Genomic DNA, 72,089 nt, shown 5'->3' with positions numbered 1-72,089 from the left:
CTCAGTGGAACCTGCGTGGAACATGCGTTTGGCACTGAACGAAGTGTCAAAATTACCAGGGTTGCTGTTGTGGAAAGCGACGCAAAGAAACAAAAAAAGGAGCGGAATATCAGGTATGGGTTGCTGTGATAGTAAATTTTTTTGAACGAATTTAGTATGAAAATAAGGTGCACCTATATGGGTTTTACAGAAAATTATACAAAAGTCTTGAATTGGGGTAGCTGAGGACGCGCAGTTATTCTAGTATTAAGAATACACACACGGGTGCTAAGAGTTTGTAACCGTTCAAAAGTTCTCCGCGAAAAACAGTTTGAAACTGAGGTCGACGGCAATAACCCGTCCAAAAATGTGGAAAGAGAATTGAAAAGACGCGTTTTGTCCTGTTATCAATAGTCCAAAGGCGAAAAAGTATTTGAATTATTGGAAGCGAGGCAAAAACGCGTCTATTAATACTTCCACCAACGGTTTGGTCATGTTTTAGCAATCGTTCCCGGTAATAAAGTATCACAATTTGTTAATTAACATTGTCCAAAACATATGGATTTTAAAGAGAGATGTAATTAAGTGCTCGTTTGAAAGTAAATAAGGATATTTCTTTTCGTTAGCAGCTACTAAACTTTTCTTGGACCTAAGAAGTACAACGGTGCCAAATAGCATCCACAAAACAAACGAACAAGAACAAGGACTTTATCAGGTGAGCGTGGCTGTGTTTATGCGTGCTGCTACATATCCTACTTGTAGACCTGTACTATGATTCCAACGAATGATGGAATGAAGTAAATGAACAAAATGAAATGTCAGTTCATTGTAAACATCCGCCTACATATATTCCTGTACAACCGCTTAAAAACTAATTTACATTAAATTAAATCTTGTTCAATCCGCTGATTTATTAATCGCTTTTTTACAACCCGTTTTAAATTGCGTACATTTCATCCATAGTAAACTCTCGATATTCCGCTTTTTGTTCTATGCCTGATGCTAGTCACGTTGACTACGGTCGTTTTGCGCTAACTCCATTTCAATTCGAAAGCAACAAATTTTACAATTCCAGAACGGTTTTTGGCTTTCGTGAATTGTAACCAAAGAACTGGTCAGAAAATCGCTGATCTAATTTGCCGTACTTGATTGAAGATTGTCGTGCACAAGGGTACGTTAACGGCGCCAAAGGAGCTTACAACGGACCAGTACGTCACATTCTCAACAAAAACTCGAATGCTGATTACTCGCCTTGTGCAACCCACAGTCTCAATTTATGTGGTGTTGATGCTGCCGAATGTTGTACGGCAGCAATTACTTTCTTCGGGGTTGTACAAAAGTGTTTTACTATTTTCTGCAGCAGTCCACAACGATGGGAGATCCTCAAAAAAATGTACCGAGCTCTCTTCATAGTCTTTCGGACAAGCATACGGAGATATTACCGGCATTCTCAAGTATATCAACAAGTTCGAATGTATCTTGCTGTCCTCAATTTGGTTCAAAATATTGACTACCATTAATGAAAGAAACGTGGTTCTCCAAACTAGAGACGCCACTATAGATGTTGAGGTCCAACATCTTGATGCCTTATTAGCTGATTTGAAGTTGATGAAAAGACACCAGGTGGTGTCTAGAGTAATACAGGATAAGTTAGGAAACGAAGAAAGGTTGAGTACTGATTGTGGGTGTAGGTATCAGGTGTTAAAACAAATACTAGCTGAGGGTATACAGCAGGGAAGAAGACCAAATATATGGGTTAAAAGTAAACCGTGTCCATGGTATTCAGCAGACATAAAACAACATATGGTGGAAACGGATATTGCTTATAACAGATTTCTTCTGTTGAAAGAAACGGGATATGGGCAATTTGAGCAATATAAGGAAAAAAAGAAATAAATTTATTAGCGTGTGGAGAAATGCGAAAATGAAGTATCATGAAGATAGTTTTGAAAAACTAAAGAAAGGTCCGAAGAAACTTTTGAAATATCTTAAAACGTTATATAAAGTTGAGTCTAAGCCAATGAATAGCTTGATAATTGAAAACGAACTTGATGCTTCTGAAATAGCTAATACTCTGCAAAAATCGCGAGTACTCCATGCATGCATGTATGGAGTACTCGCTATGCACCAAGCGAGTGCTCCAAAATTAACCACAATTCATACAAAAAATATGGTCCAATTAACATTGCGATGTCCTAGGACCGGACCATATACTCCAGCTCCGCATTACATCAGAGTAATCCATGGAGAACCCACAGTCCAATAAACATCGTGTAGTGATTACAATCGTTAAAAACGAGCAATGATCGGCTTACAACATGTTCGTGTAGAAACATGAGTTGGTCCATCGCTGCATTACAGTGGAGTAGAATGGTAAGTACTCCAGTGGACCACATGGTCCAACGATTTTTGCAGGGTAGATTAAATCAGTTTTTTGTCGGTAGTGTGGATGAGATAGTTCAAAATATACCTAATGTATGTAAATACCTATGAAATGGAAGAGAGAGCTGGATATGCTGCATTATGTGAATTCCTAGAAGTAGATAAGGAATATATTACAAGAATAGTAAAAAACTTAAAAAATACGAATGGCCTGATGGAATAAGTTGTGATACAATTAAAAAACTGTGGGAAGTGGTGGGTGATGAAGTAACTAGTATTGTACAGCAGTCACTTACACAGAGAAGTATGCCGCATGCACTAAAAACGTCAGTGATTGTGCCCATCGCCAAAATCAAAGGAAGTGTGCATTGCAATGACCTGAGGCCAATTAATACCCTTCCAGTGATAGAAAAAGTCATTGAAACTATTGTACAAGAAACATTACTTAAGCATATATCTGAAAATAGATTATTTACAAAGCACAAGTCAGGCTTTAGAGAGAAACACAGTACAGAATCGACTTTGCAACTAGTTATAGAAGACTGATTAAGGGCCATTGATGGAGGTGAAGGCGTACTAGCAGTTTTTCTAGACTACAAAAGAGCATTTTAAACTATTAATAGGAATCTGTTGTTGAAAAAGTTAAGGAAATTATATGGCATCACTGGAAGAGTTTATGAATGAATAGAAGATTATCTAAGTAACTGATATCAAACTCTAAGATTTAATAATAAAGTTTTACAGGAGATAGAAGTAAAACATGGTGTTCCACAAGGAAGTAAATTAGGTCCGTTGTTGTGCATAATGTATATTAACGATTTGCCAGGAGTATTACATCATTGCAAAATACATATGTTTGCGGATGATACACTGATTTATTTAAGGGAAAAGGATGTGCAAGTTGGGCTTGGAAAGATTAATGAAAATTTACTTACTGTATACGAATGGTTGTGTATGAACCAATTGTGTGTTAATGTGCAAAATACAAAATGTATGGTAGTAGGAAAGCCTAGATTTAGGGAGGAAGCTGAAATTAGATCAGTTTTACTTTCAGGGTCACAGCTGGAATGGATCCAAAGATACAAGTATCTAGGGGTAATTATAGATAATAGTTTGAGTTTCAAAGAACACGTTGAGTATATAAATGACAAAATAGCAAAGAAAGTCAACTTGCTGCGTAGATTGAAAAAAATAATTCGAAAGCAGGAAAAACTACATTATTTAAAATGATTTTGGTGCCTCATATAAAGTATTGTTCTACAATACTATTGATGGCAAGTAAACAAGCAATATCCAAGTTGCAAAAAAATTTTAATAAAGGGATGAGGGCAATATTGAACAAAAGTCATACTGAACGTGTTCAAAGTATGTTAAGAGATTTAGGATATTTATCTATAGAAAATGAAGTGAAAAGAGATGTACTAACTTTGATCTATAGAGTTGAAAATGACCCATTACCTGAATATTTAGAATATTTAATTAGAAGAAACTCTGATGTACATCAGTACCTAACTAGACAGGCAAATCAGTTTCACTTGGAGCCTGTACGTACAACTAAGGGCTTAAAATCAGTATGTAATAATGGACCAGCAATGTATCATGCTGTCCCAGATGAAATCAAAAATGTAAGAACAGTTGGATTGTTTAGGGAAAGGATAGGTCTCTGGTTAGATGCTAATGCAATGGCTGATGATTAATGCGATATAAAATAATCTAATCTAATCTAATATCTAATATCTAATATATATTATAAATGGCAAAGTTTGGATGTTTGGATGTTTAGATGTTTGGATGTTTGGATGTTTGGATGTTTGGATGTTTGTCCAGACGTTTGTCTTTGTGACTCAATCACGCAAGAACGGCTGGACGGATTTATATGAAATTTGGCATGCATATAGCCAATAGTCTAGAAGGATCTACTAGCTATATATTTTTCAAAAGGGGCGTAGGGGCGTGGTCTCCGCCCCCTAGGAACAGTTATAATTTAATTATTATATTTTTTTGTCTTTGCGACTGAATCACGCCAGAACGGCTTCACGGATTTTGATGAAATTTGGGACAGAGATAATAGGCTACTGGCGAAATTTTTTTCGAACATGGAAAGGGGGAAGGGGGTCCCACGACCCCTTCGAATAATTACTTTTTAACAATTTTTACACATTATAACTTTACGTATACTGACCTTCACCAATATTACAAACTCAATGGGAGAAATAAGTCGAGGGCTTACAAAGTGAGCAGTGATACACCCCCCCCCCCTCCTTTCCCCTCTCGTGCAAAATCTATAAATTGTTATAACTCAATGTAAATTTTATCCTAAAATCAATAATTTTTGGTATCTGGCTCATACAGATCGAGATCTAAACAATTTTGGAAAAACGATCAGTGGTACTCTCCTCCTCCCGCCATCCGCCCTCCTTCAATTGTTTTTATTAGCACGCTTTTATTAGCTTTACCTGTATGTTTCTTTGTAACTCCTCATTCGCTCCAACGCGCCTGTTGCCTTATTAACATGGTTTTATAATTATCTTCACCCTATTTGTAATCCCGTTTGGGTCATATCGAGACCCTTCAGGGATCATTTCTGGATGGTTTTCGGGATCCGTCCGCGATCCCGCCGGGGTCATTTCTGGACTTTTTCGGGATTATTCCGGGATTATTTTGGGACCCTTCCGGGATCATTTGTGTATAGTTTTCGGGATCCGTCCGGGATTCCGTCGGGATTATTTTGGGACATTTTCGGGACTATTCCGGGATCATTTCGGGACTATTTCGCGATCATTTGGGGACCCTTCCGGCATCATTTCTGGACGGTTTTCGGGATCCGTCCGGGATCCCGTCGGGGTCATTTCGGAACTTTTTCTCGACTAAGACGGGATCATTTGGGGAGCCTTTCGGCATCATTTCTGGATGGTTTTCGGGATCCGTCCGGGCCCCGTCGGGGACATTTCTGGACTTTTTCTCGACTGATACGGGATCATTTGAGGACCCCTTCGGCATCATTTCTGGATGGTTTTCGGGTTCCGTCCGGATCCCGTCAGAGTCATTTCGGGGCCCTTTCTCGACTAATACGGGATCATTTGGGGACCCTTTCGGCATCATTTCTCGATGGTTTTCGGGATCCGTCCGGGATCCCGTCGGGGTCATTTCGGGACTTTTTCTCGACTAATACGGGATCATTTGGGGACCTTTTCGGCATCATTTCTGTGTGGTTTTCGGGATCCGTTCGGGATCCCTTCAGGGTCATTTTGGGACTTTTTCTCGACTAATACGGGTTCCTTTGAGGTACCTTCCGGCATCATTTCTAGATGGTTTTCGGGATCCATCAGGGATCCCGTCGGGGTCATTTCTGGACTTTTTCTCGACTAATACGGGATCATTTGGGGTAGCTTCCGGCATCATTGCTAGATGGTTTTAGGGATCCGTCCGGGATTCCGTCTCGGTCATTTCGGGACTTTTTCTCGACTTATACGGGATCATTTGGGGACCCTTTCGGCATCATTTCTCGATGGTTTTCGGGATCCGTCCGGAACCCGTCGGGGTCATTTCGGGACTTTTTCTCGACTAATACGGGATCATTTGGGGACGCTTTCGGCATCATTTCTGGATGGTTTTCGAGATCCGTCCGGGATCCCGTCGGGGTCATTTCGGGACTATTTCGGGATCATTTGGGGTACCTACCGGCATCGTTTCTAGATGGTTTCGGGATCCGTCCGGGATCCCGTCGGGGTCATTTCGGGACTTTTTCTCGACTAATACGGGATCATTTGGGGACGCTTTCGGCATCATTTCTGGATGGTTTTCGGGATCCGTCCGGGATCCCGTCTTGGTCATTTCGGGACTTTTTCTCGACTTATACGGGATCATTTGGGGACCTTTTCGGCATCATTTCTGTACGGTTTTCGGGATCCGTTCGGGATCCCTTCAGGGTAATTTTGGGACTTTTTCTCCACTAATACGGGTTCATTTGAGGTACCTTCCGGCATCATTGCTAGATGGTTTTCGGGATCCGTCCAGGATCCAATCAGAGTCATTTCGGGACTATATTGGGATCATTTGGGGTACCTTCCGGCATCATTTCTATATGATTTTGAGGATCCGTTCGGGATCCCGTCGGGGTTATTTCGGGACTTTTTCTCGACTAATACGGGATCATTTGGCGACCCTTTCGGCATCATATCTTGATGCTTTTCGGGATCCGTCCGGGAACCATCGGGGTCATTTCGGGACTTTTTCTCGACTAATACGGGATCATTTGGGGACGCTTTCGGCATCATTTCTGGATGGTTTTCGGGATCCGTCCGGGATCCCGTCTTGGTCATTTCGGGACTTTTTCTCGACTTATACGGGATCATTTGGGGACCCTTTCGGCATCATATCTTGATGCTTTTCGGGATGCGTCCGGGAACCAGTCGGGGTCATTTCGGGACTTTTTCTCGATTAATACGGGATCATTTGGGGACGCTTTCGGCATCATTTCTGGATGGTTTTCGGGATCCGTCCGGGATCCCGTCGGGGTCATCTCGAGACTATTTCGGGATCATTTGGGGCACCTTCCGGCATCATTTCTAGATGGTTTTCGGGATCCGTCCGGGATCCCGTCAAGTTTATTACGGAACTATATCAAGATCCTTTGGGGTACCTTCCGGCATCATTTCTATATGATTTTGAGGATCCGTTCGGGATCCCGTCGGGGTTATTTCGGGACTTTTTCTCGACTAATACGGGATCATTTGGCGACCCTTTCGACATCATATCTTGATGCTTTTCGGGATCCGTCCGGGAACCAGTCGGGGTCATTTCGGGACTTTTTCTCGACTAATACGGGATCATTCGGGGACGCTTTCGGCATCATTTCTGAATGGTTTTCGGTATCCGTCCGGGATCCCGTCTTGGTCATTTCGGGACTTTTTCTCGACTTATACGGGATCATTTGGGGACCCTTTCGGCATCATATCTTGATGCTTTTCGGGATGCGTCCGGGAACCAGTCGGGGTCATTTCGGGAATTTTTCTCGACGAATACGGGATCATTTGGGGACGCTTTCGGCATCATTTCTGGATGGTTTTCAGGATCCGTACGGTATCCCGTCGGGGTCATTTCGGGACTATTTCGGGATCATTTGGGGTACCTTCCGGCATTATTTCTAGATGGTTTTCGGGATCCGTCCGGGATCCCGTCGAGGTCATTTCGGTACTATTTCGGGATCATTTGAGGTACCTTCCGGCACCATTTCTAGATGGTTTTAGGGATCCTCCCGGGATCCCGTCAGGGTCATTTCGGGACTATTTCGGGATACCTTCCGGCATCATTTCTGGATAGTTTTCGGGATCCATCCGGGATCCCGACGGGGTCAATTCAGGACTTTTTCCTGACTAATACGGGATGATTTGCGGACCCTTTCGGCATTATTTCTGGATGCTTTTCGGGATCCGTCAGGAATCCCGTCGGGGTCATTTCGGGACTTTTTCGGGACTAATACGGGCTAATTAGGGGAGCCTTTCGGCATCATTTCTGGATGGTTTTCGGGATCCGTACGGGATCCTGCCAGGGTCATTTCGGGACTATTTCGGGATCATTTGGGGTACCTTCCGGCATCATTTCTATATGATTTTGAGGATCCGTCCGGGATCCCGTCGGGGTTATTTCGGGACTTTTTATCGACTGGTATCGGATCATTAGGGGACCCTTTCGGCATAATTTCTGGATGGTTTTCGGGATCCGTCCGGGATCCCTTCCGAGTCATTTCGGAACTTTTTTGGGACTATTTGGGGATCATTTGGGGTATTTTCCGGCTTCATTTCTGTATGGTATTCGGGATCATTTGGGGTCCCTTCCGCCATAATTTCTGGATGGTTTTCGGTCATTTCGGAACTATTAGGGGATCATTTGAGGACATTCCGGCATCATTTCTGGATAGTTTTTGGGATCCATGAGGGATCCCGTCGGGGTAATTTCTGGACTTTTCAGATTTTGTTTCGGGATTATTTTGGGTTTCCAAGATCATTTCTGGATGGATTTCGAGATCTGTCCGGGATCCCGTCAGTGTCATTTAGGAGTCCGTTCGAGATTCCGTCAGGGTCATTTCGGGACTATTAGGGGATCATGTGAGGACCTTTCCGGCATCATTTCTGGATAGTTTTCGGAATCCGTCTGGGATCCCGTCGGGGTCATTTCAGAACTTTTTCGGGACTAATACGGGATCATTTTGGGACCCTTTGCGGAATCATTTCTGTATGGTTTGCGCGATCCGTCGTGGATCCCCTAAGGACCCTTCCTGGATATTTTCTGGATAGTTTTTGAGAACCGTCCGGGAGCCCGTCAGGGTCATTTCGGAACTTTTTCGAGACTATTTCGGGATCATTTTGGTACCCTTCAGGCATCATTTCTTTGTGGTTCTCTGGATAAGTCTAGAATCGTGTCGTTGTCATTTCGGGTTTTTTGGGACTATTCCGGGAACTTTTGGAGACCCTTCCGTGGCATTTCTAAATGGTTTTCGGGATCTGTCCGCGATAGCGTCGGGGTCATTTCGTGAATTTTTCTGGATAATTTCGGGATCATTTGGGGATCCTGTCAGGTTATCAGCTCATTTAGTTCTTTTTTTACTCAATTACGAAAATAAAATGTATTGGACAGAAACATCTTTTTAAACAGATAACTTGATAAGCAGGCTAACGTGAATATCCCATATATTTAATTTTCTTCTTGCGGACGGGGCCGCGGGTAAAGGCTAGTCTAATATATATTATAAATGGGAAAGTTTGGATGTTAAGATGTTTGGATGTTTGGATGTTTGGATGTTTAGATGTTTGGATGTTTGGATGTTTGGATGTTTGGATGTTTGGATGTTTGTCCCAGATGTTTGTCTTTGTGACTCAATAACGCAAGAACGGCTGGACCGATTTGAATGAAATTTTGTACACATATAGCCAATGGTCTAGAAGGATCTACTAGCTATATATTTTTCAAAAGGGGCGTGGTCCCCGCCCCCTAGGAACAGTTATAATTTAATTATTATATTTTTTCGTCTTTGCGACTGAATCACGCCAGAATGGCTACACGGATTTTGATGAAATTTGGGACACAGACAGTAGTCTACTAGCGAAATTTTTTTCGAACATGGAAAGAGGGGTGGGGGTCCTACGACCCTTCGAGAAATTATTTTTCATAATTTTTTACACATTATAACTTTACGTATACTGGCCTTCACCAATATCACAGACTCAAGGGGTCAAATAAGTCGAGGGCTTACAAAGTAAGCAGTGACACCCTCCGCCCGCCCCCCTTTATCTCCCCCTCTGGTGTAAAATCCATAAATTGTTATAACTCAATCTAAATTTTCTCCTAAATCAATAGTTTTTGATATCTGGTACATACAGAACGAGATCTAGACAATTTTGGAGGAACGATCAGTGGTCCTCTCCTCTACTCCCGCCATCCGCCCTCCATCAATTGTTTTTATTAGCACGCTTTTATTAGCTTTGCCTGTATGTTTCTATCTAACTTTTTATTCGCTCCAATGCGCCTGCTGCCTTATTAACATGGTTTTATAATTAGCTTCACCTTATTTGTAATCCCCGTAAGGGTCATATCGAGACCCTTCCGGGATCATTTCTGGACGGTTTTCGGGATCGGTCCGGGATTACGCCGGGGTAATTTCGGGACTTTTTTCGGGACTATTTCGGGATCATTTTGGACCCTTCCGGGATCATTTCTGTATAGTTTACGGGATCCGTCCGGGATCCCGTCGGGGTTATTTTGGAACATTTTCGGGACTATTCCGGAATCATTTCGGGACTATTTCGCGATCATTTGGGGACCCTTCCGTCATCATTTCTGGATGGTTTTCGGGATCCGTGCGGGATCTCGTCGAGGGTCATATGGGGACCTTTTCGGGATCATTTGAGGGCTCTTCCGGCATCATTTCTGGATGGTTTTCGGGATCTGTCCGGGATATCGTCGGGGTCATTTGGGGACTTTTTCGGGATCATTTGGGGGCTCTTCCGGCATCATTTCTGGATGGTTTTCGGGATCCGTCCGGGATCTCGTCGGGGTTATTTGGGGACTTTTTCGGGATCATTTTGGGGCTCATCCGGCATCATTTCTGGATGGTTTTCGGGATCCGTCCGGGATCCCGTCGGGGTCATTTCGGGACTTTTTCGCGACTAATACGGGATCATTTGGGAACCCTTTCGGCATCATTTCTGGATGGTTTTCGGGATCCGTCCGGGATCCCGTCGGGGTCATTTCGGAACTTTTTCGCGAATAATACGGGATCATTTGGGAACCCTTTCGGCATCATTTCTGGATGGTTTTCGGGGATCCGTCCGGGATCCCATTAGGGTAATTTCGGGACTATTAGGGGATCATTTGGGAACCTTTCCGGCATCATTTCTGGATAATTTTCGGGATCCGTCCGGGATGCCGACGAGGTCATTTCGGGACTATTTCGGGATCATTTGGGATACCTACCGGCATAATTTCTGGATGGTTTTTGGGATTCGTCCGGGATCCCGTCGTGGTCCTTTCGGGGACTTTTTTTCGACTAATACGGGATCATTTGCGGACCCTTTCGGCATCATTTCTGGATAGTTGTCGGGATCCCGTCACGGTCATTTCGGGACTATTAGGGGATCATTTGAGGACCTTTCCGGCATCATTTCTGTATTGTTTTCGGAATCCTTTCGGGATCCCGTCAGGGTCATTTTGGGACTTTTTTGGGGCTAATACGGGATCATTTGGGGATCCTCTAGGGGTCGTTTCGTGACTTTTTCTGTTTTATTTCGGGATCAAATGGGGACCCTTCCGGCATAATTTCTTGATGGTTTGCCGGATCCATCAGGGTCATTTCGAGACCATTTTGGGATGATTTGGGGACCCTTCCGAGATCATTTCTGGATCCGTCCGGGATGCCGTAGGAGCCATTTCGGGATTTTTTGTTACTTTTCCGGGATAGTTTTTGGACCCTTCCGGGATCATTTCTGGATCTGTGCGGGATCCAATCTGGGTCATTTCCGGACTATTTCGGGATCATTTTGGGATCCTTCCGGAATCATTTCTGTATGGTTTTCGCGATCCGTCGTTGATTCCCTCGGAGCCATTTCGGAACCTTTTCTGGAATATGTCGGGGTCATTTGGGGACTTTTTCGGGATCATTTGGGGCTCTTCCGGCATCATTTCTGGATGGTTTTCGGGATCCGTGCGGGATCTCGTCGGGGGTCATTTGGGGACTTTTTCGGGATCATTTGGGGGCTCTTCCGGCATCATTTCTGGATGGTTTTCGGGATCCGTCCGGGATCCCATCAGGGTAATTTCGGGACTATTAGGGGATCATTTGTGGACCTTTCCGGCATCATTTCTGGATAATTTTCGGTATCCGTCCGGGATGCCGACGAGGTCATTTCGGGATTATTTCGGGATCATTTAGGATACCTACCGGCATCATTTCTGGATGGTTTTTGGGATTCGTCCGGGAGCCGTCGGGGTCATTTCGGGACTTTTTTTCGACTAATACGGGATCATTTGCGGACCCTTTCGGCATCATTTCTGGATAGTTGTCGGGATCCCGTCACGGTCATTTCGGAACTATTAGGGAATCATTTGAGGACCTTTCCGGCATCATTTCTGGATAGTTTTTGGAATCCTTTCGGGATCCCGTCAGGGTCATTTCGGGGCTTTTTCGGGATCATTTAAGGATGGCTTTCAGGATTCGTCCGGGAACCCGTCAGGGTAATTTCTGGACTTTTCCGAGACTATTTCGGGATAATTTTGGGACCTTCCCAAGATCATTTCTGGATGGATTTCGGGATTTGTCCGGGATGCCCTCAGGGTCATTTTGGGACTATTAGGTGAGCATTTGAGGACCGTTCCGGCATCACTTCTGGATGGTTTTCGGTATCCGTTCAGATTCCCGTCGGAATAATTGCGGGACTTTTTCGGGATCATTGGGGTCCCTTCCAAAATCATTTCTGGATGGTTTTTGGGATTCGTCCGGCATCCCGTCGGGGTCATTTCGGGACTTTTTCTCGACTAATACGGGATCATTTGCGGGCCCTTTCGGTATCATTTCTGGATAGTTGTCGGGATCCGTTCGGGATCCCGTCAGGGTCTTTTCGGAACTATTGGGAGATCATTTGAGGACCGTCAGGGTCTTTTCGGAACTATTGGGAGATCATTTGAGGACCTTTCCGGCATCATTTCTGGTTAGTTTTCGGGATCCTTTCCGAGTCCCATCAGGGTCATTTCGGGACTTTTTCGGCATCATTTAAGATTGGTTTTCAGGATTCGTCCGGTATCCGTCAGGGTAATTTCTGGACTTTTCCCAGACTATTTCGGGATAATTTTGGGACCCTCCCAAGATCATTTCTGGATGGATTTCGGGATTTGTCCGGGATGCCGTAAGGTCATTTTGGGACTATTAGGTGATCATTTGAGGAACTTTTCGGCATCACTTCTGGATGGTTTTCGGTATCCGCTCAGGATCCCGTCGGAATTATTGCGGATCTTTTTCGGGATCATTTGGTGTCCCTTCCGGCATCATTTCTGGCTGGTTTTGGGATTCGTCCGGCATCCCGTCGGGTTCATTTCGGTACTTTTTCTCGACTAATACGGGATCATTTGCGGGCCCTTTCGGCATCATTTCTAGATAGTTGTCGGGATCCGTTCGGGATCCCGTCAGGGTCTTTTCGGAACTATTAGGTGATCATTTGAGGACATTTCCGGCATCATTTCTGGATAGTTTTCGGGATCCTTTCGGGGTCCAGTCAGGGTCATTTCGGGACTTTTTCGGGATCATTTAGAGATGGCTTTCAGGATTCGTCCGGGAACCCGTCAGGGTAATTTCTGAACTTTTCCGAGACTATTTCGGGATAATTTTGGGACCTTCCCAAGATCATTTCTGGATGGATTTTGGGATCAGTCCGGGATGCCGTCAGGGTCATTTTGGTATTAGGTGATCATTTGAGGACCTTTCCGGCATCACTTCTGGATGGTTATCGGTATCCGATCAGGATCCCCTCGGAATCATTGCGGGACTTTTTCGGGATCATTTGGGGTCCCTCCCAAGATCATTTCTGGATGGATTTCGGGTTCTGTCCGGGATCCCGTCAGGGTCATTTAGGGGTGCGTTCGAGATCCCGTCAGGGTCATTTCGGGACTTCTTCGGGAACATATCGGGATCATTTCTGGATGGTTTATGGGATCCGTCCATTACCCCTTAAGGGTCATTTCGGGACTATTAGGTGATCATTTGAGGACCTTTCCGGTGTCACTTCTGGATGATTTTCGGTATCCGTTCGGGATCCCGTCGGAATCAATGCGGGAATTTTACGGAATCATTTGGGATTCCTTCCGGCATCATTTCTGGATGGTTTTCGTGATTTGTCCGGGATCCCGTCGGGGTTATTTCGGGACCTTTTCGGGGCTAATACGGGATCATTTGGGGATCCTCTAGGGGTCGTTTCGTGACTTTTTCTGTATTATTTCGGGATCATTTTGGGACCCTTTCGGCATAATTTCTTGATGGTTTGCCGGATCCATCAGGGTCATTTCGGGACCATTTTGGGATCATTTGGGGACCCTTCCGAGATCATTTCTGGATCCGTCCGCGATGCCGTAGGAACCATTTCGGGATTTTTTGTTACTTTTCTGGGATAGTTTTTGCACCCTTCCGGGATCATTTCTGGATCTGTGCGGGATCCCATCTGGGTCAATTCCGGACTATTTCGGGATCATTTTGGAATCCTTCCGGAATCATTTCTGTATGGTTTTCGCGATCCATCGTGGATCCCCTCGGAGCCATTTCGGAACTTTTTCTGGAGTTAGTCGGGATAATTTAGGGACCCTTCCTGGATATTTTCTGGATGGTTTCTGAGATCCGTCCGGGAGCCCGTCAGGGTAATTTCGGAACTTTTTCGGGACCATTTCGGGATCAATTTGGTACCCTTCAGGCATCATTTCTGTGTGGTTATCTGGATAAGTCTAGAATCGTGTCGTTGTCATTTCGGGTTTTTTTGGGACTAATTCGGGAACTTTTGGAAACACTTCCGGGGCGTTTCTGGATGGTTTTCGGGATCCGTCCGCGATAGCGTCGGGGTCCTTTCGTGGCTTTTTCTGGATAATTTCGTTATCATTTTGGGATCCTATCAGGTTATCAGCTCATAAAGTTCTTTTTTTTACTCAATTACAAAAATAAAATTCATTAGACAGAAAAAAAATTTTAAACAGATAACTTTATAAGCAGGCTAACGTGAATAGCCCACATATTTCATTTTCTCCTTGCGGACGGGGCCGCGGGTAAAGGCTAGTATATTATAAATGGGAAAGTTTGGATGTTAAGATGTTTGAATGTTTGGATGTTTGTCCAGACGTTTGTCTTTGTGACTCAATAACGCAAGAACGGCTGGACCGATTTGGATGAAATTTTGCACACATATAGCCAATAGTCTAGAAGGATCTACTAGCTATATATTTTTCAAAAGGGGCGTGGTCTCCGCCCCCTAGGAACAGTTATAATTTAATTATTATATATTTTCGTCTTTGCGACTGAATCACGCCAGAACGGCTTCACGGATTTTGATGAAATTTGGGACAGAGATAATAAGCTACTGCCGAAATTTTTTTCGAACATGGAAAGGGGGTCCCACGACCCCTTCGAATAATTACTTTTTAACAATTTTTACACATTATAACTTTACGTATACTGACTTTCACCAATATTACAAACTCAATGGGTGAAATAAGTCGAGGGCTTACAAAGTGAGCAGTGATACACCCCCCCCCCCCTCCTTTGCTATAACTCAATGTAAATTTTGTCCTAAAATCAATAATTTTTGGTATCTGGCTCATACAGATCGAGATCTAAACAATTTTGGAAAAACGATCAATGGTACTCTCCTCCTCCCGCCATCCGCCCTCCTTCAATTGTTTTTATTAGCACGCTTTTATTAGCTTTACCTGTATGTTTCTTTGTAACTCTTCATTCGCTCCAACGCGCCTGTTGCCTTATTAACATGGTTTTATAATTATCTTCACCCTATTTGGAATCCCGTTTGGGTCATATCGAGACCCTTCCGGGAATATTTCTGGATGGTTTTCGGGATCCGTCCGCGATCCCGCCGGGGTCATTTCTGGACTTTTTCGGGACTATTCCGGGATTATTTTGGGACCCTTCCGGGATCATTTGTGTATAGTTTTCGGGATCCGTCCGGGATTCCGTCGGGATTATTTTGGGACATTTTCGGGACTATTCCGGGATTTTTCGGGCCTATTTCGCGATCATTTGGGGACCCTTCCGGCATCATTTCTGAACGGTTTTCGGGATCCGTCCGGGATGCCGTCGGGGTCATTTCGGAACTTTTTCTCGACTAAGACGGAATCATTTGGGGACCCTTTCGGCATCATTTCTGGATGGTTTTCGGGATCCGTCTGGGTCCCGTCGGGGTCATTTCTGGACTTTTTCTCGACTGATACGGGATCATTTGAGGACCCTTTCGGCATCATTTCTGGATGGTTTTCGGGTTCCGTCCGTATCCCGTCAGGGTCATTCCGGGGCCCTTTCTCGACTAATACGGGATCATTTGAGGACCCTTTCGGCATCATTTCTCGATGGTTTTCGGGATCCGTCCGGGATCCCGTCGGGGTCATTTCGGGACTTTTTCTCGACTAATACGGGATCATTTGGGAACCTTTTCGGCATCATTTCTGTACGGTTTTCGGGATCCGTTCGGGATCCCTTCAGGGTCATTTTGGGACTTTTTCTCGACTAATACGAGTTCCTTTAAGGTACCTTCCGGCATCATTTCTAGATGGTTTTCGGGATCCCGTCGGGGTCATTTCGGGACTTTTTCTCGACTAATACGGGATCATTTGGGGACGCTTTCGGCATCATTTCTGGATGGTTTTCGGGATCCGTCCGGGATCCCGTCTTGGTCATTTCGGGACTTTTTCGGGATCATTTGGGGGCTTTTCCGGCATCATTTCTGGATGGTTTTCGGGATCCGTCCCGGATCTCGTCGGGGTAATTTCGGGACTATTTCGGGATCATTTGGGGTACCTTCCGGCATCATTTCTAGATGGTTTTCGGGATCCGTCCGGGATCCCGTCGGGGTCATTTCGGGACTTTTTCTCGACTAATACGGGATCATTTGGGGACGCTTTCGGCATCATTTCTGGATGGTTTTCGGGATCCGTCAGGGATCCCGTCTTGGTCATTTCGGGACTTTTTCTCGACTTATACGGGATCATTTCGGGACATTTTCGGCATCATTTCTGTATGGTTTTCGGGATCCCTTCAGGGTAATTTTGGGCCTTTTTCTCGACTAATACGGGTTCATTTGAGGTACCTTCCGGCATCATTGCTAGATGGTTTTCGGGATCCGTCCAGGATCCAATCAGGGTCATTTCGGGACTATTTCGGGATCATTGGGGTACCTTCCGGCTTCATTTCTAGACGGTTTTCTGGATCCGTCCGGGATCCCGTCGGGGTAATTGCGGGACTTTTTTTCGACTAATACGGGATCATTTGGGGTAGCTTCCGGCACCATTTCTAGGTGGTTTTAGGGATCCGTCCGGGGTCATTTCAGGACTTTTTCGGGACTAATACGGGCTAATTAGGGGAGCCTTTCGGCATCATTTCTGGATGGTTTTCGGGATCCGTACGGGATCCTGCCAGGGCCATTTCGGGACTATTTCGGGATCATTTGGGGTACCTTCCGGCATCATTTCTATATGAATTTGAGGATCCGTCCGGGATCCCGTCGGGGTTATTTCGGGACTTTTTATCGACTGGTATCGGATCATTTGGGGACCCTTTCGGCATAATTTCTGGATGGTTTTCGGGATCCGTCCGGGATCCCTTCCGGGTCATTTCGGAACTTTTTCGGGACTATTTCGGGATCATTTGGGGTCCCTTCCGGCATAATTTCTGGATGGTTTTCGGTCATTTCGGGATCATTTCTGAATAGTTTTTGGGATCCGTGCGGGATCCCGTCGGGGTAATTTCTGGACTTTTCAGAGATTGTTTCGGGGTTATTTTGGGCCCTTCCAAGATCATTTCTGGATGGATTTCGGGATCTGTCGGGATCCCGTCAGGGTCATTTAGGAGTCCGTTCGAGATCCCGTCAGGGTCATTTCGGGACTATTAGGGGATCATTTGAGGATCTTTCCGGCATCATTTCTGGATAGTTTTCGGAATCCATCTGGGATCCCGTCGGGGTCATTTCAGGAATTTTTCGGGATTAATACGGGATCATTTTGGGACCCTTCCGGAATAATTTCTGTATGGTTTTCGCGATCCGTCATGGATCCCCTAAGGACCCTTCCTGGATATTTTCTGGATGGTTTTTGAGAACCGTCCGGGAGCCCGTCAGGGTCATTTCGGAACTTTTTCGGGACTATTTCGGGATCATTTTGGTACCCTTCAGGCATCATTTCTTTGTGGTTCTCTGGATAAGTATAGAATCGTGTCGTTGTCATTTCGGGTTTTTTGGGACTATTCCGGGAACTTTTGGAGACCCTTCCGTGGCATTTCTAGATGGTTTTTGGGATCTGTCCGCGATAGCGTCGGGGTCATTTCGTGGATTTTTCTGGATAATTTCGGGATCATTTGGGGATCCTATCAGGTTATCAGCTCATTTAGTTCTTTTTTTACTCAATTACAAAAATAAAATGTATTAGACAGAAACATCTTTTTAAACAGATAACTTGATAAGCAGGCTAACGTGAATATCCCATATATTTAATTTTCTCCTTGCGGACGGGGCCGCGGGTAAAGGCTAGTATATATTATAAATGGCAAAGTTTGGATGTTTGGATGTTTGTCCAGACGTTTGTCTTTGTGACTCAATCACGCAAGAACGGCTGGACAGATTTGGATGAAATTTTGCAAACATATAGCCAATAGTCTAGAAGGATCTACTAGCTATATATTTTTCAAAAGGGGCGTGGTCCCCGCCCCCTAGGAACAGTTATAATTTAATTATTATATTTTTTCGCCTTTGCGACTGAATCACGCCAGAATGGCTACACGGATTTTGATGAAATTTGGGACACAGACAATAGTCTACCAGCGAAATTTTTTTCGAACATGGAAAGAGGGGTGGAGCTCCCACGATCCCTTCGAGCAATTACTTTTTAATAATTTTTACACATTATAACTTTAAGTATACTGGCCTTCACCAATATCACAGACTCAGGGGGTCAAATAAGTCGAGGGCTTACAAAGTAAGCAGTGACACCCTCCGCTCCCCTTCCCCCCTTTATCTCCCCCTCTGGTGTAAAATCTATAAATTGTTATAACCCAATATAAATTTTCTCCTAAATCAATAGTTTTTGGTATCTGGCACATACAGATCGAGATCTAGACAATTTTGGAGGAACGATCAGTGGTCCTCTCCTTCTACTCCCGCCATCCACCCTCCTTCAATTGTTTTTATTAGCACGCTTTTATTAGCTTTACCTGTATGTTTCTATGTAACTTTTCATTCGCTCCAATGCGCCTGCTGCCTCATTAACATGGTTTTATAATTAGCTTCACCTTATTTGTAATCCCGTAAGGGTCATATCGAGACCCTTCCGGGATCATTTCTGGATGGTTTTCGGGATCGGTCCGGGATCCCGCCGGGGTAATTTCGGGACTATTTGGGGATCATTTTGGGACCCTTCCGGGATCATTTCTGTATAGTTTTCGGGATCCGTTCGGGATCCCGTCGGGGTTATTTTGGGACATTTTCGGGACTATTCTGGAATCATTTTTGGACTATTTCGCGATTATTTGGGGACACTTCCGGCATCATTTCTGGATGGTTTTCGGGATCCGTCCGGGATCCCGTCGGGGTACCTTCGGGGTCATTTGCGTACCTTCGAGAGATAAATTCTTGATGGTTTCCGGGATCATTACGGCACTTTTTCGGGGTTATTTTGGGTCCCTTTAGGCATCATTTCTGGATGGTCTTCGGGATTCGTCCGGCATCCCGTCGGGGTCATTTCAGGACTTTTTCGCGACTAATACGGGATCATTTGCGGGCCCTTTCGGTATCATTTCTGGATAGTTGTCGGGATCCGTTCGGGATCCCGTCAGGGTCTTTTCGGAACTATTAGGAGAACATTTGAGGACCTTTCCGGCATCATTTCTGTATAGTTTTCGGGATCCTTTCGGGGTCCCATCAGGATCATTTCGGGACTTTTTCGGAATCATTTAAGATTGGTTTTCAGGATTCGTCCGGGATCCCGTCAGTGTAATTTCTGGACTTTTCCGAGACTATTTCGGGATCATTTTGGGACCCTCCCAAGATTATTTCTGGATGGATTTCGGTATCTGTCCGGGATGCCGTCAGGGTCATTTTGGGACTATTAGGTGATCATTTGGTGACCTTTCCGGCATCTCTTCTGGATGGTTTTCGGTATCCGTTCAGGATCCCGTCGGAATAATTGCGGGACTTTTTCGGGATCATTTGGGGTCCCTTCCGGCATCATTTCTGGATGGTTTTTGGGATTCGTCCGGCATCCCGTCGGGGTCATTTCGGGACTTTTTCTCGACTAATACGGGATCATTTGCGGGCCCTTTCGACATCATTTCTAGATAGTTGTCGGGATCCGTTCGGGATCCCGTCAGGGTCTTTTCGGAACTATAAGGAGAACATTTGAGGACCTTTTCGGCATCACTTCTGGATGATTTTCGGGGCTAATACGGAATCATTTGGGGATCCTCTAGGGGTCGTTTCGTGACTTTTTCTGTATTATTTCGGGATCATTTGGGGACCCTTCCGGCATAATTTCTTGATGGTTTGCCGGATCCATCGGGGTCATTTTGGGATCATTTGGGAGCCCTTCCGAGATCATTTCTGGCTCCGTCCGGGATGCCATAGGAGCCATTTCGGGATTTTTAGTTACTTCTCCGGGATAGTTTTTGGACCCTTTCGGAATCATTTCTGGATCTGTGCGGGATCCCATCTGGGTCATTTCCGGTCATTCCGTTCGGGATCCCGTCGGAATCATTGCGGGACTTTTTCGGAATCATTTGGGGTCCCCTCCGGCATCATTTCTGGATGGTTTTCGTGATTTGTCCGGGATCACGTCGGGGTTATTTCGCGACCTTTTCGGGGCTAATACGGGATCATTTGAGGATCACGACCCCTAGAGGACTTTTTGACTGTATTATTTCGGGATCATTTGGGGACCCTTCCGGCATAATTTCTTGATGGTTTGCCGGATCCCATCTGGGTCATTTCCGAACTTTTTCGGGATGATTTTGGAATCCTTCCGGAATCTTTTCTGTATGGTTTTCGCGATCCGTCGTGGATCCCCTCGGAGCCATTTCGGAACTTTTTCTGGAGTATGTCGGGGTCATTTGGGGACTTTTTCGGGATCATTTGGGGGCTCTTCCGGCATCATTTCTGGAGGGTTTTCGGGATCCGTTCGGGATCCCGTCGGAGTCATTTCGGGACTTTTTCTCGACTAATACGGGATCATTTGGGGACCCTTTCGGCATCATTTCTGTATAGTTTTCGGGATCCGTCCGGGATCATTTGCGGGCCCTTTCGGTATCATTTCTGGATAGTTGTCGGGATCCGTTCTGGATCCCATCAGGGTCTTTTCGGAACTATTAGGAGATCATTTGAGGACCTATCCGGCATCATTTCTGAATAGTTTTCGAGATACTTTCGGGGTCCTATCAAGGTCATTTCGGGACTTTTTCGGCATCATTTAAGGATGCCTTTCAGGATTCGTAAGGGAATCCGTCAGGGTAATTTCTGGACTTTCCGAGACTATTTCGGGATCATTTTGTGACCTTCCCAATATCATTTCTGGATGGATTTAGGGATCAGTCCGGGATGCTGTTAGGGTTATTTTGGTATTAGGTGATCATTTGAGGACCTTTCCGGCATCACTTCTTCATGGTTTTCGGTATCCGTTCAGGATCCCATCGGAATCATTGTGGGACTTTTTCGGGATCATTTGGGGTCCTTCCCAAGATCGTTTCTGGATGGATTTCGGGATCTGTCCGGGATCCCGTCAGGGTCATTTAGGGATGCGTTCGAGATCCCATCAGCGTCATTTCGGGACTTCTTCGGGACTATATCGGGATCATTTCTGGATGGTTTACGGGATCCGTCCAGGACCCCTTAAGTGTCATTTCGGAACTATTAGGTGATCATTTGAGGACCTTTGCGGCATAACTTCTGGATGATTTTCGGTATCCGTTCGGGATCCCGTCGGAATCATTGCGAGACTCTTTCGGAATCATTTGGGATCCCTTCCGTCATCATTTCTGGATGTTTTTCGGGATTTGTCCGGGATCCCGTCGGGGTTATTTCGGAACCTTTTCGGGGCTAATACGGGATCATTTGGGGATCCTCTAGGGGTCGTTTCGTGACTTTTTCTGTATTATTTTGGGATCATTTGGGGACCCTTCCGGCATAATTTCTTGATGGTTTGCGTGATCCATCAGGGTCATTTCGGGACCATTTTGGGATCTTTTGGGGACCCTTCGAGATCATTTCTGGATCCGTCCGGGATGCCGTAGGAGCCATTTCGGGATTTTTTGTTACTTTTCCGGGATAGTTTTTAGACCCTTCCGGGATCATTTCTGGATCTGTGCGGGATCCCATCTGGGTCATTTCCGGACTATTTCGGGATCATTTTGGGATCCTTCCGGAATCATTTCTGTATGGTTTTTGCGATCCGTCGTGGATCCCCTCGGAGCCATTTCGGAACTTTTTCTGGAGTATGTCGGGATAATTTAGGGACCCTTCCTGGATATTTTCTGGATGGTTTTTGAGATCGGCCCGGGAGCCCGTCAGGGTCATTTCGGAACCTTTTCGGGATCATTTTGGTACACCTTGAGGGATCATTTCTGTGTGGTTCTCTGGATACGTCTAGAATCGTGTCGTTGTCATTTCGGGTTTTTTTGGGACTATTCCGGGAACTTTTGGAGACCCTTCCGGGGCATTTCTGGATAGTTTTCGGGATCCGTCCGCGATAGCGTGGGGGTCATTTCGTAGCTTTTTCTGGATAATTTCGGGATCATTTGGGATCCTATCAGGTTATCAGCTCATTTAGTTCTTTGTTTTACTCAATTACAAAAATTAAATGCATTAGACAGAAAACAAAATTTTAAACAGATAACTTGATAAGCAGGCTAACGCGAATAGCCCATATATTTAAATTTCTCCTTACGGACGGGGCCGCGGGTAAAGGCTAGTATTTAATAAATCTATTTATTTTAGTTATAATTAACTTTAAATTTTATATGCAGCTGGCTGTTAAACTTAAAAAATAATAATAATTGTATAGAAATTAATTGAATTAGCTACTTTTAATAAATAAATAAAATAAATAAATTGAACATCTCGCCAAAGTTTCCGGACATTCGAAAGAGGAAAGTCAAAAGACGTTCTGAAGATAATTTAAAGGAGATGATTACGGATGATTCAGAGTCTGATTTTAAAAACAATACATTCCTGGTGATCGCTGATTCGGTAATCACTGGCATTACTGAACAATTTGCAGCTATGGGAAATTTGAGCGAGACTTTTCCTTTTTGTGGCAATTTAAAGACATGGATGAAACTACGGTTCGAGCGAGCGCAGCAAAATTTGTCAAAAATACAAGTCGGACATTTCTCAAAGCTTAGAATGCGAAATAATTCACTTGAAACACATTTACGAAGCAAATTTTGGTAAAGTTCTGTCACCATTGGAATTGCTAAATGTCATCTACATATGTTCAAAATCTGTATACGATTTTCCCCACCATTTGCGCTGCTTTACGCAAATTTTGCATTATAACTGTCACTGTAGCTAGTGCAGAACGCTCCTTCAGCGTCCTTTCAAACATCAAAAACTTTCATAGATGGTGTTCATCTTAAGAGCTAGTTTCAGGACTTGCCACGCTTTGTTTGGAATCCACTTTGCAAGACAGTTAAATTTTGATATTATTATAAAAAATGTTGCAGCGAAAAAAGCAAGAAAAGCCACACTTTGATATCCGAACTTTCTATATTGATAATATAATAATTTAAATTTATAATCATTATTAAATTTATCATAAATGTATTCAAATGTTACCAAATAATTATAAAAGATTATTTGAAACAATATGTGGCAGCTGAAGGAGAATTTTATTGGCACGTTACAATAAAATAGTGTAACAAATTTGCTTGCAAATCCTCTTATTTGCAATGCTCTGCTAAGTTCGAATCACTAAACTGTTGAATAAATAACTCCAATTTGTAATAATGCAAAATGGCCTTTATTAAAGTACTTCACAATACACTCAAACTGTGCAACGAATAGCTTGCTTAATAACCACACTGATTGATAGCTCAATGAAACTCTACTATTCAAAATAATACTGCTATTGCTCGCTAGATATCGTCTTAATCGCAACTGCTTGACAACTCAAATCAAACTGAAACTTCTTACTCGCCTGCCCCGCTTTTATAGTTTACGCTGCATACTTCTAGGCTCTTCCATTTCCAGAACTTACCAACTATATTCGTGTGTGTATAGTTCTCATATAGTTTATACTTGTTTACAATTATCTACTTTTTAGCGCTTCTCAGATGTACATATGTGAGTTTGTAGTTTACAGTCTCCCGCACACACATAAGCGTATAAGTAAATTCATCTGTGTGTGACATCTCATCTCTCGCTGCCTTGTATGTAAATGTTGCTCGTCGGAATGTGTACATATGTGTAGACGCAATTATTGATTCGTTTATGTAGATACATAATGATTGAATTATTGATGTGAATTCACGTCACTGCTTATCATCGGCCTGGAGATGGCAGCACTCCTTAGTTTTGCTAATATTCGTAACACTGCCCTCCACCTAAATCTGATCGTCCCGATCAGACAAATCTCCCAATCTAAACGCCGCTAGCATCGCCATATGTACCACTCTTCTACTCCGTGGTTTCTCAATGCTTTGTATGCGGTAGATGATATCACTGATCTTCTTCACAACCTTGTACGGGCCTTCCCAACTGCACCGAAATTTGGATGGAACATCTTTCCGCCGGTGAGGGTTATATAACAGTACCAAATTTCCCTCCCGGAAACCTTCCGAATTATTTTCCTTGTCGTACCTGTGTTTCATCTTACTACTCATTATCCTCGATCGTTCCCTTGCACTCTGTTGCTCGGCCAATGAAGAACTACTTCGCAGAGCTTGCGCTGGACGGATTTGCTTTGCATAATCAGTATCGTTCCGACGCTTCACAACAGTAGTGTGCCTTGGCTTGAAACCACCCTTGCATTCTTTCTTCGTTTTAGTACGTCCGTTAGGGCTTTTCAATGCCAGTGTTTCTCTCACAGATACCTCCGGGTTTGATTTGTTTGGCCCATTTGTTCCATCAACCTTTACCTTTGAATTTCGTGGCCTTCGTCGAGTCTTCTCCACCAGTACCCGATTACTGCTGAACCCTTTTTCAAACTAAAGTTAAGTGGCACATCTTGGTTCTCATAACGCATCACCCTTCTCTGCATATCGATCTTGATGTCATGGTCAACCAAGAAATCCATTCCCAATATAACTTCATCAACAATCTCCGCCACAACAAATTTGTGTAGAACCATGACCTTCCCAATCAATACTTCACATATCACTTCTCCCTGAACTTGGTTATACTCGCCAGTGACCGTACGCAACTTTGCTCCAGGTAACGGTTTTACTCTCCTGTTGACCAAGTCAGATCTGATCAAGGAATGAGATGCGCCCGTATCTACAGTCAGTACACGTTCTTTACCATCCACATTCCCTCTGACGGTAAGACTGCTTGATTTCCTTCCAATTTGCGACACAGATATCACAGGACATTCAATAGCCGGGGCAAGTTTTCGTTCTTTACATTCGACACGCTCTTGCTCATTTCCGCCAGCTTTGCGTTTACGGCCACCCACATTGTTAGAACTATTAGGACCAAGATCGCAATGACGTGCAATGTGACCTGGGTTGCCGCACTTGAAACATTTAATAACTCCGGCATTCTTCTGTTGAGATCCCTTCAGTGCTTCCAAAACTGTGTCTACCCACTCTGGCCTTTCTACTTCCACACGGCGTGCTTTGAAAACTGGCCTACACAGAAGCGACGCTGTTTCCTGAATCAGAGCTTGTGACACCGTTTCTGCGAATGTTGGCTTTGGGTTTGCGTATGTAGCTCGCTTCGTTTCCACGTCCCGTATACCATTTATGAAACTCTGGATTTTTACCCTTTCAGTGTATTCCACGGGTGCGTCCGCATTTGCAAGTTGAGCCAATCTTTCAATATCTGAAGCAAACTCCTGCAATGTCTCATTTGCTTTTTGGTAGCGGTTTTGCAACTCAATTTGGAATATCTGTTTCCTATGCTCGCTTCCGTAACGTCTCTCTAAAGCGTTCATCATGTTTCGTAGTTGTTCCGCTCGTACTCTGGGATGGTCTGTAAGATTTCCGCAGCTGGTCCTTTTAAAACAATGCAGCAACTTTATCTTCCGCATTCCAGTTGTTCACTGCTGCGGTCTTCTCAAACTGTAGCTTGAAGACCTGGAAAGGAACAGAACCGTCAAAAGATGGGGTTTTTACCTTCGTATTACTCGCTGAAGCAGCCGGCCGATTAAGTTGCAATTCCTGTATACGACCTCTCAACGCATCCACCTCTGCCTAGAATTTTTCTTCAAACTGCATTATTTTTTCGTCCATGCGCGCTTCGAGTTTGATGATATACGCGCCTCTTGTGCTTCAAGTTGTACTGTTATGCGTGTCTCTTGTTCTTTCAGTTGCGTTGCCATATATGTCTTTTGTTCTCCAGCTGTGATGACATATTTGTGGATATTTGTGATGACATTTCTGTTATACGTGCCTCTTGTGCTTCAATCTTCGCTGTTATGCGTGTCTCCTGCGATTCCAATTGAGATGCCACTGTCGATGTTTGAGCAGTTATTGCAGCCAATATCATGTTCAAGTCTGTGCTCGTAACTGTCTGCGATGTTTCGTTTTTCTCTTCAATTTTTGTTGTTGTTTCGTCCCCATCAGGATAAAAGACAAACTCGTCCACATCAATTCCTTGCGACTCCATTACTTCTCGTAGCCGTGCTTGAAGTTCGATCTTATGCCGGTTGTATTTAATCCACGGTTCTCCAACTCCTTTTTCAGTTGCTGGATCTTCAATTCACTGAACTTTGCCATGTCCAAGTTGTATTCCCAATCTTCGGAATTTATTCAACAATTCCTCTTCTGACACCAATTGTAACGAATTTGCTTGCAAATCCTCTGATAAGTTCGAATCACTAAACTGTTGAATAAATAACTGAAATTTGTAATAATGCAAAATGGCCTTTATTAAAGTACTTCACAATACACTCAAACTGTGCAACGAATAGCTTGCTTAATAACTACACTGATTGATAGCTCAATGAAACTCTACTATTCAAAATAATACTGCTATTTCTCGCTAGATATCGTCTTAATCGCAACTGCTTGACAACTCAAATCAAACTGAAACTTCTTACTCGCCTGCCCCGCTTTTATAGTTTACGCTGCATACTTCTAGGCTCTTCCATTTCCAGAACTTACCAACTATATTAGGGGGACTCATGATAGCATATAAACTTATAAGGTGTAAAATTATATCCATTTACACACGCGGTTATATGAACGCACCTAGTAATACTCTTGATAAACTTGATTGTTTTTCAGCTGTATTATTTCAAAAAAAAATTTTTTGATTGTTATACAATGTCAAAAAAAAAGATGAAGTGAAAAATCAAAACTAAAACGCCTTTAATTGCTGATGTTGGAGATTTCTGATGAAAATGCCGGCTGTAATGTCTGCAAGGTTGCATTCCTTTGAGTTTACCGCGTTTACACAATGAAATGTGCGCGTAAATTTATACAAATTGTGTAAATGATTTTTCATACAAAATTTGACAGCTCGTGCGTAAACTAGATAAATTTATACGTTTACACACTTTATAAGGCATTTATACGGTTACATGAGTACCCCTATTCGTGTGTGTATAGTTCTCATATAGTTTCTACTTGTTTACAATTATCTACTTTTTAGCGCTTCTCAGATGTACATATGTGAGTTTGTAGTTTACAGTCTCCCGCACACACATAAGCGTATAAGTAAATTCATCTGTGTGTGACATCTCATCTCTCGCTGCCTTGTATGTAAATGTTGCTCGTCGGAATGTGTACATATGTGTAGACGCAATTATTGATTCGTTTATGTAGATACATAATGATTGAATTATTGATGTGAATTCACGTCACTGCTTATCATCGGCCTGGAGATGGCAGCACTCCTTAGTTTTGCTAATATTCGTAACAATAGTATAAATGGTAACTATTCTGTGTTAATTTTATTGTCAGCTCTTAGTCCAAAAATTATTTATTTGATGTGGCAAAAAATTTTTTTGATGTAATCCATCAATAACGATTCATGAATGAGACGTCATTAATTCAAATTAATGAAATGTTTTAGTGGACTTTTTATAGGGGCCCGTAAATTGTTTAGTGCCGGGCCCTGATTTTCTCTCTACGGCCCTATACATACATACAAACGAAACACAACTTGCATACATATCGCTACCTCAGAATACGGATGTCGTATGTTACAAATCTGGATTTTTCGGGAGACGATTTTTTAAGTTCAACAGAAAATATTTACAAAATGGCCCTGTGGATTTTCTCAAATTTTGGACTGATAGTGGACTGAGTATTGCACTCTCGTCAGGCTTAGTCAAATTAACTGTAACTATAATAGCAAATATGTTATTAGCGTATTTCTCCAGAATATATTTGTCGTATGTTACATTTTTTTTTACAAACAAAAAAATCCATTGAACATACGACAAAAAGCATTTTGGAAATATGAATATACTATGTATGAATATAAAGATACATTTGAAGAAAATTACTTACGACGTTTGCCGACATAATTAGAATTTGATCCCATGAAAGAAACAAAATATGACAATACTGTCGTTCAAAAGATGCGACGAAAGGTCAAGTGAATATATCTATAGACGTCTATGGACCGCAAGGTAGGTATGATGCTGAAGTTTCAAAAAATGCAGTTAGCTCAGTTTTGATCATATGGGCGCTTAGGATAAGTGGCCGGCTTTGTATGGTATGACAGTGTGCTGGCCTTCATACCGAAAGCCACACGAAAAAGACATCAAAATATATATATAAAAAAAAAAAAAATGGAAACTCTTGTTTTTGCGAAAATTCTCTTTATCTTTAGTTGTGCACCGACGCCTTTTTATTACTGTTGGTTTAACAAAATAAGCATAAAATAAACGTTTTTCGATTGAATTCAACTGCCAAAATTTTGAGTGTATTTCCCTCCTTTCACTCTCTATAATTTTATTTCTGCAATCACGAATGCAGCTTTCCTTACAGGGTGCTCGAATACTTACTGCAGGGCGTTCTACACCTTTCCTATTTACATATTTCTTTCCTTTTGAGCGAAAGGATTTTCGTACGTTAATTTTCCATGATTCTGGATGTCTCTGACGCTTTCGTGCCCTACTTTTCCCAGTGCCTGGAGATGTTCCTTTTTCACAATTGTTAGCACTTTGTTCCAGGTTGGAGTTAACACGAATACTCGAACGAACCATGCCAATCTCTTCCTCAATATTAAACGGAGGATCTAAAATTTCATCATCCGATGAAAAATCGCTTGCGGACTGTAACTATTCATTGGTTTGTTTGAAATAAATTCACTTTTTTAATCACAAGCGCGGCAACAAGCAAAAATATAGTTAACTGAATTTTATATTGCAACTATTTCAATGCATACTAAAACCGGTACCTACTTTTAAAAAATTTTCTAGGCCAAAATAGTTATTTTCCACAAGTGAAAATCACATTTTCTTTTAATTGTTTCGATTCCTTCACCAAAAGAAGCAATAGATGGTATGGAGCATAAACAAAACCAATATATTTATTTAAACTCACATCTATTTGCTGTTTTTGTTACTCGACATGCTCAATGTATATAAGTGCATTTAAAATTTTATGACATACAACTGTATTCTTAACAAAATAAATCAGCAATTTGAATATAAAAATGTAATACGACAAAATACACACACAGGACGTTAAAATCATGTGACATACGACAAAATGCATGACGGATATCTGGAAATCTAAAGCGTTCAAGAAGAAACGAATGGTACCGTTCGATGGAGCATGAGGAGTATACTATGAAATTGCAATAATCCTAAAATCGAAAAATTTCACATTCGACATCGGTATTCTCAGGTATGTGATAATGCTTGATCGACTAACCATATGTTCGAAAACAAAAGTAAAATAAACATCAAAAATGTATACAATTTAAGGTACCGCAAGTGTAAACAAAACTATGCACAAACAAATATATAGGCATACGAACAATAGAACAAAAATATGTATGTAGTCATCCAACATTATGATTTGGTGATCTTAAATATGCTGCTAGCGGAATAATTTCTGAACGCATTTCGTGTGGTTGTTGCTTAAGCAATAAATTACGATATGTACATATATGCGCATTGGTCTGTGTCACTTTTAAAATTAATTCTCTTATCCTTAGGTGTGTTCATAATGTGGAGCGTTTCCATGGTGAAGCGCTTATTATATTTTGTCTCTATGTCCAATATAGTAACATTTTGAAATACGGAATAGTGGACCGCATCTTTACAATGGGCCGTTTTATTTTTCGAAACGTTGTTCCTAAGTTTAATATTGGACTTTGGCCAGAAATCGTTGTCTTTAATTTTAATTTGGTTGTCCCCACATATACCTTCTCGCATAAGCGAGACCCGTCACCGTTGCATGGGATTCTGTAAATTACGTTGGATTTCTTATCCTTTTGAATTCTGTCCTGTGTATTGCTGAAAATATTTCTCAATGTATTGTTGTATGTGAACGCTATTTTGACCTTTTCTTTGTCATATAAATCCGATCTCTTGCTCCTCTCTGCTATTCTTGGGACATAGGTTATCGCTTTGTATATTTTGTTATTTGCCTCTTCAGTTTCTCAATAAATACATGCTCTGGTATAGAAATTTCAGACCAGTTTATTGACCGATCTACTTGGAAACTCATTTTTGTCTAGAGTTTTTTGATGATAGTAACATTTTTCTTGTGATACTTTCTGTCGCTTATTGTAAGTACCCGTCTTATGAAGCTTTTCGCGGTATTTAATATTGTACTTTTTTCATATTTTGAATAAAAGTTAATTAGTCTTCCCGAAGCTGTGGGTTTTCTGTACCAGTAAATATATAATTTGTTCCTTCTCCATGTGATTAACGTGTCTAAGTACGGTAGTTGACAATCTTGCTCCTCCTCTATTGTAAATTTAATGCTTCTGCTGCAAATAAGTCATCTGTATACTGTGTAAGTAGGCGTGGTTTGCTAGTAGCTTCCGTCTCGAATCATGTTAGCACACTTAAACACTTTAAATGAAACTCGGTTCGGATGTACACACTCAGATAAGGTTAATTAAAATATAACGAAAATATAGTAAACTATTGCTAGCCTTCTTGTTATACAAGGAAATAGATTTTGACCGTACTTCTCTTCGAATTTGCGTCTTGCTTCCTTTTGATTTTCTCTACAAATTGGCAGATAGGACATATATGTTTTATGCCGATTCAAAACGGAAGCTCATGCAATGAAGATGCATTTTCACTGAAAAGCTTTTTATAGTAGAAATAGACACAAATAAACACTTTAAATGAAAATCGGTTCGGATGTGTACACTCACATAAGATTATGTAACTTATAACAAAAAAACTAGTAAAATATTGCTAGCCTTCTTTCTATACAAGGAAATATTTTTGGTACACCAGTGTCTCATATGCGTGAAAGGGTTAAAAGTGCGGTTATATTGTACACGTATCACTTAACCTATGTGAAGTTTTACCACAATTCAACTGTACAAATATAGAAACGAACAATTAAGCACAATTAAATTTGCCTTTGAAAAATAATAGAATACTGTAAGCAACAGACATCCAGGTCTTCAGCTCTGTCACATTAATGCCCGTAGTTTTAACGTTCCAAAAGTTGATTATATGAACCTCATCTTGTGCAAATCAAAATGGCTAGGAATGACAGGAAAACTGGAGCCAGAGGTGGGTGTGTTGCCATATATTGCAAAACGAAAATTCCCCAAAAAATAATTTTTAAATAAAGTTTGAATGATGGTGGAGTACATTATTATGGAAGTTGGTAGTAGTTATAATAAATGTTTATTCATATGTGCGTACAACCCTAGCAAATTATTTGAGATGGATGATTTGTTCTCGCAGCTGGCCCAACTTTCATGTGAATATGAGCATATTTTACTCTGCGGGGACTTAAATATAGACATTCTTAATAACGACTCCCGATCGCGAAAATTAATTAATAGCTTAAAGTCCATTAGCTTAGATGTCATTAATAAATTTCCCAAACGGTTTTCACCAAATTGTATACCTAGCTTGCTAGACTTAGTATGCACATCTAATAGCTCCGAAGTAGTTCATTGTGACCAATTCTCACTTGCTGGTGTATCTGATCATGATATGCTCTTCATATCGTGTAACATTGACCTCAGTTGTAAAACCACAACACATTTTTATTACAGAGATTTTAAATCAGTTAATCTATCTGAGCTTTTGTATGAGGCTAGTATTTTGCATTGGAATAGTGCCTGGTTCCTTCCTGATATAAATCTAAAGCTTAATTTCCTCCTGTTGGAAGCAAGATAATACAGAGACGGTTTGGGAGTTGTATCGCCAAGCCAGAAATCACGCCGCGTTATTAGTCAGAAATTCCAAGAGACGATTTTTCCAGGCTAAGCGTGATACTGGTTTGCCATTAAAAAGTCTGTGGAAAAATCTAAACACTCTGGGCATTGGGGGAAAAATTAAATCTGAATGTGACTTGGACCCTGATAATATGAATGATTACTTCTTGCAGTCGTGCAAGTTCCAGAATAATGTGGACTTTAAAATAAATGAAACATTGGTTTATAAACAAGTAAATTTATTTCAGTTTAGTGCAGTTACAGAAGACCATGTATTAAGATGTATGAGTTCTATTAAATCTAATGCAGTTGGAAATGATGGTATCAGTCTAAAGTTTTTGAAATTAGTAATCCAGAGCATAGCAACAACGCTGACTCATATTATCAACTTTTCTTTAACAAAATCAACCTTTCCCAGCTCGTGGAAGATAGCGAAAGTCAGACACATGTTTTACATATTCCTGGCAATTGGTTGAAACATTGCCATCACTTTCCTTTGGTTTAAATTAAATTCTTATCTTGGGTGCAAGGACCATATAAACTATATTTTGAGCAAAATATACTTTGTATTAAGAAAGTTGTGGTACACTGTGGACTTTGTGCCAATCAATGTTGAATTAAAGCTGGTGAAAACTCTTATAGTTCCACTGATATCATTTGGGGCGACCGTATTTAGCAATATTGATTGTGAGTCACAGAGAAAGTTGCAACTTGCTTTAAATAACTGTGCTAGATATATTTTTTCCAAACGCAAATTTGACCATATATCGGAGTTCTCCATCAAAATCCTTAATTGCAGCCTTGTAAATTTTTTAAATTACCGCAATTTAGTCTTCTTAAATGAACTAATTCATAGAAGGCAGCCTGATTATCTTTTAAGAAATCTAAGTTTCTCTCTATCAGACAGAACTTGCAATCTTATTGTTCCATGGTATAGATATCTCACATCATCTAGAACATTCTTTGTTAGTGCTGTAAAACTTTGGAACTCATTACCAAATAAAATTAAAAACAAGTAAAGACGGGACTGTCTTCGGCTGTGCCGAGGACTTCATACCTTTCATGAATGGGGCTGAACAATAATAATCTTATACCGTTCGTAATATCCGAATAATCGGATGTATAAGGTAAGAAATATATAATGAACAGAACTACATACCTAAACGATTTTTAAGATAAATATAAAATAAAAAATAGGTAGGTACTTTGTGTGAGGATGCAAAGTTTCAGGTTTTTTGTGGTCTGCGTGTAAAAACTATGACTACGAATCACGTAATTCAACAATATATGACGTAAACGTAACTATTTGATGAAATTTGATGAATTTTGAAGCTTCTAGCCGTAAAAAAGGGGCAAAAAAATACAGTTTATATGGGGTATATAATATATATACCACCGATCTCTATGATTTTTTCAGACAACAATATATGCTATATACGTAAGCATTTGGTGAAATTTGAAGCTTCTAGCTGTTAAAATGGGGTAGAAATTGTGAAAAGTTTCTTATGTGAACAATCGGTTGTATAAGATATATACTATATATACAACCGATCTCTATGATTTTTTCAGACAACAATATATGCTATATACCTAAGCATTTGGTGAAATTTGAAGCTTCTAGCTGTTAAAATGGGGCTAAAATTGCGAAAATATATATATATACCATATATATATACTATATATACCATCATATATATATTATATATATCATCGACCTCTATGATTTTTTGACACAACAATATATACTATATACGTAAGCAATCGGTGAAATTTGAAGCTTATAGCTGTTAAAATGTGGTAGAAATTGCGAAAAGTTTCTTATCTGAACAATCGGTTGTGTAAGATATATACTGTATATACAACCGATCTCTTTGATTTTTTCAGACAACAATATATGCTATATACGTAAACATTAGGTGAAATTTGAAGCTTCTAGCTGTTAAAACGGGAAAAAAATAGCGAAAATATATATATATATACTATATATATATACTATATATACCACCGATCTTTATGATTTTTTCAGACAACAATATATGCTATATACGTAAGCATTCGTTGAAATTTGAAGCCTCTAGCTCTTAAAATAGGGCAGTAATTACGAAAAGTTTCTTATCTGAATAATCGGTTGTGGGGGATATATACTATATACACGACCGATCTCATCAATTTTTTCAGACAACAATATGTGCAATGTACGAAAGAATATGGTGAAGTTTAAAGCTTCAATCTGTTAAATTGAGGAAGATATGACAAAAATCCTCTTTTTCTGAAAAATCGGTTGTATGGAGGATATATGCTATAGTGGTCCGATCCGGCCGGTTCCGACAAATGTCTAATCGGACATCCAAATACACCCGCTCACCAAATTTTATCAAGATATGTATCTCAAAAATTGAGGGACTTGTTTGCATACAAACAGACAGACGGACAGACGGACATGGCTAAATCAACTCAGCTCTTCATCCTGATTATTTCTGTATACTTAATGGTGGGTCTATCTATTTTCCTTTAAGGACTTACAATTTTGGGTTTCGTGACGAAATTAATATACCATTTCATTTTCACGAAAGGTATAACGAACGCAAAAGTAGACGCCTTAAATTGGCATTATTTGAATATTTGCAATAGCAGGAAAAAGTATATAACTGTTTCCCACAACTTCATTTTATTAATATTGTACAATTAAATTATCCATATACTCAATCTATCCATACAATACATAAATACATGTCTAGTATGATTTATATAATTTTTCTTCTCCTTTCTTTTGCTGTCATAGCACACTTTAAAAAAAAAAAAAAAAAAAAAAAAAAAAAAAAAAAAAAAAACTTGTATAGTTAAGTAAATTATTATTATTATTATTTTGTAATCGTGTTTTAACATATATATACGTGCTAGTTTTATTTCCAAATGTTGATGTACTTTAAGAGACAATAGTCCTACTTGTACAAATCTAATCTAATATCTAATATATATTATAAATGGCAAAGTTTGGATGTTTGGATGTTTGTCCAGACGTTTGTCTTTGTGGCTCAATCACGCAAGAACGGCTGGACCGATTTGGATGAAATTTTGCACACATATCAAATAAGTCGAGTGCTTACAAAGTAAGCAGTGACACCCTTCGCCCGCCCCCCTTTATCACCCCCTTGGGTGTAAAATCCATAAATTGTTATAACTCAATATAAATTTTCTCCTAAATCAATAGTTTTTGGTATCTGGCACATACAGAACGAGATCTAGACAATTTTGGAGGAACGATCAGTGGTCCTCTCCTCTACTCCCGCCATCCGCCCTCCATCAATTGTTTTTATTAGCACGCTTTTATTAGCTTTACCTGTATGTTTCTATGTTACTTTTTATTCGCTCCAATGCGCCTGCTGCCTTATTAACATGGTTTTATAATTAGCTTCACCTTATTTGTAATCCCGTAAGGGTCATATCGAGACCCTTCCGGGATCATTTCTGGATGATTTTCGGGATCGGTCCGGGATTACGCCGGGGTAATTTCGGGATCATTTTGGGACCCTTCCGGGATCATTTCTGTATAGTTTTCGGGATCCGTCCGGGATCCCGTCGGGGTTATTTTGGGACATTTTCGGGACTATTCCGGAATAATTTCGGGACTATTTCGCGATCATTTGGGGACCTTTCCGGCATCATTTCTGGATGGTTTTCGGGATCCGTCCGGGATCCCGTCGGGGTACTTTCGGGATCATTTGCGTACCTTCGAGAGATAAATTCTTGATGGTTTCCGGGATCATTACGGGACTTTTTCGGAGTTATTATGGGTCCCTTTAGGCATCATTTCTGGATGGTTTCTTGGATGGTGGTTTTCGGGATCCGTCCGGGATCTCGTCGGGGTCATTTGGGGACTTTTTCGGGATCATTTGGGGGCTCTTCCGGCATCATTTCTGGATGGGTTTCGGGATCCGTCCGGGATCTCGTCGGGGTCATTTGGGGACTTTTTCGGGATCATTTGGGGGCTCTTCCGGCATCATTTCTGGATGGTTTTCGGGATCCGTGAGGGATCTCGTCGGTGTCATTTGGGGACTTTTTCGGGATCATTTGGAGGCTCTTCCGGCATCATTTCTGGATGGTTTTCGGGATCCGTCCGGGATCTCGTCGGGGTCATTTGGGGACTTTTTCGGGTTTATTTTGGGGCTCATCCGGCATCATTTCTGGATGGTTTTCGGGATCCGTCCGGGATCCCGTCGGGGTCATTTCGGGACTTTTTCGCGACTAATACGGGATCATTTGGGAACCCTTTCGGCATCATTTCTGGATGGTTTTCGGGATCCGTCCGGGATACCGTCGGGGTCATTTCGGGACTTTTTCGCGACTAATACGGGATCATTTGGGAACCCTTTCGGCATCATTTCTGGATGGTTTTCGGGATCCGTCCGGGATCCCATCAGGGTAATTTCGGGACTATTAGGGGATCATTTGGGAACCTTTCCGGCATCATTTCTGGATAATTTTCGGGATCCGTCCGGGATGCCGACGAGGTCATCTCGGGACTATTTCGGGATCACATACAGAACGAGATCTAGACAATTTTCGAGGACCGACCTCTACTCCCGCCATCCGCCCTCCATCAATTGTTTTTATTAGCACGCTTTTATTAGCTTTACCTGTATTATATTTATTCGCTCCAATGCGCCTGCTGCCTTATTAACATGGTTTTATAATTAGCTTCACCTTATTTGTAATCCCGTAAGAGTCATATCGAGACCATTCATCATTTCTGGATGGTTTTCGGGATCCGTCCGGGATCCCGTCGGGGTACTTTCGGGATCATTTGCGTACCTTCGAGAGATAAATTCTTGATGGTTTCCGGGATCATTACGGGACTTTTTCGGGGTTATTATGGGTCCCTTTAGGCATCATTTCTGGATGGTCCTCGGGATTCGTCCGGCATCCCGTCGGGGTCATTTCGGGACTTTTTCGCGACTAATACGGGATCATTCGGCATCATTTCTGCATGGTTTTCGGGATCCGTCCGGGATCTCGTCGGGGTCATTTGGGGACTTTTTCGGGATCATTTTGGGGCTCATCCGGCATCATTTCTGGATGGTTTTCAGGATCCGTCCGGGATCTCGTCGGGGTCATTTCGGGACTTTTTCGCGACTAATACGGGATCATTTGGGAACCCTTTCGGCATCATTTCTGGATGGTTTTTGGGATTCGTCCGGGATCCCGTCGTGGTCACTTCGGGACTTTTTTTCGACTAATACGGGATAATTTGCGGACCCTTTCGGCATCATTTCTGGATAGTTGTCGGGATCCCGTCACGGTCATTTCGGGACTATTAGGGGATCATTTGAGGACCTTTCCGGCATCATTTCTGGATTGTTTTCGGAATCCTTTCGGGATCCCGTCAGGGTCATTTTGGGACTTTTTCGGGGCTAATACGGGATCATTTGGGGATCCTCTAGGGGTCGTTTCGTGACTTTTTCTGTTTTATTTCGGGATCATTTGGGGACCCTTCCGGCATAATTTCTTGATGGTTTGCCGGATCCATCAGGGTCGTTTCGGGACCATTTTGGGATCATTTGGGGACCCTTCCGAGATCATTTCTGGATCCGTCCGGGATGACGTAGGAGCCATTTCGGGATTTTTTGTTACTTTTCCGGGATAGTTTTTGGACCCTTCCGGGATCTGTGCGGGATCCCATTTGGGTCATTTCCGGACTATTTCGGGATCATTTTGGGATCCTTCCGGAATCATTTCTGTATGGTTTTCGCGATCCGTCGTTGATTCCCTCGGAGCCATTTCGGAACTTTTTCTGGAGTATGTCGGGGTCATTTGGGGACTTTTCGGGATCATTTGGGGACTCTTCCGGCATCATTTCTGTATGGTTTTCGGGATCCGTCCGGGATCCCGTCGGGGTCATTTCGGGACTTTTTCTCGACAAATACGGGATCATTTGGGGACCCTTTCGACATCATTTCTGGATAGTTTTAGGGATCCGTCCGGGATCCGGACGTGGTCATTTCGGGACTATTTCGGGATCATTTGGGGTACCTACCGGCATCATTTCTAGATGGTTTTCGGTATCCGTCCGGGATCCCGTCGGGGTCATTTCTGGACTCTTTCTTGACTGATACGGGATCATTTGGGGACCCTTTCGGCATCATTTCTGGATGGTTTTCGGGTTCCGTCCGGGATCCCGTCGGGGTCATTTCGGGACTATTTCGGGATTATTTTGGGATCCTTCCGGAATTATTTCTGTATGGTTTTCGCGATCCGTCGTTGATTCCTCGGAGCCATTTCGGAACTTTTTCTGGAGTATGTCGGGGTCATTTGGGGACTTTCTCGGGATCATTTGGGGACTCTTCCGGTATCATTTCTGTATGGTTTTCGGGATCCCGTCGGGGTCATTTCGGGACTTTTTCTCAACAAATACGGGATCATTTGGGGACCCTTTCGATATCATTTCTGGATAGTTTTAGGGATCCGTCCGGGATCCGGACGTGGTCATTTCGGGACTATTTCGGGATCATTTGGGGTACCTACCGGCATCATTTCTAGATGGTTTTCGGTATCCGTCCGGGATCCCGTCGGGGTCATTTCTGGACTCTTTCTTGACTGATACGGGATCATTTGGGGACCCTTTCGGCATCATTTCTGGATGGTTTTCGGGTTCCGTCCGGGATCCCGTCGGGGTCATTTCGGGACTCTTTCTCGACTAATACGGGATCATTTGGGGACCCTTTCGGCATCATTTCTGGATGGTTTTCGGGTTCCGTCCGGAATCCCGTCGGGGTCATTTCGGGACTCTTTCTCGACTAATACGGGATCATTTGAGGTGCCTTAGGGCATCATTTCCAGACGGTTTTCGGTATCCGTCCGGGATCCCGCCGGGGTCATTTCTGAACTTTTTCTCGACTAATACGGGATCATTTGGGCCCCCTTCGCCATCATTTGTGGATGGTTTTCGGGTTCTTTCCGGGATCCCGTCAGAGTCATTTCGGAACTATTTCGGGATCATTTGGGGTACCTTTCGGCATCATTTCTATATGATTTTCAGGATCCGTCCGGGATTCCGTCGGGGTTATTTCGGGACTTTTTATCGACTGGTATCGGATCATTTGGGTACCCTTTCGGCATAATTTCTGGATGGTTTTCGTAATACGTCCGGGATCCCTTCGGGGTCATTTCGGAACTTTTTCGGGACTATTTCGGGATCATTTGGGGTATTTTCCGGCATCATTTCTGTGTGGTTTTCGGGATCATTTGTGGTCCCTTCCGGCATAATTTCTGGATGGTTTTCGGTCATTTCGGGACTATTAGGGGATCATTTGAGGACCTTCCCGGCATACATTCTGGATAGTTTTTGGGATCCGTGCGGGATCCCGTCGGGGAAATTTCTGGACTTTTCCGAGAATATTTCGGGATTATTTTGGGGCCCTTCCAAGATCCTTTCTGGAGGGATTTCAACATATGTCCGGGATCCCGTCAGGGTCATTGCGGGTCTATTAGGGGATCATTTGAAGACCTTTCCGGTATCATTTCTGGATAGTTTTCGGGATCCGTCCGGGGATCCCGTCGGGGTCATTTCAGGACTTTTTCCCGACTAATACGGGATCATTTTGAGACCGTTCCGGAATCATTTCTGTATGGTTTTCGCGGTCCGTCGTGGATCCCCTGGGGGTCATTTCGGAACTTTTTCTGGACTATGGCGGGATAATTTAGGGACCCTTCCTTAATATTTTCTGGATGGTTTTTGAGAACCGTCTGGGAGCCCATCAGGGTCATTTCGGAACTTTTTCGGGACTATTTCGGGATCATTTTGGTACCCTTCAGGCATCATTTCTTTGTGGTTCTCTGGATAAGTCTAGAATCGTGTCGTTGTCATTTCGGGTTTTTTGGGACTATTCCGGTTTTCGGGATCTGTCCGCGATAGCGTTGGGGTCATTTCGGGGATTTTTCTGGATAAGTTCGGGATCATTTGGGGATCCTATCAGGTTATCAGCTCATTTAGTTCTTTTTTTTTACCCAATTACAAAAATAAAATGCATTAGACAGAAAATTTTTTTTAAACAGATAACTGGATAAGCAGGCAAACGTGAATAGCCCATATATTTAATTTTCTCCTTGCGGACGGGGCGGCGAGTAAAGGCTAGTTATTAAATAAATTGAATTGAAATTGAATATACGCACTAATTTCATTTTGCTGGAATAAACAAAACAACTTTGAATTTGTTATTTTGGTTCAACTGATTTAGAAATTGTATTACCCTTGACGCATTAACCATAAAAAAACAAGTAAGGAAGGCTAAGTTCGGGTGTAACCGAACATTACATACTCAGCTGAAAGCTTTGGAGACAAAATAAGGGAAAATAACCATGTATGAAGGTATTAAAGAGTATTTTAGAAGAGATTGGGCCATAGTTCTATAGGTGGACGCCATTTCGGGATATCGCCATAAAGGTGGACCAGGGGAGACTCTAGAATGTGTTTGTACGATATGGGCATCAAATAAAAGGTGTGAATGAAGGTTTTAAAAGTGAGTGGCCACCTACCAAGTTTCATCGCTTTATCCGTCTTTGGTGATGAATTATCGCACTTTTTCGGTTTTTCGATATTTTCGATATCGAAAGGTAGGCGTGGTTATGGTGCGATTTCGTCGTTTTAAATAGTGATCCGAGATGTGTTCCCAGGAACTGACATACCAAATTTCATTAAGATACCTCAAAATTTACTAAAGTTATCGTGTTAACCGGCAGACGGACGGACGAACGGACATGGCTAAATGAATTTCGTTTTTCGCCCAGATCATTTTGAAATATGGAAGTCTATATCTATCTCGATTAGTTTATGCCGTTACGTATTACCGTTATGCGAACAAAATTAATATACTCTGTGAGCTCTGCTCAGCTGAGTATAAAAAAGGGCAGGGATATTAACGAAATTTTCCTACTTTTACTGTTGTTGTTGTTGTTGTAGCAGTGCTTCGCCCCAACGACCGATCAGAAATTGTCATCAAAATCCTCTAACGGGAGTCCAAGGAAACTTGCTGTTTCAACAGGGGTGGACCATAATGAAAGGGGTGTTAGAGGCGTTGGTTCCACATTACAATTAAAGAGATGTGGGGACACATTGCAAGCGGGGAATACATTATGTATGTCGGGGTTGATTCTGGATAGGTAAGAGTTTAGCCTGTTACAGTATCCAGAACGAAGTTGAGCTAGAGTGACTCGCGTTTCCCTGGGGAGTATGAGTTCCTCTTCCGCAAGTTTTGGGTACTGTTCTTTGAGTACTGGATTCACCGGGCAATTCCTGGCATAAAGGTCCGACGCCTGTTTGTGGAGTACACTGAGGGCCTGCTTGTGTTTTTTTGATTCATACGGCTGAGTTCTCAGATGCCGTATTTCCTCAAAATGCTTACGGAGATGACTCCTTAAGCCCCTAGGCGGTGTTTGCTCATCAATCAGATGTCTGTTGGGATGCCCAGGTGTATGGGTATTCAACAGGAACTGTTTGGTTAGCATCTCATTTCTCTCCCTGATGGGGAGTATTCTCGCCTCACTATGTTGATGGTGTTCTGGGGACATAAGAAAACAGCCCGTGGCGGTTCTGAGAGCAGTATTTTGGCAGGCCTGTAACTTCTTCCAGTGAGTAGTTTTTAGGCTTGGCGACCATATAGGGGACGCGTAGCATGCAATCGGCTGGCCAATTGCTTTGTATGTGGCAATGAGCGTTTCTTTGTATTTTCCCCAAGTACTGCCAGCAAGGGATTTGAGGATTTTATTACGGCTCTGGATTTTCGGTACAATTGCGGCTGCATGCTCACTAAAATGTAGATCCTGGTCAAACGTTACACCCAAGATTTTGGGGTATAGGACAGTCGGTAGCGTAGTGCCATCGACGTGGATGATCAAAATGGTCAACATTTGGGACGTGCATGTTGTAAATAAGGTCGCGGAGGATTTAGTCGGTGATAATGACAGGTTTCGTGAGGCGAAAAAACTGGAGAGATCAGGGAGGTAGCTGTTTATTCTGTTGCATGGCTCATCGATCTGTGGGCCTGGGCCTGTGGCCATTATTGTGCGTAGGAAACGATAGTAACTCCTTCTGGTGGCGAAGGTGGATTAGGTATGTAGAAATTAAACAAAAGTTGGGATAGGACACCTTGTTTAATTCTTCTTGGTTTTGGTGTTTCGTTTCTAAATTGCACCGATGCCTGCCGACCACCCAGATAAAGTGCGGTCCACCTTTTACCGAAGGGTATACCCTTCCAGGTCTTGCAGTAACGTGCCATGGTTGACCGTATCAAAAGCTTTTGATAGGTCTAGCGCAACGAGTGCTGTTCTATGGTGGGGGTTTTGATTTAAACCGCAATTTTTCTGGGTGCTAATAGCATTTAGCGCGGTGGTGGAGCTATGTAGTGTTCTGAAGCCATGCTGATGACAGGCTAGCTGCAAATTTGCTTTGAAGTAAGGGAGCAAAATGGCTTCAAGCGTCTTGGCTACTGGCAATAGGAGAGATATCGGTCGATATGACTCTCCTATGTTAGCTGGTTTCCCAGGCTTTAGTAGCGGGACCACCTTGGCCATTTTCCATTTTTCGGGAATGACAAAGGTGGAAAGGGACAGGTTGAAGACATGTGCTAAATATTTGAAACCCCCTTTTCCTAGGCTTGTAAGCAACGGCATGGCTATGCCGTCTGGGCCCACTGCTTTGGATGGCATGGCCGATGGCATCCTCAACCTCTTTGGCGGTGATGGTAATTGGTGACGCGCTGAATTTATGTTTATGTGCGTGTCTGTTGGCCCTCCGTCTATCTTTGTCGACCGTAGAATGCATTATATATTGTCGGCAGAAAGCGCTCGCGCATTTTTTCGCATCCGATTGCACTTTATCGCCAAAGGCGATGGAAACTTTGTCATTGTGCCTAGACGGATTCGATAGGGACTTTACGGTGGATCAAAGTTTACCTGCACCGGCAAAGAGGTTACAACCGCTTATGTGCTCCTCCCATTTCGTCTGCCTGTGTTCATCAACAAGCAATCTGATGCGTTGATTTATATCCCTTATTTGGGGGTCGCCGGGATCGAGATGTCTTATAAGGTCACGTTCTCTCGCTAAATTTGCGGCCTCCGCCGAAAGTGGGCCGAATTTCGGAAATTGTACATACGGGAATGAAACGAGCCGAGGCAGATTCAATGACCTTGCGATAAGCACGCTCCCCTTGGCGGGCATCAGTCGGGATTGAGAGGGAAGCAAAGCGGTCGCCTGTAAAGGATTTGTATTCGTTCCACTTTACTTTTTTTAAGTTTATGAAAGAACGTTTTTCTGTGACGATGAAGTCGGCGGTACGCTCGAGTGAAATAAGTATAGGCAGGTGGTCGGATGCCAATGTTACCATCGGCTGCCAGTTGACGCAGTTTACGAGTCTAACTTTTACGAGAAATAGCTTATTACATGCATCTACGCCTTTTTACAAAAACTTTTATATAAAAGAAGGCGATTTACCCGATTTAGTCCATTTTTACTAAAAATATTTCCTGTTTAAATATTTCCCATTTCTTGTTATAGTGGCACAAAATACAATTGGTACAAGCCAGGGGCGTAGCGACGGGTGGTTTTGGGGGTTTAAATCCCCCTTGCCTAAGGATCATTTGATTTTTTAGGTCGTCACAATTCAAATATTTGATATTTTTATGTCTATGTTAATAAATTTCTTTATAATTCTCCTACGTACATATTTACTTTTACTTTGTTGGTGATATTATATTTTTAATATGCAAGCATATGTATGTACGAAGTGAACACTTATGTTTTAATCATATACTGTTTCATAATAATTCTGCAAGTTATTAAATATACAAATGTACATGTTAACTTTTACTATAATTTCATAAAGAAGTTTCCTTGTAAATTTGCCTAACGACCATCTACGTACATATCAGAGAACAGCAAAAATCGAATACAACAACGTTCGATTACATTCGGCAACATGATCGTGTTCAATGATCCAACTTGCTTAAACGAACATAATCGACATTAATTTAAAATCATTGTTTACTATATAGTTTGGCAGCTTAAGTAGAGGTTATGTTGCGAATAGAGTGGAAGGCAGTGGACTAGGCAGTCGAATGTCATATAATGAAGGAATGGTGTTCGGAGATTTTTCAAAGTTAAAAAAAAAATGATAAAAGCTTTAATATAAATAAAAATATTGTTTTAATAACAACAAAAATGCCATATATATTCTGTATACATAAATTTGTAAGTATTATCTCACTTGAAAATTAGAATTAAATAATCTAAAGTTTTGTTTTGAAACTGAGTCGAGAACTGTGCGTGTGAATGTGCGAATTTTCACCGATCAGCTGTTACTTGGTAAAATTTACAATGTTTAAAATCAACCAACTTATTGCATGCGTGAATATAATCAATTCAGGCGTTTGCTCGTTTGCCTCAACCGCGATTACATTCATCGGCAAATATGAAAACTCCATGCGTCTGAATATTTGCATGATTCTTCTGTCATTACGTCACGGCGACATATAAACCATTGTAAATTTTACCAAGTAGCGCAACTAACAGCTGATCGGTGAAAATTCGCACATTCACACGCACAGTTCTCGACTCAGTTTCAAAGCAAAACTTTAGATTATTTAATTCAAATTTTAAAGTGAGATAATCCCTGCAAATTTATGTATACAGTATATATATGGCGTTTTTGTTGTTATTAAAACAATAGTTTTATTTATATTAAAGCTTTTATCATTTTTTTTTTTTAACTTTGAAAAATCTCCGAACACCATTCCTTCATTATATGACATTCGACTGCCTAGTCCACTGCCTTCCACTCTATTCGCAACATAACCTCTACTTAAGCTGCCAAACTATATAGTAAACAATGATATAAACATTGTTTGTTTGTCGAACTAAACGATACTAATTCTCGTGCTTTGATTTTATTCTCGGCATTTAAATAATGTTAAATTTACAGCATTTTTCGAAGTACTCACTATTTTGAAATATAATGCAATTTTGATATTATTTTCCATGTGCAAAACACATTATTATAATGTAATATCTACATATTTTTCATATCAGAAACACATTTCAAAAATGTAAAATTCAAATTATTTGATAAATGAAAAAATTATGTGTTTTTCACATTTTAAAATGTAAAAAACACATTAGTGTTTTTTCCGTGTAGATGTGACTTTTTTAAATAAAATTTTTTTCTAGAACATAATTTGTGAACACTAGCTCGAGGTCAGGTGTATTAAAAACACAACGGTTTTTGTTTTTCCCGATATATTTCAAACTCCTTCGGAGATCGTCTTCAGGGGCTACAACAAATATTGTATAAAGAATTTTCAATAAATATATTAAACACTATCATTAACATATATATACATAGATATTAGAGGTTTACGCCGATCACTTTATCGGCGGCGGCGGCGTAGGCTCTATTATATACCGGCGGTGGCGGTGTGAATGGCGCGCCGGTGTACGCCGGTGTTTTTACTTCAAAAAGCTTGATTTTTCTATTAAAAAACTAATATTTAAAAAGGTTTTGTTTGTATGTATTTAAGGAAATCAACGTTTTGGCTCCTTGCGGAGGGATTGTCCCTCATTCATTTACTCCAGAGAGGCTTCGTACCTAACCCCAGTCTTTGGAATTGGTACTCTTGCGTCTGCTGAAAAGAAATAGAGATACATAAAATGGTCACACCTTTGTCTGTATATCTCGCGCAATGCGTAGTTTCACCTGGGGTTAACTCCTAATAATCGTCGCTGACACAATTTCTTTAAATCATTTGTGGCTCCTTGGCCACACGCACAAAGGCAACTTACGGTTGCTATTAATAGTCTATTAATACTCATGACTCTCGTGGCACAGGGCGCCTCCAGTTTTCTCGGCTGTTTTTAAGAGCTACAATTCCCGATGTGCAAACGTAGCAATTCTGACCACACCGACGTCACTTTCCTAGAAGCTCTGGGTGTAGCTCCGAAGACTTTCTAACGGATGTTTTTGTCGCGCTATGCTGCCGAGCTACACCAGAGAAACATCTTGAAACGTTAGGGAGTAACTATTCGATCAAGGATGCCGCCATCGAAATCATAAGCAGTCTAAGTGGATGTCATTGCGTAACTCATGGGTGAAAATCGTATAATCCTCGGCGCATATACATACATAATTAAAATTTTACAAGGACCCTGGGTAAAGTTTTTAAAATGTAGACCAAAGTTTGCAGACGTTTGTGGTCACAACATTGATTTCAATAGTATTCGTGAAATCAAAACGATATTTTAGAATGAAAGTCGACCGATTTTAAGTTGAAAGGTGTTAACTGCTGTTTTCCGGCCTTATGATATAAGAGCTTATTATGAATGACCGCGTAGCTTCAGTTTTCCGACTAGTTCGACTGTCCACTACGTTAGGGTACTAGCACACACGGTCATTATTTCGACTGTCTTGGGAAAGCTTTTGCTTCACCACTTGCTAAGGACAAAGCCTCACCTGGTAAATACTATTACGAATATTAGCAACACTAAGGGGTACTGCCATCTCTAAGCCGATGCTAAACAGTGACTTGCATGCACATCCATAAATCAATCATTATGTATCTACACAAACGAATCAATAAATTATGTCTACACATATGTACGTACACGCAGGGAGAAACAGTGCACAAACAAATGCAGACATCTTATCTGAGATGCTCCTAAAGGTATGCAATTATAATTGTGGAAGTGTCGCTCACACATACAAGCGCATGGGGTATGAGAGAAGCTACAAAAATTTTTTAATATAAAGATATTGCATGCGTGAACTTCGGTGGAAAGCAGCGGAGGGTAACAAAATTCTAGTAGGTCACTTTCACCACACCAAAAACTTTAACACAATTTTTAACATAATTTGAGCACAGAAATACACTGATTGGAGTTTTAGTGAGTAAAAGTTAAAATTCTGAACACATTAGCTGAATAAAAAGTGTACAAATAATTATTAAATAACAAATACAGACAGTGGTAGTTTAACAAATTCTCCTGTGGTAAGTGGTGAATGTGACCTACTAGAATTTTGTGAAGCTTGCCTCACACGATTTTTCGTCTATGCAATGTCTCTATATTATATCGTTTCTGGAAGCTATAACAATTATACATCTGTAGTTGTAGCTGAGAAATTTATAACTAACTAGTAAGTTCTGGAATTAGAAAAGCCTAGAAATATGCAACGAGGAAATCAGACAGTATAAAAAGGCGGCAACAGTAGAGGCGAGAATCAGTATCATTTAAGCTATCAGTCAGTTTGGTTATTAAGCACGCTAGTTGCAAAGTATAAGTGTTATTGTGAAGCACTTTAATAAAGGTAATTTTTCCATTATTCAATATTGGAGTTATTTATTCAACAGTTTAGTGATTCGAACTTAGCAGAAGGTTGCAAGTAAGAGGATTTGCGGTAAAGTAAATTCGTTACAATACATATATGTGCCTACGTATTCACATTTGTAAAAGGAGCCGCAACGTGTAGGTGATATTTAAACTTCGTTGATAGCTTATAATCAATGTGATTCACTCCAAGGGACTAGTTTTGGATAGTGCCGCCAACTTTATGTTAAACCGGCAGACTTGGTATTGAAGGATGAAGTGTGAAAATTAAAATTAACAATTCAGGCGCTATTGTATAGTTTCGCAAATAAACAACAGTTTTTGAATGTAAGCCCAAATGATTTTTCAAAACCTTCACATACGTACATATATCCTCACCTTAAGTATGAGGTAAGAATCATTTCAAAGGAGTGTTTGTGCCCCTAGAACCTACTAAAAGATTTCGCATCACTGATTTGGCTTATTCTTTCAGCCAATCGCAATATATAATTTAAAAAAAATCGGTACCTTTTTTGCTTTTTTTTAACAACTTGAGGACAATTTGAAAACAATTTGAAACGCCTTGGGTAATTTTATTTGAATTCATTGGTCAATATTTTTTTGGAAAAAATATGCAAAGTAAGCATATAAATTTATTATATAACTTTTCTTTTAGTGTTTTGTTTTAATAACTTGGTGAAATGGGTGATGCAAAGTCCGTATTAAGCTGACATCGGAAACGTCTGTTTTTTTTAAATAACTTTTGAACAGTTAGAAAGACTTAAATTCTTGTATATAATGTTATTTTTGTCCAGGGTTGCACTTTACTTTTCATGTTGTTAAAGAACATATTAGTAGTGTAGTCTGGTTTATGTGCTATGTTGGTGTTTGTTTTATCATATATATCCGAGTATTTTATTCTTTCGGATAAGCCTGGTATGTACATATATCATTGATTTATAAATTGCCGTTTTTTTAACTTATTCTTGATTTTTTTTATGATATGCCTTTATCATGTTTTGTATTAATCCTGGTGGGAAATCGTTAATTTTTAGGATTTGTGTTATCCCCTTTTTGTTTTCTGAGTGGCACATTTTATCACTAGTGTCTAATACCCTTGCGATAAGGTTATTCGATCAGTTCCTTTCTTTTGAATTTTATATACGTATACGTTAGATCTCATACATAGGCTCAAAAAACATGAATTCTACTTATTCCTGAAGGAGGTACTTCGGTTTTTGTTTTATAAATTTATCTATGATTAATATTACAGGAATGCGATTCTGTGGCTTTTCCTAATGTTCACATGTTGTTGAAAATCTTGTGTACGCTTCCAGTAACAACGGCAACGAACGAGAGATCTTTTTCAACTCTTAGGCTGAATAAAAACTATTTGAGTAACACGATGAGTAAAAATCGATTGAATGGCTGTGTATCACTAAGAATCCACCGTGATCAAATTGTTACCGTTGATGAAGTTTTAGATGTAATGGCAAGAAAAAGCCGACGCAAGCGCTTGAGTTTTTAATGTAACCTTTTTCATATCATATTCTAAATACACGTACTTTAATGTTAAAGCTAAAGACAACATTTTTTTTTTTATTTATTTAACTGAAAAAACAATTTTTTTCTAAACCCCCAGGCAATTTTCTGGCTACGCCCCTGGTACAAAACTATTTTTCGCTAAGACTTAACTTATTATTTTTGCCTACGACCATTTTTAAAGTCATTTGGCGCCACACCCATTTTCAAAAATTTTAGTGTTTTCCAATTTAATTTTATAATTCAATTTAGAAAGTAGAATTCTATTGATACAAAGCTCTTTTTCGCTAAAATATAGCTTATAATTTTCGTCTACGTCCCTTTTGAAAATCTTTTATATAAAAGTGGTCGTGGTCTTTAACCGACCTAGTCCATTTTTTTCTAGAAATATTTCCTGCTATAGGGAAAATTTGTGTACCCAATTTTATTACGATCCGTTAATTTTTCTTCGAGTTATGGCTTCCGAAACAGAGAAAATTCCTTAGTCATAAAAGGGGCGGTGCCCATTTTTAAAATTTGAAGTTTTTCCCATTTATTGTTATAAATCCACTTGGGAAATGAAATACCATTGATATAAAGCTCCTTTTTGCAAATATATAGCTTATTTTATTCGTCCACGACACTTTAAAAATCTTGTACATAAAAGTGGGCGTGGTCCTTAACCGATTTCGTTAATTTTTCTTCAAAGTATTTCTTATAGTAAAGGCAACCTCTCTGCCGAATTTTGTTACGATAGGTTTAACGATTTTTGATTTATGATTAATAATATTTGCAAAATTGATTTTATCGCAAGTGGGGATGCCACACCCATTTTAAAAAAATTTTAACACTGATACTGAAAATTTTTGATGACACTAGACAGTTCATAAAGAAGCACAAAGACATAGCTATCATTACAAACGCGGATAAAGGTAATAAAACTGTCATGATGTACAAGGTGGATTACAAAAACAAAATGGAACAATTATTGCAAGACAGACAAACATACAAAACAATGCGGACGGATCCAACGCAACAATTATTAAGGAAAAACAATAATATTATAAACGAGATATACAAACAAAAGAATATTAGTCTGTATTTAAAAAAAAAAATTAACTTGTACTGCAGCCACAGCCCCAAGACTATACGGCTTACCAAAAATACACAAAGATAACATCCCACTTAGACCTATATCATCATCAGTAAGTGTGCCATGTTTCAAATTATCAAAATACATAGGGAAAACACTGAAACATATTATCTCGGATAGTCTCAATATAAAAAACTCTTTTCAACTGAAGCGGAACTTAAATGATATCACAATTGCCGAAGATGAAATCCTAGCATCTTTCGACGTGGTATCCCTCTTTACTAATACACCAATTCATCTAGCGATAAATACGATCATGAAACGGTGGGGTAACCTAGAAATGCACACAACATTATCGAAGAAACAATTTCAAGCCTGTCTCGAATTCTGCTTGAGGGATAACAACTATATCACCTATGATGGTACGTTCTACCAACAGGTGTATGGCATGCCTATGGGGAATCCTCTATCGCCCACTGTAGCTGATATAGTCTTAGACAAAATAATTGACGACAGCATTGCTAAACTTAAATTAAAGTAAATATATATCAAATACATAAACAAATATGTAGATGATATATTTGCTATAATTAAAACTAAGGACGTGGAAGAAATTGCTACAACAACAACAACGTGGAAGAAATACTTAAAACACTAAATAACCAACATACCAAAATAGAATTTACAGTAGAGAAAGAGAAAAACAACAAGTTGCCCTTCCTAGATATCGAAGTTATAAAATCGAACCAAACCCTAAAAACTAATTGGTATGCTAAAGCCGTATTATCATCTAGAATAATAAACTACCATTCAAATCACCCATGGATGCAAAAAAAGAACACGGCCATAAGCTTTATAAAGAAAATGTACAATTTAAGTGAACAGGAGTTCATGACCACAAATTTTAAAAAAATTAAAAATATTTTATATAAGAATGGCTACCCTAATACATTAATAGACGCATGGATAACAACAACAATTAGTCAAACCAACTGCGCGCAAAGCATCACTGAACAAAAGAATGTAAAAGGAAAGCAAATATATGCAGGCGTCAATTACATATCAGGATTAACGGTAACAAAACATTGTATAGCATCACACGCAACAACAATATAAAATTTGCGCATAAAACAAATCTAACTTTGAACACAATTTTTACACAAACAAAAGACAAATTTGACAAAGAACAACATAATGTGGTATACGAAATCAAATGTAATGGGAGCGCAGGAGAAACTTGCAATCAAATATACATTGGAACGACGAAGCGATCGCTAAGTGTACGAATAAACGAACATAGACTAGACGCCAAAAATAGAAAAACAACAACAGCACTAATCGAACATTTGACCAACAAAGGACACACAGCGGACTTCGAAAACGCGAAATAATTAGACGTTGAGGGGAAAGAACGAACACGAATGACGCTGGAAGCTCTACGAATACAACAAAAAATTAATACTGCAATGAATTTCAAAGAAGACGTCAACAATATAAACTGCGCTTATATGACTGCATTATCAGCCAATGGACGAAGCAGGAAACATGAATAGAGGCAGTAAATTAAATGTCAAGTTTTGTTTATTTCAGGGATGCACCTTAACGTTAAGCTAATCGTTTATCAAAAAATTTCCACCGTTTCCGTTGAAACACTTCGAAATATTATCGATAAAGAAATTATCAAGATAAATTGTATCTCGTTTTTAACCGAAACGAAAAGCTTTCGTTAACGGTAAAAACGTTAACAAAAACGTGATACTTAAAGTTTGAATTGTGCTGGCAATGCTATAGCCATGGTGAAGCCAGTAAGGTGCTAACAGCGAGCGGACATACACACGAACTCCATGTAATTTGTTTGTGTAATTCGTTGGTGGTAATGTCAAAATACTCTGAGAAATGTTCGTACTGTCAAAATTCATGAGAAAAGTTGCAATCAGCTTGGCTAATGCCTTCACCTTTAATGACTCCGCCATCAATCAGCTTTGCCAGCATAGTTTGAAATTAATAATCAACATAAACGATTTGATTTCGTTTTGATATGGCAGAAAACGAAGCAAAATCACTTCGTTAATTTGACGTTCTTAACGTTAATAAACGAAACGAAATGACTTTGTTTCGTTTATTAACGTTAATTATCGTAACGAAATGATATCGGTTCGTTGGTTAAGCATGCCTGGTTTATTTATGTGTTAGATGTTGAGAGTTTCAATGTTATAAATTGAATGTAAGTATTATGTTAACAACAGAGTGATGTAAATTGTGTAATTCTAATTAATGTGTTCATGTTTGTTTTGTTTTATATCATATTTTATGATAAATATACAGTCTCCCTGATGAAGATGAAAAAATTTCATCGAAACGCATAGGAGGAAAAGAGAAACCTTGTGTTTTGTCTTTATTTTATCGGCCGAAAAGCTACAAATAATTACAATTGTAACAAAAAATTGGCCCAAAATAAATATATTAAAAATTTTAACATTTTTATCAAGTCTCAACATCAGTCCAAACGTCCAATTTCAACATTCTAGGTGTATTATTTGCTAAATAATCAGATTTTTTGTGTTTTCCAAAATGATATATATATAAAAAGTGGGCGTGGTTATCATCCGATTTCGCTCATTATCAATACCAATCTATTCTGGGTCCAGATAAGCTCGTGTACCAAATTTGGTGAAGATATCTCAATATTTACTCAAGGTATCGTGTTAACGGACAGATGGACGGGCGGTCGGATGAACGGACATGACTCAATCAAATTTTTTTCCATACTGATGATTTTGATATATGGAAGTCTATATCTATCTCGATTCCTTTATACCTGTACAACCAACCGTTATCCAAAGTTATAATAACCTGTGTACAAGTACAGCTGTGTATAAAAACGTTTAAACAGCAATTATCGGCACACTGATGTTTGGCACACTAGCCTTTTGTAGCAATATAGCATTATTACATACATGTGTTGCAACAACAATTGAAATTAATAATCCCAAACAAAATCCGATTTTCAAAAATACATAGATCAATTAAAAAACTTTAAGTATTAAAAAAAAAAACTGTTTCCGCCCGGGATCGAACCGGGGGCCTTCCGCGTGTTAGGCGGATGTGATAACCACTACACCACGGAAACAATTAACTTAATATGGTCAGAATATCTATAAAGCTTTCAATGCAAGCTTTTAAATGAAAAGCTTTAACATATGTTGTTGGATGTTATTTCTATTATGGTGTTTTATTTTCTACACGAAAATGTAGCCTTCACGCCAACCCTTCAAAAAATTGTGTTCTGTTGTAAAATCTGCTTAGCCTCAATGGAGGGCATCATTATCTTTTCTCAACAACCTACCCCTAAAAATGGCCAAAAATGCAACATTACTTGCCCTCGCTGCCATTGACGGTGCAGAAAACAGCCCTGTCAATTAGCTGATGAATCACACGAAGCTGAAGCGAATGCTATATATGTACGCATGTGTCGCATCATACCTCACTTAAAAGCAATTTGCGATCACAATTGACAGCGAACAACCACACGAACTGCATTTTTTTGTAAAAAGGTTACAATTTTTGGTGGGTGCAACTGAACATTTTAAGTGGCTACAATTTCACAGGGCGAAGTGAGAATCTTAAAAATATTTGCCCCTGAAAGTGGCGACATTTTCGTGTTACGATTCTCACGCGCAAATCCACTGTATGCGCGTGATTTTAGCTTTAGGGTATTTTTTCTACCCAGCGAACATTTTTGTAGGAATTTGACTCAAACATTTTAATTTTTTTTTTCATATATTTTTATTTAGAATTTTAGATTTAAATTTTTAGATTTTTTTCTAGAACATAATTTGTGAACACTGGCTCGAGGTCAGGTGTATTAAAAACACAACGGTTTTTGTTTTTCCCGATATATTTCAATCTCCTTCGGAGATCGTCTTCAGGGGCTACAACAAATATTGTATAAAGAATTTTCAATAAATATATTAAACACTATTATTAACATATATATACATAGATATTAGAGGTTTACGCCGATCACTTTATCGGCGGCGGCGGCGTAGGCTCTATTATATACCGGCGCGCCGGTGTACGCCGGTGTTTTTACTTCAAAAAGCTTGATTTTTCTATTAAAAAACTAATATTTAAGAAAGGTTTTGTTTGTATGTATTTAAGGAAATCAACGTTTTGGCTCCTTGCGGAGGGATTGTCCCTCGTTCATTTACTCCAGAGAGGCTTCGTACCTAACCCCGGTCTTTGGAATTGGTACTCCTGCGTCTGCTGAAAAGAAATAGAGATACATAAAATGATCACACCTTTGTCTGTATATCTCGCGCAATGCGTAGTTTCACCTGGGGTTAACTCCTAATAATCGTCGCTGACACAATTTCTTTAAATCATTTGTGGCTCCTTGGCCACACGCACAAAGGCAACTTACGGTTGCTATTAATGGTCTATTAATACTCATGACTCTCGTGGCACAGGGCGCCTCCAGTTTTCTCGGCTGTTTTTAAGAGCTACAATTCCCGATGTGCAAACGTACCAATCCTGACCACATCGACGTCACTTTCCTAGAAGCTCTGAGTGTAGCTCCGAAGACTTTCTAACGGATGTTTTTGTCGCGCTATGCTGCCGAGCTACACCAGAGAAACATCTTGAAACGTTAGGGAGTGACTATTCGATCAAGGATGCCGCCATCGAAATCATAAGCAGTCTAAGTGGATGTCATTGCGTAACTCATGGGTGAAAATCGTATAATCCTCGGCGCATATACATACATAATTAAAATTTTACAAGGACCCTGGATAAAGTTTTTAAAATGTAGACCAAAGTTTGCAGACGTTTGTGTTCACAACATTGATTTCAATAGTCTTCGTGAAATCAAAACGATATTTTAGAATGACCGATTTTAAGTTGAAAGGTGCTAACTGCTGTTTTCCGGCCTTATGATATAAGAGCTCATTATGAATGACCGCGTAGCTTCAGTTTTCCGACTAGTTCGACTGTCCACTACGTTAGGGTAGTAGCACACACGGTCATTATTTCGACTGTCTTGGGAAATCTTTTGCTTCACCACTTGCTAAGGACAAAGCCTCACCTGGTAAATACTATTACGAATATTAGCAACACTAAGGGGTACTGCCATCTCTAAGCCGATGCTAAACAGTGACTTGCATGCACATCCATAAATCAATCATTATGTATCTATACAAACGAATCAATAAATTATGTCTACACATATGTACGTACACGCAGCGAGAAACAGTGCACAAACAAATGCAGATATCTTATCTGAGATGCTCCTAAAGGTATGCAATTATAATTGTGGAAGTGTCGCTCATACATACAAGCGCATGGGGTATGAGAGAAGCTATAACAATTATACATCTGTAGTTGTAGCTGAGAAATTTATAACTAACTAGTAAGTTCTGAAATTAGAAAAGCCTAGAAATATGCAACGAGGAAATCAGACAGTATAAAAAGGCGACAACAGTAGAGGCGAGAATCAGTTTCATTTAAGCTATCAGTCAGTTTGGTTATTAAGCAAGCTAGTTGCAAAGTATAAGTGTTATTGTGAAGTACTTTAATAAAGGTAATTTTTCCATTATTCAATATTGGAGTTATTTATTCAACAGTTTAGTGATTCGAACTTAGCAGAAGGTTGCAAATAAGAGGATTTGCGGTAAAGTAAATTCGTTACAATACATATATGTGCCTACGTATTCACATTTGTAACAGGATCCGTAACGTGTAGGTGATATTTAAACTTCGTTGATAGGCTATAATCAATGTGATTCACTCCAAGGGACTAGTTTTGGATAGTGCCGCCAACTTTATGTCAAACCGGCAGACTTAGGTGTTGAAGGATGAAGTGTGAAAATTAAAATTAACAATTCAGGCGCTATTGTATAGTTTCGCAAATAAACAACAGATTTTTGAATGTAAGCCCAAACGATTTTTCGAAACCTTCACATACGTACATATATCCTCACCTTAAGTATGAGGTAAGAATCATTTCAAAGGAGTGTTTGCGCCCCTAGAACCTACCAAAAGATTTTGCATCACTGATTTGGCTTATTTTTTCAGCCAATCGCAATATATAATTTAAAAAAAATCGGTACCTTTTTTGCTTTTTTTTAACAACTTGAGGACAATTTAAAAACAATTTGAAACGCCTTGGGTAATTTTATTTGAATTCATTGGTCAATATTTTTTTGGAAAAAATATGCAAAGTAAGCATATAAATTTATTATATAACTTTTCTTTTAGTGTTTTGTTTTAATAACTTGGTGAAATGGGTGATGCAAAGTCCGTATTAAGCTGACATCGAAAACGTCTGTTTTTTTTAAATAACTTTTGAACAGTTAGAAAGAGTTAAATTCTTGTATATAATGTTATTTTTGTCCAAGGTTGCCACTTTACTTTTCATGTTGTTAAAGAACATATTAGTAGTGTAGGCTGGTTTATGTGCTATGTTGGTGTTTGTTTTATCATATATATCCAAGTATTTTATTCTTTCGGATAAGCCTGGTATGTACATATATCATTGATTTATAAATTGCCGTTTTTTTAACGTATTCTTGATTTTTTTATGATATGCCTTTATCATGTTTTGTATTAATCCTGGTGGGAAATCGTTAATTTTTAGGATTTGTGTTATCCGCTTTTTGTTTTCTGAGTGGCACATTTTATCACTAGTGCCTAATACCCTTGCGATAAAGTTATTCGATCAGTTCCTTTCTTTTGAATTTTATATACGTATACGTTAGATCTCATACATAGACTCAAAAAACATGAATTCTACTTATTCCTGAAGAAGGTACTTCGGTTTTTGTTTTATAAATTTATCTATGATTAATATTACAGGAATGCGATTCTGTGGCTTTTCCTAATGTTCACATGTTGTTGAAAATCTTGTGTACGCTTCCAGTAACAACGGCAACGAACGAGAGATCTTTTTCAACTCTTAGGCTGAATAAAAACTATTTGAGTAACACGATGAGTAAAAATCGATTGAATGGCTGTGTATCACTAAGAATCCACCGTGATCAAATTGTTACCGTTGATGAAGTTTTAGATGTAATGGCAAAAAAAACCGACGCGAGCGCTTGAGTTTTTAATGTAACCTTTTTCATATCATCTAAATACACGTACTTTAATGTTAAAGCTAAAGACAACATTTTTTTTTTATTTATTTAACTGAAAAAAAAATTTTTTTTGAACCCCCAGGCAATTTTCTGGCTACGTCCCTGGTACAAAACTATTTTTCGCTAAGACTTAACTTATTATTTTTGCCTACGACCATTTTTAAAGTCATTTGGTGCCACACCCATATTCAAAAGTTTTAGTGTTTTCCAATTTAATTTTATAATTCAATTTAGAAAGTAGAATTCTATTGATACAAAGCTCTTTTTCGCTAAAATATAGCTTATTATTTTCGTCTACGTCCCTTTTGAAAATCTTTTATATAAAAGTGGGCGTGGTCTTTAACCTACCTAGTCCATTTTTTTCTAGAAATATTTCCTGCTATAGGGAAAATTTGTGTACCCATTTTTATTACGATCCGTTAATTTTTCTTCGAGTTATGGCTTCCGAAACAGAGAAAATTCCTTAGTCATAAAAGGGGCGGTGCCCATTTTTAAAATTTGAAGTTTTTCCCATTTATTGTTATAAATCCACTTGGGAAATGAAATACCATTGATATAAAGCTCCTTTTTGCAAATATATAGCTTATTTTATTCGTCCACGACACTTTAAAAATCTTGTACATAAAAGTGCGCGTGGTGCTTAACCGATTTCGTTAATTTTTCTTCAAAGTATTCCTTATAGTAAAGACAACCTCTCTGCCGAATTTTGTTACGATAGGTTTAACGATTTTTGATTTATGATTAATAATATTTGCAAAATTGATTTTATCGCAAGTGGTGATGCCACACCCATTTTAAAAAAAATTTAACACTGATACTGAAAATTTTTGATGACACTAGACAGTTCATAAAGAAGCACAAAGACATAGCTATCATTACAAACGCGGATAAAGGTAATAAAACTGTCATGATGTACAAGGTGGATTACAAAAACAAAATGGAACAATTATTGCAAGACAGACAAACATACAAAACAATGCGGACGGATCCAACGCAACAATTATTAAGGAAAAACAATAATATTATAAACGAGATATACAAACAAAAGAATATTAGTCTGTATTTAAAAAAAAAAAATTAACTTGTACTGCAGCCACAGCCCCAAGACTATACGGCTTACCAAAAATACACAAAGATAACATCCCACTTAGACCTATATCATCATCAGTAAGTGTGCCATGTTTCAAATTATCAAAATAAATAGGGAAAACACTGAAACATATTATCTCGGATAGTCTCAATATAAAAAACTCTTTTCAACTGAAGCGGAACTTAAATGATATCACAATTGCCGAAGATGAAATCCTAGCATCTTTCGACGTGGTATCCCTCTTTACTAATATACCAATTCATCTAGCGATAAATATTATCATGAAACAGTGGGGTAACCTAGAAATGCACACAACATTATCGAAGAAACAATTTCAAGCCTGTCTCGAATTCTGCTTGAGGGATAACAACTATATCACCTATGATGGTACGTTCTACCAACAGGTGTATGGCATGCCTATGGGGAATCCTCTATCGCCCACTGTAGCTGATATAGTCTTAGACAAAATAATTGACGACAGCATTGCTGAACTTAAATTAAAGTAAATATATATCAAATACATAAACAAATATGTAGATGATATATTTGCTATAATTAAAACTAAGGACGTGGAAGAAATTGCTACAACGACAACGTGGAAGAAATACTTAAAACACTAAATAACCAACATACCAAAATAAAATTTACAGTAGAGAAAGAGAAAAACAACAAGTTGCCCTTCCTAGATATCGAAGTTATAAAATCGAACCAAACCCTAAAAACTAATTGGTATGCTAAAGCCGTATCATCATCTAGAATAATAAACTACCATTCAAATCACCCATGGATGAAAAAAAAAGAACACGGCCATAAGCTTTATAAAGAAAATGTACAATTTAAGTGAACAGGAGTTCATGACCACAAATTTTAAAAAAATTAAAAATATTTTATATAAGAATGGCTACCCTAATACATTAATAGACGCATGGATAGCAACAACAATTAGTCAAACCAACTGCGCGCAAAGCATCACTGAACAAAAGAATGTAAAAAGAAAGCAAATATATGCAGGCGTCAATTACATATCAGGATTAACGGACAACAAAACATTGTATAGCATCACACGCAACAACAATATAAAATTTGCGCATAAAACAAATCTAAAGCGCCAAATACACGACACGAACATTTCCGCGAACATTCCGCAATCTTGTTCGCAGCTTTGGCCATACACCATACGAACTTTTGGCCGAACATTAGTTCTCTTTCAGACAGCGATGAATACGGACAAAAATTGTGCTGCAGCAATATTGCTCGCTGTGGCAATTAAGCGTAAAAAAAAAGAGAGAAGATCGCAAAAAAAGAATTTGGTGCAAAGAATTTTTCGATTAAAGTCGCATAATCATTATTCTTTTTAATTCTATTACAATAATCTTACCTTTTTACTTGCCACAATAATGGCAAAGATTTATACATTTCAATAAATTCACTCAGAAATTTTTTATTGTCCATTTTACTTTTCCGCGCACGTCTGTACCGTTCAAAAATTACTACGATTATGAGCTATTTCGCCATACACGCACGAACAGTTCGCGCAAATCAAAATATTTGAATTTTTGGCGAACATTTGCTCGAACTGGCAAACACCACCATACACGACAGAAAAGGTCGCAGAAACATGACATAACGGGAATGTTCGTGTCATGTATTTGGCGCTTAACTTTGAACACAATTTTTACACAAACAAAAGACGAAATCGACAAAGAACAACAACATAATGTGGTATACGAAATCAAATGTAATGGGAGCGCAGGAGAAACTTGCAATCAAATATACATTAGAACGACGAAGCGATCGCTAAGTGTACGAATAAACGAACATAGACTAGACGCCAAAAATAGAAAAACAACAACAGCACTATGCGAACATTTGACCAACAAAGGACACACAGCGGACTTCGAAAACGCGAAAATATTAGACGTTGAGGGGAAAGAACGAACACGAATGACGCTGGAAGCTCTACGAATACAACAAAAAACAAGTAAGGAAGGTTAAGTTCGGGTGTAACCGAACATTACATACTCAGTTGAGAGCTATGGTGACAACATAAGGGAAAATAACCATGTAGGAAAATGAACCGAGGGAAACCCTGGAATGTGTTTGTATGACATGTGTATCAAATGAAAGTCATTAAAGAGTATTTTATGAAGGAGTGGGCCATAGTTCTATAGGTGGACGCCATTTAGGGAATAGCCACAAAGGTGGATCAGGGTTGACTCTAGAATGCGTTTGTACGATATGGGTATCAAATGAAAGGTGTTAATGAGTATTTTAAAAGGGAGTAATCCTTGTTCCATAGGTGGACGCCGTTTCGAGTTATCGCCATAAAGGTGGACGAGGGGTGACCCTAGAATTTGTTTGTACAATATGGGTATCAAAAGAAAGGTGTTAATGAGTACTTTAAAAGGGAGTAATCCTTAGTTCCATAGGTGGACGCCGTTTCGATATATCGCCACAAAGGTGGACCAGGGGTGACCCTAGGATTTGTCTGTACAATATGGGCATCAAACGAATGGTGTTAATGAGCATTTTAAAAGGGAGTGGTTCTATAGGTGGACGCCGTTTCGAAATATCGCCATAAAGGTGGACCAGAGGTGATTCTAGAATGTGTTTGTACGATATGGGTATCAAATGAAAGGTGTTAATGAGTATTTTAAAAGCGAGTAATCCTTAGTTCCATAGGTGGACGCCGTTTCGAGATATCGGCATAAAGGTGGACCAGGGGTGACCCTAGAATTTCTTTGTACAATATGGATATCAAAAGAAAGGTGTTAATGAGTATTTTAAAAGGGAGTAATCCTTAGTTCCATAGGTGGACGCCGTTTCGAGACATCGCCATAAAGGTGGACCAGGGGTGACACTAGAATTCGTTTGTCCAATATGGGTATCAAACGAAAGGTGTTAATGAGTATTTTAAAAGGGAGTGGGCCTTAGTTCTATAGGTGGACGCCGTTTCGAAATATCCCCATAAAGGTGGACCAGGGGTGACTCTAGAATGTGTTTGTATGATATGGGTATCAAATTTCGAGATATCGCCATAAAGGTGTACCAGGGGTGACCCTAGAATCTGTTTGCACAATATAGATATTAAAATAAAGGTGTTAATGAGTATTTTAAAAGGGAGTAATCCTTAGTTCCATAGGTGGCCGCCGTTTCGAGATATCACCATAAAGGTGGAGCAGGGGTGACCCTAGAATTTGTTTGTACAATATGGGTATCAAACGAAAGGTGTTAATGACTTTTAAAAGGGAGTAATCCTTAGTTCCATAGGTGAACGCCGTTTTGAGACATCGCCATAAAGGTGGACCAGGGGTGACACTAGAATTCGTTTGTCCAATATGGGTATCAAACGAAAGGTGTTAATGAGTATTTTAAAAGGGAGTGGGCCTTAGTTCTATAGGTGGACGCCGTTTCGAAATATCGCCATAAATTTGGACCAGGGGTGTCTCTAGAATGTGTTTGTATGATATGGGTATCAAATTAAAGATATTGTTGTATAGGTGGTCGCATTTTCGAGATATCGCCATAAAGGTGGACCAGGGGTGACCCTAGAATTTGTTTGCACAATATAGATATCAAAAGAAAGGTGTTAATGAGTATTTTAAAAGGGAGTAATCCTTAGTTCCATAGGTGGACGCCGTTTCGAGATACCGCCATAAAGGTGGACCAGGGGTGACCCTAGAATTCGTTTGTCCAATATGGGTATCAAACGAAAGGTGTTAATGAGTATTTTAAAAAGGAGGGGGCCTTAGTTCTATAGGTGGGCGCCTTTTCGAGGTATCGCAATAAAGGTGAACCAGGGGTGACTCTAGACTTTGTTTGTACGATATGGGTATCAAATGAAAGGTGTTAATGAGTATTTTTAAAAGGGAGTGGGCCTTCGCTCTATAGGTGTTCGCCTTTTCGAGATATCGCCATAAAGGTGGACCAGGGGTGACTTTAGAATATGTTTGTACGATATGGGTATCAAATGAAAGGTGTTAATGAGTATTTTAAAAGGGCGTGGGGCTTAGTTCTATAGGTGGACGCCTTTTCGAGATATCGCCATAAAGGTGGACCAGGGGTGACTCTAGAATGTGTTTGTACGATATGGGTATCAAATTAAAGGTATTAATGAGAGTTTTAAAAGGGAGTGGTGGTAGTTGTATATGTGAAGGCGTTTTCCAGATATCGACCAAAATGTGGACCAGGGTGACCCAGAACATCATCTGTTGGATACCGCTAATTTATTTATATATGTAATACCTGCCAAGATTTTAAGGGTTTTTTATTTCGCCCTGCAGAACTTTTTCATTTTCTTCTACTTAATATGGCAGGTGCCACAACCATTTTATAAAGTTTTTTCTAAAGTTATATTTCGCGTCAATAAACCAATCCAATTACCTCACCATGTTTCATTTCGTATTTGGTATAGAATTATGGCATTTTTTCATTTTTCGTAATTTTCGATATCGAAAAATTGGGCGTGGCCATGGTCGGATTTCGTTCATTTTTCATACCAAGATAGAGTGAGTTCAAGTAAGTACGTGAACTAAGTTCATTAAAGATATGTCGATTTTTGCTCAAGTTATCATGTTAACGGCCATGCGGAAGGACAGACGAACGACTGTGTATAAAAACTGGGCGTGGTATCAACCGATTTCGCCCGTTTTCACAGAAAACAGTTAACATCATAAAATCTATGCCCCTACCAAATTTCAAAAGGATTGGTTAATTTTTGTTCGACTTATGGCGTTAAAAGTATCCTAGACAAATTAAATGAAAAAGGGCGGAGCCACGCCCATTTTGAAATTTTCTTTTATTTTTGTATTTTGTTGCACCATATCATTACTGGAGTTGAATGTTGACATAATTTACTTATATACTGTAAAGATATTAAATTTTTTGTTAAAATTTTACTTTGAAAAAAATTTTTTTTTAAAAGTGGGCGTGGTCCTTCTCCGATTTTGCTAATTTTTTTTATTTTATTACATATAGTAATAGGAGTAACGTCCCTGCCAAATTTCATCATGATATCTTCAACGACTGACAAATTACAGCTTGCAAAAGTTTTATATTACCTTCTTTTAAAAGTGGGCGGTGCCACGTCTATTGTCCAAAATTTTACTAATTTCCTATTCTGCGTCATAAATTCAACTCATTTACCAAGTTTCGTCGCTTTATCTGTATTTGGTAATGAATTATCGCACTTTTTCGGTTTTTCGAAATTTTCGATATCGAAAAAGTGGAGGTGGTTATAGTCCGATATCGTTCGTTTTAAATAGCGATCTGAGATGAATGCTCAGGAACCCACATACCAAATTTCATCAAGATACCTCAAAATTTACTCAAGTTATCGTGTTAACGGACGGACGGACATGGCTCAATCAAATTTTTTTTCGATCCTGATTATTTTGATATATGGAAGTCTATATCTATCTCGATTCCTTTATATATGTACAACCAACCGTTATCCAATCAAACTTAATATACTCTGTGAGCTCTGCTCAACTGAGTATAATTAATACTGCAATGAATTTCAAAGAAGACGTCAACAATATAAACTGCGCTTATATGACGGCATTATCAGCCAATGGACGAAGTAGGAAACATGAATAGAGGCAGTAAATTAAATGTAAAGTTTTGTTTATTTATGTGTTAGATGTTGAGAGTTTCAATGTTATAAATTGAATGTAAGTATTATGTTAACAACAGAGTGATGTAAATTGTGTAATTCTAATTAATGTGTTAATGTTTGTTTTGTTTTATATCATATTTTATGATAAATATACAGTCTCCCTGATGAAGATGAAAAGATTTCATCGAAACGCATAGGAGGAAAAGAGAAACCTTGTGTTTTGTCTTTATTTTAAGGGCGAAAAGCTCCAAATAATTACAATTGTAACAAAAAATTGGCCCAAAATAAATATATTACAAATTTTAACATTTTTATCAAGTCTCAATATCAGTCCAAACGTCCAATTTCAACATTCTAGGTGTATTATTTACTAAATAATCAGGTTTTTTGTGTTTTCCAAAATGATATATATATATAAAGTGGGCGTGGTTATCATCCGATTTCGCTCATTTTCAATACCAATCTATTCTGGGTCCAGATAAGCTCGTGTACCAAATTTGGTGAAGATATCTCAATATTTACTCAAGTTATCGTGTTAACGATTTTGATATATGGAAGTCTATATCTATCTCGATTCCTTTATACCTGTACAACCAACCGTTATCCAAAGTTATAATACCCTGTGTACAAGTACAGCTGTGTATAAAAACGTTTAAACAGCAATTATCGGCACACTGATGTTTGGCACACTAGCCTTTTGTAGCAATATAGCATTATTACATACATGTGTTGCAACAACAATTGAAATTAATAATCCCAAACAAAATCCGATTTTCAAAAATAGATCAATTAAAAAACTTTAAGTATTAAAAAAAAAAACTTTAAGTATTTAAAAAAAAACTGTTTCGCCCGGGATCGAACCCAGGGTCCTCCGCGTGTTAGGCGGATGTGATAACCACTACACGACTGAAACAATTAACTTATTGTGGTCACAATATCCATAAAGCTTCCAATGCAAGCTTTTAAATGAAAAGCTTTAACATTTGTTGTTGGATGTTATTTCTATTATGGTGTTTTATTTTCTACACGAAAATGTAGCCTTCACGCCAACCCTTCAAAAAATTGTGTTCTGTTGTAAAATCTGCTTAGCCTCAATGGAGGGCATCATTATCTTTTCTCAGCAACCTACCCCTAAAAATGGCCAAAAATGCAACATTACTTGCCCTCGCTGCCATTGACGGTGCAGAAAACAGCCCTGTCAATTAGCTGATGAATCACACGAAGCTGAAGCGAATGCTATATATGTACGCATGTGTCGCATCATACCTCACTTAAAAGCAATTTGCGATCACAATTGACAGCGAACAACCACACGAACTGCATTTTTTTGTAAAAAGTTTACAATTTTTGGTGGGTGGCACTGAACATTTTAAGTGGCTACAATTTCACGGGGCGAAGTGAGAATCTTAAAAATGTTTGCCCCTGAAAGTGGCGACATTTTCGTGTTACGATTCTCACTGTATGCGCGTGATTTTAGCTTTAGGGTATTTTTTCTACCCAGCGAACATTTTTGTAGGAATTTGACTCAAACATTTTAATTTTTTTTTTTCATATATTTTTATTTTCTCAGTTTAATCAATATAAGCAAAAGTTACAATTACTAATAATACATAATACATAAGTGCATACGTATATTTATGAATTAATAAATAATTTAAATTGAGGATAGGGGCGAGCTATCTGATGCGTCGCCCCATAGGTATTCTAACTAATTCATTCCTTTGTAATTTAAATATGGTGCATTACGATCGCTGGTTCGAATCAAGCTCGAGGCCTAACAATAATTTTTTTATCATTGTTGTCGTATTTAATATATTTTTTTTAATTGAAAAAAAAAAAATTATTAGAATAGCAGAAGGGAAAAAAGTATTCATAGTTTTTGTATAACCGATTTTGTCAAAATTTGTTCCTTCCACCCAACTGAGAAATAGGTGTGAGTTTTTGAAAATGTATGGAAAAATTTTATTTCTTTTTTCATACTTTTTAACAAATTTTTAAAAATTTATTAAAATTCCAAAAAACCAGTCCTCCCGGAAAAACATTTTTTTAACTTTAAAATGTTTACCATAATATGATTAATAAAAAATTATTTAAAGCTTCTCGCGAAATCAAAAAACAAGTTTGTTACAAATTATCTTGAAAAAAAAAATTTAAATGATTTAAAAATTACTCGGCCCGGATGACTTACGAAGTGATTAAAATAAAGGCGATTTTAAATTTTCAGAAAAACATTCTTGAAGGTATACAAAGATGAATCCGAAATTCCGCGAAATCGATGAATCAATCACTGTACTATGTTCATTTGTAAAGCACAAAACATTTAATGGAGTTATCAAATTTGCTTTGTTTTATAAGTGTTTTTTTTGGTTTTGTTGCTTTGCAAGTTACATATTCATATATATGTATGTATTCTTATAGCATTCGCCTGTTTATCGAGCTCAAAAAAATAAATAAATAGGAAAGCCTAAGATTCCCAGCGTCTGAATATTCAGCGATATTTAATTCGAACTTTAAATTTACTTTAACTGGAATAGTTGGTATTCATTTAATTTATATATAAAGTATAAAGTATTCATAAGGACACCAGCGCCTCCTCAGCTCGTAACCTAAATTTGCTTTTTACTTTTGTAATTTGCTATACATAGCAGTAACACTTTCTTAAACTTTCGGCAAGTATTTTTTGTCATTAATATAACAACAAAAACCGAAAAACAATCTGAATACTATTAAAGGAAGTATTAAGATAGGTCGCTGACATCTAATATCTTACGCAGGTATGAGCGTTTTGTGTAAATGTGATGGTGAAGACCAAACCAAATGTGGAAAATAAGCTTGAAATATATATCAAAGTAGATGCACCACACTCTTGTCGTAAACAGTACTTTTTAATCTGCTTTACGTCTTTGAAGAAAATTTCTTTGTTTATTTCTTTGATGACTTTTTTCGATGCATTTGCGAATAGCTCTATGATAGGTAGGTCGATGAAGAATATCGGAAACATCTAAGAAAGAAAAAAAGGTGTAATTTAAAATATATATTTGTATACGTGTATAACTAATAGTAATAATTTACCATATAGTAAATCAGAAGCCAAAGAAAATTGTATTAATGAATGTTTCCCATTTCTACCCTCCCAATTGCAATCCTTTATAAAATCATCGCTATATAATTCACGAAATAATTTTTCCAATTGGGCACCAGAGCCTTTAAGTCGCACTAAGCGCAATTTCTAAGGTCAACGAAATAATTGGTATACCTTTTTTTTACATATTTTTTAGTTGGTCTCTTTTCTAGACTTACCACAGCTGCTTTATATGCTGGCTCGATCATCTTCTGCTCAAACGCATGAGCTTCTTCATATGATGCTATTGGCAATGATGATGCAATATCTGTTTCAGACTCATTCTGATCCTCCCCCGTTAAGCGACATATCGATTTGTGTACTTTTTGTGCCAATACTTTACTTTCACGGATCATTTTGTCACGCGCGATTTCTTCGGGTATACCACGTGTCTATAAAATACATAAAATATATTTTCATAAATATTTATGTATATTAGTTACCTTATTTAAACGAATATAAGCTAATGCAAAAATATTGCTTAAATTGGGTATCATAAGATGCATCTTGACACCGGTATTAATAATACGAAAGCGGAAATTAGACGTTTTGTCTTAAGAGATATTTCACCTCGTTTCAAAAATTAACGCCGATAAAAGTTTGCAACCTCCGGGGAGTGTCACCATCGGTAACACTCCCCAAGGCCTTCGGCGAGTGTCCTTATCGCTACAACAACAATATTACTTTTGCATAGTTTTAGTGCTGTAACTCTGTGCCTATGTCTTGAAAATGGATATTTAAACGCTTTCCTGGTCCATTTGAGTTTTTTATGTTTTTTTTTTAGAATTTATATATGTACATATATAAGCTCGTGTAAAGTATTTAAAAACCAATTTCCCATACCAACCCATAGACACAGAAATACAGCAACGCCTCTTATATTATATTAAATTAATGCAAACTAATTAATTTAATTTGTATCCCCTTTGGTAATTAATACTAATTAACTCATGATTAGATCGAAATTCGTCATTTCATGAAGCAATCGACAGTATTGAGAAATTCTTACATTTTCTTTACTCCATGCATGAAAATCTTCTATGGAATTCTCCAAAGTACACATACGTGCTTCTAAATTAGCTATGCGACTAGAAGTTTCGTTTTGTTTATCCAAAATGGCTTTAAGTAGATTAATTACATCTGTGGAAATAGGAATTACAAACTAATATCAATCAACAAAAACGCTACTTGAATAGCAAAAATGTATACAGCACCTGTTGTTGTTTTAGCAGTATATACGGGATCTGTTGTTGTTGCACTTGTGGGAATGCATACAGGTCCTTCTCCCCCATAATATTGATCTAAATCTGCGAGATCAATTGAGTCTCCTGAAATTATACCTACAGATTTTGTACTGAACTCAGCTTCAATCGCTTTTTTAAATGATAGCTGATCTTCTCCTGTGAAAATAGAGAATATTAATAATAAAAAATAAATACAAAAGCATCCTAAAGATTAAGATTGTCACCATGGCTTGTTGTTGCCCTCTTCATTGCTAATTTCTTGGCTGTGTTAAGCTGTCTAAATTTTTCTACATTTTCTTCATATTTTTTCTTCTCGACGCTCATTAAATTAGCAAATGTCTTCTTATTCATATCTCTACTGTACTTACTAAATCGAGCAAATAGTTCGCAAAACGAATTTTTACAACTTTTATATAGAGATTGCAAAACGAACGGCGATTACAGAAATCGGTTGAATATGAAACGATTTTACTCGATTTTCATAGATAAAGGTCTACACGTGTTGCAAGCCAACCAATAAAACCGCACTGCGTTTTTTTAGAGCACGCAAACAACCGGCGTTTTTTGCCCTAACCGAAATAGGCCTGCGTTGCGACACTGTAAAGCATGAGTGCAAATGTCAAACTGAAATGTCACGCAGAACAAAAATTGAAAATCGAGTTAGGTTTTCACGCAGTAAATTAAATTTCGGTGGCTCTCATAAAAATTGTATGTGCACGAGACATTTTTGACAGCAAATGACTTACGTGCGTTTTTATTAGGTGGCATGTTACTGCATATTACGAACGTTCCATTGAGTTATCGAGCTCTGGCTCACGATCAAATCTCATTGGAACCACAAATCACTGCAGGCGGACAGGAGTAAGATGTCGGCGAATCAAATAGAAGAAACGACGTTCTGCACAATAAACGGAGACGCCCCCATACGTGTGGTAAGAAGCTGTCACAGTTTACCGGATATATCAGTCCTGAGCGCAGGACTCGTAAACTGCGTCGACTGCCAGCCGATGGTAACAATGGCATCCGACCACCTGCCTATACTTACTTCGCTCGAGCGTACCACCGACTTCATCGTCACAGAAAAACACACTTTCATAAACTTTAAAAAAGGAAAGTGGGACGAATACAAATCCTTTACAGACAACCGCTTTGCTGGCCTCCCTATCCCGACTGATGCTCGCCCAGGGGAGCGTGCTTTACGCAAGGTCATTGAATCCGCCTCGGCTTGCTTCATTCCCGCCGGTGAATTCCCGAAATTCAGCCTCACTTTCCGGCGGAGGCCGCAAATTTAGCGAGAGAACGTGACCTTATAAGACAGCTCGATCTCGGCGACTCCCAAATAAGGGATATAAACCAACGCATCAGATTGCTTATGGATGAATACAAGGGGCGAAATGGGAGGGGCAGCTAAGCGGTTTAACCTCTCTGCCGGTGTAGGTAAGCTTTGGTCCACCGTAAAGTCGCTATCGGATCCGTCTAAGTACAATGACAAAATTTCCATCGCCTTTGGCGGTAAAGTGCTTTCGGATGCGAAAAAATACGCGAGCACATTTTGCCGACAATATAAAATGCATTCTACGGTCGACAAAGATAGACGGAGATCCAACAGACACGCACATAAACAGAAATTCAGCGCGTCACCAATTACCGTCACCGCCAAAGAGGTTGAGGATGCCATCGGTCATGCTAAACCATCCAAAGCAATGGCCCAGACGGCATAGCCATGCCGATGCTTAAAAGCCAAGGGATAGAGGGTTTCAAATATTTAGCACATGTCTTCAACCTATGTCTTTCCACCTTTGTCATTCCCGAAAAATGGAATATGGCCAAGGTGGTCGCGCTACTAAAGCCTGGGAAACCAACTAACATAGGAGAGTCATATCGCCCCATATCTCTCCTATCGCCAGTAGCCAAGACGCTTGAAGCCATTTTGCTCCCCTACTTCAAAGCAAATTTGCAGCTAGCCTGTCATCAGCATGGCTTTAGAAAACTCCATAGGACCACCACCGCGCCAAATGCCATTAGCACCTAGATAAATTGCGGTTTAAATAAAAACCCCCACCACAGAACAGTACTTGTTGCGCTAGACCTATCAAACGCTTTTGATACGGTCAACCATGGGACGTTACTGCAAGACCTGGAAACGTCTACCCTTACCCCCATGTCTTAAAAGGTGGACCGCAAATTATCTGGTTGGTCGGCAGGCATCGGTGTAATTTAGAAACGAAACATCAAAACCAAGAAGAATTAAACAAGGAGTACCACCTCCCCCAGCGGGTTAGGGGGTCAGAATATACCCGCGGTAGATATGCCTGTCGTAAGAGGCGACTAAAATACCAGATTCAAGGGGCTGTGTAGCGCAACCCTTCAGGTTGCCAGCGCAATATATAGCTTCACCAAACCCAATTGCCAACCTCACCTATCCGCGGCGAATCCTGTTTCACTAACAGACGAGGCTCTGGTGACCCCAAGCTCCTCATGGATCTTGGGGGTGGGGAGGGAGGGAATGGCCTGCAGGTTTAATTTGGCCACATAAATCGTTCGCGAGATGGTCGGGCTAGCAATTTAATGGTGCTGTGGTACCGGATCTATATCCGGCAAAGGACCATCACATCGATAACACTCACCAAAGCCTTCGGGGAGCAACCTTATCGCTACATCAACAACAACAACAGAAAGGGTACCACAGGGTGGTGTCCTATCCCCGCTTTTGTTTAACTTCTATATATCAAAGCTACCTTCGCCACCAGAAGGAGTTACTATCGTTTCCTACGCCGATGACTACACAATAATGGCCACAGGCCCAGGCCCAAAGATCAATGAGCTTTGCAACAGAATAAACGGCTACCTGATCTCTCCAGTTTTTTCGCCTCGCGAAACGTGACATTATCACCGACTAAATCCTCCGTGACCTTATTTACAACATGGACGTCCCAAATGTCAACCATTTTGAACATCCACGTCTATAGCACTACGCTACCGACTGTCCTACTCCCCAAAATCTTGGGTGTGATATTTGATCAGGATCTAGATTTTTGTGAGAATGCAGCCGCAATTGTACTGAAAATCCAGAGCCGTAATAAAATCCTCAAATCTCTGGAAGAAGCTACAGCTCGGCCAAAATACTGCTCTCACAATCGCCACGGGTTGTATTCATATGTCCCCAGAACACCATCTACATAATGAGGCGAGAATACTCCCCATCAGGGAGAGAAATGAGATGCTAACCAAACAGTTCCTGTTGAATACCCAGAAACCTGGGCATCCCAACAGACATCTGATTGATGAGTCAACACCGCCTAGGGGCTTAAGAAGTCATCTCCGTAAGCATTATGAGGAAACACGGCACCTGAGAACTCAGCCGTATGAAGCCAAAAAACGCAAGCAGGACCTCAGTGAACTACACAAACAGACGTCGGACTTGTATGCCAGAAATTTCCCGGTGAATGCAGTACTCAAAGAACAGTACCCAAAACTTGGGAAAGAGGAACGCACACTCCCCAGGGTAACACGAGTGCTATTGGATGGGGCGAAGTACTGCTACAACAACAACAACATGGTCAAGGGAACCATTTATGTGGGAAATCTAGTTATTTAATTATCGATTAGGAATTAATTGCGAAGAAGATAATCTTGTTATGTTTAAACTAGGTCTTAAGCTGGAGTCATTGGTGCCGTATGTCGTATCGCTGTATCCGTATCCCTAACGTAATCAGCTGTTTATCTGGATACATTGGTGCTTTATCGGTAACCTTTTAACAGCTGATTCGACCAACCTTATGAGAATCAATGCAA

General features: G+C 39.8%; 1 protein-coding gene and 1 non-coding gene across 3 annotated transcripts; both read right to left on the bottom strand.

The window, feature by feature from the left end:
• Positions 1-53,146: 53,146 nt before the first annotated feature.
• Positions 53,147-53,219, bottom strand: TRNAV-AAC (transfer RNA valine (anticodon AAC)). Its single transcript has one exon. It is a non-coding gene; the product is annotated as a tRNA-Val (tRNA).
• A 12,242-nt stretch (positions 53,220-65,461) lies between these two features.
• On the bottom strand, positions 65,462-68,720 carry LOC137242664 (uncharacterized). 2 transcript variants are annotated; one of them, XM_067769924.1, is made up of 6 exons: positions 68,519-68,716; positions 68,265-68,450; positions 68,060-68,190; positions 67,230-67,442; positions 67,002-67,158; positions 65,462-66,930 (listed from the first exon to the last, which is right to left on the bottom strand). In XM_067769924.1, exons 1-6 carry the CDS (start codon positions 68,643-68,645, stop codon positions 66,815-66,817), a joined length of 930 nt encoding a protein of 309 aa, XP_067626025.1. In that variant the 5' UTR covers positions 68,646-68,716; the 3' UTR covers positions 65,462-66,814. The 2 variants fall into 2 exon arrangements, with proteins under 2 accessions (XP_067626025.1, XP_067626026.1); XM_067769925.1 differs by lacking the exon at positions 67,002-67,158 and having other exon boundaries at positions 68,519-68,720.
• Between the last annotated feature and the right edge of the window lie 3,369 nt (positions 68,721-72,089).

This window comes from Eurosta solidaginis, chromosome 2 (genome assembly GCF_040869045.1).
Source record: "Eurosta solidaginis isolate ZX-2024a chromosome 2, ASM4086904v1, whole genome shotgun sequence".
In the NCBI taxonomy this organism is placed as follows: domain Eukaryota; kingdom Metazoa; phylum Arthropoda; class Insecta; order Diptera; family Tephritidae; genus Eurosta; species Eurosta solidaginis.
This window is presented reverse-complemented; position numbering and strand designations above follow the sequence as displayed.

Coding starts and splice junctions, on each gene's coding strand:
- LOC137242664 (XM_067769924.1), bottom strand. CDS start 68,645: ATGAATAAGAAGACATTTGCTAATTTAATGAGCGTCGAGAAGAAAAAA. Junction 68,451..68,518: donor GAGGGCAACAACAAGCCATG/GTGACAATCTTA, acceptor CTATTTTCACAG/GAGAAGATCAGCTATCATTT. Junction 66,931..67,001: donor GGCTTCTGATTTACTATATG/GTAAATTATTAC, acceptor TTTCTTTCTTAG/ATGTTTCCGATATTCTTCAT.